We start from the raw sequence: 72,089 nt of genomic DNA on the forward strand, positions 1-72,089 counted from the left end.
AACTTGGCTGTGCAAACCCTGCAACAAGGTTTGGTCTTTCAGGGTTTAGCCATGGTTACTCATTTGGTGTCATTAAAAGGAAAGTAATTTAAGTTTTATATATGTAATTCCCATCAACTAAATGAATTTTATATTTGTGTACTTTATTTCTTAGGGTCTATAATTGTACCCTTTTTTTTGTTTTGTTTCGTATTAGTGTGGGATTATTTGCTACTTGGTAACCCATTCAATCTTTTGTTACATTATAAAAAAAATAATACAAATGTGTGTTTAAAAATAAAATAAAATAAATAAAGTAATATATAGAAATATATGCAATTGATGGAGGCTATAACGTGTCAATAATAAAACAAAAATGTATAAGAATATTAAAATGAAATTTTGATTGAGTAGTAAATTTAAGGGTTTTCTAACTCAATTGACATGAGTTCAAATATTATCATATACATATTTTTATTACTTTAAAAAAAAGAATAAAATACTCTCGAATATTATAATTTATTTTAAATGCGAATAGACATTAAAGTAATTTTCCTAATTGAGTTAAAATTCGGTCAATAAGTCACACCAATTCAATAAAAACTTTATAAATAGTATGCATAACATATTTTATTATTTTATAATTTGAGGAAAAAAATTATATAAAATAATTTTTTATAATTTCAGATTTTTATAATAAAAATATTTAATTGTATATTTATATTAAATTTTTACCTTTTTCATTTAACTTGCAAAAAAAAAACCTTCAAAACATAATAAAATAATTTTTACATTTTTTACAAATAATAATATCGTTAAAAAAAACAATTGGGACTTACTGGCATATACTGTTACAACAATGTGAATTAAAACACAAAAAAAAGAAAATCTTTCAATTATTTTTCATTTTCTTACGAATAAAACAATGATTTTTTCCCCAAAAAAATTTTCATCTTAACAAATTTCTAATCCATGCTTTAGCCTAACCAATCCCAATTAACATTTACATACTAGTAAACAGAAAAGGAATGAAGAGTTTACATCTGATGCAAGGATAATGTATATATCTACAAAATGCCAATGAACCAGATGATGCCACTTCATTAAAAGTTTTGGAAGTAAATCCACCTAACTTCATTAATAAAATGGCATAATTTGGTTCGTAGACATTGTATATATTCATATATTATCGGTGTACCACTCAATCTTTTGTTTGGTTCGGTGTATTGGCCTAATATGAGTCTAATACATTACGGACGTAACCCCCAAAATTCACCGATTTCTATTCCCTTCCTTTTGGTCAGTTTAGGTCCTGCTTTAGTTTTATGCCCTGTTTTACCCTCCCGATTCACGCTTCTGTTTTACTCAAAATCCACCGTCTTCTGTTTCTTCCTTCTAGCTTTCTTCTCCACTCTCCTCGCCGTATTCTCCTTCTCTTTTTTACCTCTCTTTGGTGTCACAACTGGACTTAGAACACCGATCAGAAAGCACCCTCCATATCACGTTTTCCGTTCCTCTCCATCGGTGAAACTGTGTTGTGTCCATTGGAACTGGTAAAGAAGATACAACTTAATTATTATTGAACATACATATCTCAAGATTCTTTTGTGTTTAAGCTGTCTTGCAATACAAATTTTGCAGTGACATATATGTTTGATGATTCGATGTCTGAATTTCCATGCAAAAAGAAAACATTTTTGTTTGCTAAGAAATCGACAAAAAAATGGGGTTTCTACAGATTTGCTCTCTCTCTCTCTCTAATATTTTTTCAACAAGTTAACTAAATATAGAAATTGAGTTTTGTCCACGCAAAAAACCTGCTAATATTGTGGATTGGGTTCTGCAAGTTATTAACTTTGACTTATAATTTGTTTTTGTTTGAATTTATGGAATTTTAATGGAGCAATAACTTTGGATTGTTTTCTAACCTTGCAATGACCACATTTTGTTTTAGAAGGGGTTTCTGTTTGAAATTAAAATGAGAAACTGGATTTGGGTATTTCAATTTTTATCACATCATGTTAAATTTGAAGTTTTCTTTTTCTATTTTCTTTTTGATTTCTGTAATATTCTTTTGTGTCGATTTGATTGTTTGGCTGTAATGTGGTTTAGCAGAAGATTAAAAGGTTGAATTTCATCTTCTGATTAATAGACACAGGGTTGACAATTAAAGTGAGGCATCATGTTGTTTGTTATGGTCTCTTTAAAGTTATCCAAGCTTTTACCTAAAACAATGCAAGAAGATGAATTTCATACTAGTGATAATTGGAATAGATTCTGTTTTGCATCAATTAGGTATATTTTGTACAGTTAAATTACGAATCCTCGATTAGTATGTGGAATTTAAGGATAAGGGCAGAAAATGAAGTCGATATAGTATACATGTTCCATAGGATAAGGGTGGATCGTTTCCGTTTTCCTTTGTATACATGAATAAGTTACTCCATAAGTTTCGATTGCATGATACATTCTGTTTCTACCATTGTCGAAGCACAAATCTCTAACCTTTGAAACTAAAGTATGTAGTTTGTTTCTCAGTCCAACTTAGTGCTAATGCATTTTCAAAGATACCATGGTTTGAATTAAACTTTTTAGTTCCATTATTTGCTCACCTATTCCTTGTCTCGTTGAAGCAGTCCCCTAATACTAAAGTTAATTATTGAAAATTAGCATATGTGATCTCATATTCTTTACCAGGAAATATAGGTTTGATTGAAAATTACAAAGCTTTATCATGGAGCTTATATTCCACGTACTGAGTTTTCACTCCTAGCTTGTTGCTTGAGGAATTTTAGTTCAGGTATTAGTCACAGATATTATGAAATGTTACACATCACATATATGATCTTGTTTGTGGTTGAAACTTTAATAGCAATAGAAATTACTGATAAGATAAGATATTATAATTGCACCAGCTGAGCTGCTGCTTTTATGTTATTATGAAGGCACTAGGCCATGTTGCTTGACCATGTCCAAATCATTTTGGCAACCTGAACAATCGAATGGATCTTCGATAGCTGCTTCAACTGGTATTATACTTTGGGTGGAATTGCAATAAAAATTTTATTGCTGCTGTAGTAGTTTGTATTGATGATCTTTTTCCAGTTTCATGTTGTCCCTGAACTCTTCTCAAGTCATAGTAGCGGTAGGAAGGATCAATCACCTAACCTTGTCACCAACAAGGTGGCAAACATAAGATTCTGATAGATAGGACGACCAAAAATGTTAAAATGAATTGAATGCAGCAACGGAGAATCCAAGGCATAGACAGTCATTGATGATATTCTAATGAAATGTCATCTATGACTTGGTAGTCTAATGCCTTCTTGTTTTTGTCTGGTTTCAGCGTTGTGGGCATAACAATTGTGGCTTCAGGCCTTGCAAAATTTGAGATTCAGGCCTATCTAAATCATGTGCGATTGATTTTAATACTAGTTGAATGCTTAGAAGTGTAAATTATTTTGTATATTAGCACCCTTGTTAAATTTCTTGCGCCTGGTGTATCTAAGCACTGTTGTTCCAGTAAATTGATGTTCTATGTGGAATTTTGTAGGTATTGGACTGTTAGCTACCGATTTGCTCTAGACATAAATCGTTGGCAAGCTGAAGCTCTAGTTGCAATTCAAAAGGTTTGGTAACTTATCCAATCTTCTAAACTAAAGAAAAATTGTAAGACTTCAAAATCAAATACAAAGAAACACAGTAAAACACATACATGCTGGTTTTTTGCATAGAGTTTTAATTTTTTTTGGAAATTATAAGTAGAGAGTTTAATTTTTTTAAAAATTTTAATTAGATTCTCAAATTAAATGTCATGTCGAGTTATTGAAGTCTGGTGTAAATTAAAAGTTAATTATTGGTTTTGACATAAAATAAATTTAGGTAATATTTGAGAATATTACAGATCAACTGACGATTTTCTTTTTTTGGTCTTTTAGCTATTTATTTTCTATTTGGTAAAGTAAATAAGAATTTGTGCTTACAACTATTTTTTTTAATTTTAGCTACTTGAATCATTATAATTTGGGTAAGTGTTAAAACAATCATCAACTGTTCGAGGGAGAGAATTCACACTAGAAGTACAATTGTGAGATTACAACACTCGAGAGTTTGAATGGACATAAATGTTCCATTGTATTATGAGTTTAGTAGTAGATTCTAGAAAGATTTGATATTGAATTGCATAAGCAATTGCTGTTATTGTTCTTGGATTTGTTCATACATTTTTGTCTCACAATTTATGCCAACAAGTATATACAACAAGTCTATTTAACAAGTCCTTCCAAACACATTTTTAATTGGTATTAAAGCCTAATAACAAAAGCTTTTGGTGTGATTTTCTATTTGGTGAGTTAAAATGAATTTTATGAAGGAAGGTAGCTCAACTTCAAAACTACTTCTTTTGGACAGAATAAACTATGCCTATTGGAAGATTGAGATGTGAACATTCATCAAGTCTATTGATAAAAGAGCTTGAAAATCATCTATTTAACTAGATGAGAGCCTCCTAAAACAACAAGCTTATATGGGTCACATATTGTAAAATCAAAAGCACAATGTATCACTAAAGAGGATAAGATTGTAAACTTGACATTCATACGAAATTATAGGATTTCTTGCACTAGTGATTACTTAGATGGGGCGTTAGATATAATACAATGAATAAATTGTAAGGTGATTAAAATTGAAGGAATAAATTAGAAACATTTTATTAAAAATAAAACTAATTAAATGTGTATATTCATATACAACGCATTACTTAAAAATATTTTTAATTAATTCAAATTAAAAATATTATTTTAATAATATTACATATATATCGACTTTTGAACCATTATAAATTAAACCCAATCCAATCATGAGTAAATAAAATAAAAATTGGATCATTAGATATAATCAAGTAAACAACTTGATTAAAAAACAAATATTCAATATATTAAAATTGGATCATTAGATTTAATCAAGTAAACAACTTGATTAAAAAACAAATATTCATTGTTATTATGATTGAAAGTGCTTTTAAAATTTGTTTAAAGAAAAATGTGGTTTGTTAATGTTAAATTTGTAACATTGTTGTCAAAAAATATGGTTAAATGTTAAAATGTTCTTCTTAGAGATGATAATGGAAAGTAAAAGATAGTTAGGTTACATGAGATTTAAATAATTTAATACAATGATACACAAGATATAAATTGCAAAGATAATTTTAATTTCTATTTTTTGCTTCGTTAATATTCTAAATTTGTATTGTTCATTTTTCTTTGATAGTGTGATATTGCTTCCTATTGAAGCGGCTTGTTTGATTGCTTCCTCCACCCACAGTTGACCGTCTTCTTTTCACACAATCACTGTAAGTTCTTTGGCAATTAAATTATTTAATTTAATTTTACTGTTATTGAAATTATGATTGGAGAAATGTGACCCTTTTACTACGATTTGACAATATGGAACACATAAAATCTTGTAGTAATGGCTCGTCTGCCTTTAATTGCACAAAGTGTGAGGCGTAAAAGAATTGGTATTGCATTAACAATATGGTTGGAAATCTGTAGAATTTCGATTTGGTTCTTATTTACAATGGGTGCCAGCCTTAGCCTACATACTTATAGACCAAGGATTAGGTCCTATACCTTAGATTTTTATGCAAAAAGGGATTATGTGAAAAGGCTTGTATATGCTAGTGACGAGACCTGTATTGAACAAGTTAGGATGAATAGAACTACCTTTTTTAAACTATGTGAGATGTTAGAATCGTTAGGGGGATTGAAGTCGTCAAGAAACATGCTTGTTGATGAGCAAGTGGCAATGTTTTTACATATCATCTCCCATCACTTGAAAAATCGAGTTATCAAGCATCACTTTAGTAGGTCCGGGGGAAACTGTTAGCAGATCATTTCATAGTGTTTTAAATGTTGTCATACGCCTACAAGATATGTTATTTAAAAAGCCAGAGCCAATTACAGCTAATTCTTCAGACACAAGGTGGAAATGGTTTAAGGTATTGGACTGAGTTTTATATATAGCTTGTACATAATTTAGTTGATTTAGATTTAAATTTAGTATCCTAACTCAAGGTTTTATAACATGTGATATAGAATTGCTTAGGTGCTCTTGATGGGAACTCACATCAAGATTAGGGTTCCACCAGTTGATAAACTTAGATATCGAACGCGAAAAGGTGACATAGCAACAAATATGCTAGGTGTTTGTACACCTGATATGCAATTTGTTTATGTTCTTCCTGGTTGAGAAGGTTCTGTTACTGATGGACGGGTTCTTCGAGATGCCATTAGTAGGAGACATGGACTAAAAGTTCCTCATGGTAAAGTGGATTGTTGTAGGACTTTGAATTATTCATTAAGATCAAACTTTTTGTGTTGAATTAATCATTTAAAATTTTTTTTATATGTTGTTATTATCTAGTTGATGCTGGATACACAAATTGTGAGGGATTTCTTGACCTTTTAGAGGACAACGATATCATTTGAACGAGTGACGTCAGAGTTATCAGTCAAGTTCTTCGCAAGATTTTTTTAATATGAAACATACCTCAGCACGTAATGTTATTGAAAGATGCTTTGGGTTATTAAAACTTAGATGGGGAATACTTAGGAGTCCATCATTCTATCCTGTAAGAGTGCACAATAGAATCATTATTGCATGTTGTTTGCTACATAATCTTATTCGAACACATATGAGTATTGATCCTATTGAAGCGGATGTGGGAGAAGGATTACCTAGTAATGTGGTAGATGACGATGAACCGAATATCGTAAATATTCATCCATCGAATGCTTGAGCTACTTGGAGGATGGAACTAGCCAACCAAATGTTCAATGAATGGCAAGCATCTAGAAATTAGTTAGGTTTAGGGACAAAATGAGTTTGAGTTAATTTGTTTATGTAAATTACTGTATCTAGTTTGTGAAACTTTGGTGGTGTTTGAATTGATTTTTCTATTGTACTAAACTTGTTGAATTATAATTTAATTTCTTTTCATTCAACATGTGTTATAATTTTATACAGTGTTGAGCTTTTGATTCATGATATTGAACTTAATTATAATTTTATAAAGTGTTCACATTTTGATTCATGATATTAATAGTAATTAATATAATTTATTTTTTTTCTTAAGATAATTATGTCAGGTGTTTCAGCTTCAAATGTTTCTTCTCAAGCTTCTCGAGGAACCAAAAAGAAATGGGTTCCAGAAGAAGATGCAGCATTAGTTTCCTGCATGGTGGACTTGCACAATGTTGGGACATTTAATGCTGATATCGGGTTCAAAGTCGGTTATTTAAATGAGTTGGAAAAAATGCTAGAAAAGGCTTTACCCAATGCAATGTTGAAGGCTAGACCTAATATTGAATCGAGGATTAGGTTACTAAAAAGGGAGTGGTCAATTGTGTATGACATGCTTAATAGCCAAAACAATAGCAGTTTTGGTTGGGACGAGCATAGGCAGCTCGTTGTTGCTGAAGATGCGGTTTGAGACTCTTATTTAAAGGTAAGAATTATTTCAAGTCTTTATTATCTTATTTTTACCAAACTTATAACTAATATGATTTCCTTATTTTTTTAGAGTCATAAAGAAGTTGCTCAATTCAGACATCGTACTTTCCCTTACTATGACCACCTTACTGCCATATACGCAAGAGATCGAGTGACTGGGAAAGATGCTCAAACAGCCACTGATGTTCTTAAAGAAATAAATGCTCAGGGTGAACCTACTACAGATATGAATGATGAAAAAAACAAATTCTATGACTGCGAAGCTGACGTCTCTTTGGATGACATGGATGTTTCTGCTACGGAGTCGCGACGAGATACAACCCAATGGGGTTCCTCATCTTCAAAGAAGAGAAAGAAGAATTCTAATACAGGTGATAATATTTCTTCTTCATTTAATGAGGCTGCCACTTTATTGGCAGAAAACATGCGGGCCATTGACGAACAAATCAATAGGAGTATTGTCTCCGATGTGGTAGTTCAACAAAAGTCAGAAGAATTCCAGATCATCCAATAAAAAGCTACAAATTTATATTCAATCTTATGTGAAATAGAAGGTTTAACAGTGAATGAGCGGTATCGAGCATTGAGTAAAATTCCAAATCATCCAACTCAAATGCTTGTTTTCTTTACCTTCTGATGTGCGGTTGGAATAGATCAGAAAATTTTTTGCTGACCATTAAACTTCTTATTTCTGTTGGTGATATTTTCGTAACTTTTTCTGTTTGTAATATTTGGGATGGTATGTCATTACAATCTTCTAACTTTTTTATGTTCTAAAACTGTATAACATATGGATTATGACATAGAATTTCATGAATTTCATTTAACATTTTGTTAATATATGAAAATTATGTTTATGCAAAATATAATTCTCAAATTATTTATTACTGCTAATATTTTTTATTGTAGAATAATTAAATTATTTGTTCCACTAATGATATTTTAACAAATTAAAATATGTATTGCAGTTTAAAAATAATAAAGTAGATTATAAATTATATTTAATAATAATTATTTTAAATTATATTTTATAGTATTATATATTATGATTTTAGTAAATTCATATATTTTATTAAATTATATATTTGTATTAAACTATATTTAATAATAATTATATTAAAATATGATTAAATTATTTATTATTTATATTAATAAGCTTATTAAAATTTAATAACAATAACAATAATCATCTACCTAAAAAAAATTCTGCTAAGGATATTCTAGTCATTTTAGTTTTTTTCCTTATGCTATTACATCTCTATTCTATTCAACCAAACACAAGAATACCATTACGCCTCTATTCCATTCCATTCAACCAAACAAAAGAATTACCTATTACGTCTCTATTCCATTACACATCTATTCATTCCATTACAGCGAGCCAAACGTGCTCTAAATATACAAAAATGTCCAAAAAACTAACTCTTCATGGGGCGCTTCCCAAGGGGGTCAGATTTTGAGGAGCTTGCAAGAGTTGATGCTGAAGCAAATGCAGATGCAGATGCAGTATTAGTATTAATATTAAAGGTTGATTTAGAAGTATGAGAATCTGAAAAACCAGAAGCTCCAGCAGTCGATGAGGATCCAGGACGAGGGCCTGATCTCCTGTATCGGTTACCCGCAATTCCAGGTCTCATTGGCTCATCTAGATGTCCAGGTTTCTTTGACAGCATAATAACAACCCGGTGCATGTCAGGTCGTGACTTGGGATCGCTTTGCACACATAGTAACCCTATTTGGATGCAGCAACTTACTTGCTCCGGGGGTGCTGATGGCACTATGGCAGCATCCATAATCTCCAAGCCCTTCCCTTTTTTGTAAAGCTTGTATGCCTGCAAAATTGACAACCAAACAAGTGCCGGTTACAAAACCTTTCTTCCAAATCCTTGAATGTTTGAATAATTTTCACCATTAAATGTGAAGATGATTAACATGATTCCTATGAACCTTCCCATGCATGCCAGGACCCATAATGTATTGACTCAGTGCTTTTGACCGAGTCCATCTCATGCAAGTGGTATGGTCCTAACTGAGACCAAATCAATAGGATATAAAAGTAAAGTAAGGTATCATGGAATTTCCAGTCAGATATCACAAAATGTTCAGTCCCCAGATAATGATTTTCGCCTTTGTGGAGAGTCCACAGGACAGCAGATATGTAATAAGGCAGAGCAAGAACTATGCTAAGGTATAAATGCCAGATGACATTAGACAGAAAGACTAATAATAGCACAGGACATGTGATCTCGTACAAGCTGCAAACATTCAAAAACATGAATGTCATGAATTACCAAAAGTTATCTTAGTTAAATGAATGATTCCATCTATTGGCTGAACATAAGTGCATTCGTTTTTCAAGTTTATCTATATATTTGGAGAGTTGGATAAAAGAAAATGAAGACTTGAAGCAACAAAAGATTAGATCATAATCTAGTTCTTACCCAATCAAGTAGATTTTGAGCATCCACATTTAAATTGAAGGATGAGTTTTTCTGGCCACTGATCAGCTCCAGAACCAAAACTCCGAAACTGAACACATCTGCCTTCACTGATAGTTGTCCATGCATGACATACTCCGGTGCCATATATCCACTGTTTCCAAACAATAAAATACAAATAACTTTGTTATATCGACACCTTATGACATTACCACAAAATCAGAAGCATGTAGATCTCATCATATTATCAATTAAGAGGATGCATGTGAGACAACGTACTTAGTACCAGCTACACGGGTGTTGACATTTGATTCACCCTCGGGAAAGAGACGAGCCATACCAAAATCAGCAATTTTAGGGACCCATTTATCATCAAGTAAAATATTGCTTGCCTTGATATCCCGATGAATGATGCGATTGTGTGAGTCTTCGTGGAGGTAAAGCAAACCTCGTGCGATGCCTGTAATTATTTCATACCTTCGCTTCCAGTCAAGCTCCACGTTTCTATTCGATTCTACGGAGGGAAAAAATCTTATTCATCATTATTATTACTAAAACCTGGAATTTTTCATTAAAAAGATCTTTTGGCTAGATGATAAATAATCTCATATTCGATGATCAGTTTCAAGCACAATCTTGAACTTAAATTTCGAAGAACGAGTCTAGCAGAACATCCCTTGAATCACAATATCTAAAGATCATTTACAGCAATACTCATGCATGTCGCCAAAGATGGTTACACCATCTGTGTAAAACTCATATGATTCACGATGAGCTCAGTTGAATCAACTATTACAATTAAATACATACTAGATATCAGCAAGGGAACGAACCAATGGTAAGAAACTTTTACTCTGGCTTGTAGATAGCAAGTTGAGTCCTGGAATGGCAGTGATGCAGTTAACGACAGATCAGTTATTAGTCAAAGCTTTCACTCAGCCTACTGCTAATTTCTCATAATCCAAGACCCTTTCAAACTGTAATTTTAACATTTTTCAAAATATAAACGCATCAAGGTTAGCACAACATAAGTTGTAATTTTCCACTCTTATTCAGAATTCTCCTCCTCATAAAAATAAGGGTTAGTTCTCTTTAGAGAACAAAGGTTCTGCCTTGTCTCTATTGCTCAATCCATTATCCTTTCAAAGCTGATCGAAATGAGTATTTGTAGTTTCTACATATATTAGTCTGTTTTGAGTTCTAAAAACCGACATCAATAACAACAGCACCACAGACACACAAAGGTGGAGATGAAACAAAAGAAACAACAAATACATAACAAAAAATGAAACCAAAGGAAAACAAACAATATAGCTTCTAGCACCGAAAGCTAAATTGTGCCAAAACTATCAGAGTTAATCCATTATAATTTATTCTGATAGCCCAAACCTGCATAAAAACAAATTATGGTAACTTACTGAAGAGAAACTTGTCAAGACTCTGATTAGCGACATACTCATACACCAAAAGCTTTTCGTTGCCATGTATGCAGTAGCCCAACAGATTCACAACATTGCGGTGCTGTACACGTGCTAGCAACTTAGCCTCGTTCTCAAATTCCTTTTTCCCCTGATTCGAGTATTGAGATAGCTTCTTCACTGCAATTTCCCTTCCATCATCTAACTTACCCTACAAATTAAAGAACAGCCATCAAGTACAGATAAGTTCCTCACACTTAAGCTCAATTAACTAAAAACATCAGCATTTTGAAACCTGAAAACTACTTGACAGCAACATGATTTTAAGCTTGGTTTAAGATGGAATTACTGGAAAAGTAAGGCAGGCTTAATGAATTAACTACAGTTCTAGCTTCTTGTGCGGCTTCAATTAAAATTTTCTATGCTTTGCCTCCTCATTAATAGCTAAGACAAACAGCTTAATGGTTTGATTAGCTTCTTGAGTTATTAGGACAAACAGTTCACTCTAAATCAAAGCTAATAGTGAAAAATGGAAATCTCAAGCTATGTTACTTAGACTCTTCATTTTTCCTTAAGTAAATGAAAAATTATCAAAAACGAAGCCTGTCCCATTGTATCAAATATACTTCAATGCAAACAGTATGTATGACAATCCATTGTATCACATTCTATAAATTCAAACAAGAATTATTTTCTAGCCAATGGGGAAAAAATTAAATAAATAAGGTTCAACAAAAGTTTCCTTTATTTTCTAGCCAGCCAAACAATAATTAGGATCTTACCCTATAAACAGGTCCAAAACCCCCTTCACCGAGCTTGTGGTGAGGGTGGAAATCTTTTGTAGCAGCAACTAAAGTCTCGAAAAGGAAGTTCTTTTGTTCTTTTTGAGCTATTTTCTCCAAATCCTCTTCATTTTCCCCACCTGAAACACACACCAAATAACACACAAATCATCAATCGTGTAGAGAAAAGATCAAACTTTTCACATAAAAACTGGGCTCCCCCCCCCCCATTTTACCATTGCTTGAGTTGGACCTGAAAGGTTTGATTAGATTTTGAAAGAAATTCTTGGTTTTGAACATGGGGTCTTGAAAAGTAGACCATGAAATGAAAATGGAATGAGAAGAAGTAATGAATTGTTGGGAGGTTGAAGAAAAAGAGGAAGGATTCAGAGATATTAATGAGAAATTTGATGTTTTTCCTGGATATGATGTGGGCGGAAAACAAAGATACGGCAGTGATTGAGCGTGTTGACAATTTGGTTGACATTTCACACTTCCATTTCTCTAGATATTGGATTTGGTCTTATTTTCTATAAAATTAAGGGTGGGTTTGGATGGTCGATTGGGTGTGGTGCGGTAAGTTTAGCTTATTTTTTGTCTTATGCTATAGTATTGTTATAGTATTTAATCTCACCACCATTGCTGTTTTTACACTAATTGCAAATAAATACACCATCCATCCAAACTCACCCTAAATTTTTAGTTTATTGTTAAGTTTGTGGAATAAAGAAATGACTCAAATTTTAGATTTGTATCTTGTAATTTCATTAAATTTTGTTTTGAGTTCATTTGAAATTATTAGTTATTATATATAAGCAATTCAAAATTTTGGGATATTTATTATCCAGAATTTTAAAGGTGAAATAAATCAAATAAAATAAATCTAAATACCATCTTAAAAATGCAAAAATTTAATTAAGTCCATGTATTAAATTGGGACCCAATTAAGCCTTTGTTGTTAATTAAAACAATCAGATAGTGACACACGATAATTTTTGGCTTAATCTAATAATTTTCTCATAAAAATATTTAAAAATATATAAAAAATTATTAAAATTATAAAAACTTATAAATATTATATATAAATAATTTTCTAAAACTTATATCAAATTTTATACTTTTTAGTATTAATATTTTTATAATTTTTTTAATCATTTTCATGAGAAAAATATTAGATTAAACTAGAAGCTGCAACGTGTTGCTATTTGATTGGATTGTTTTGTTAGTTTATTTTAACGATGAATAAAAGAAATTGGAATTAATTGATTATTTAAATTAAGTGGGAATTTAATAGTTTAATTATTTTTTTGAGGTATAATTGTTAAAATTAAATAAGGTTGTCCTGGGAAGCAAAGGAAAAGAGAGAGTTTTGGTGGTTAAGCAATTGACATCTGTTGGGTTGAAACTTGAAAATTAAAATGGAAGTTGACGTTTGAGTCATGGTGTGTGTTGATAACAAAAAGATATACTACCATTTATAAACCCTTATTTTAACATCCAATTTTATGTTACTTATTAATATTAAATTTTACGCTCTAAATATTTTTTTTGGGTTTTTTATTTTACCATCCCAAAATTAATTATAAAAATAACACATATAGTAAATTATTTACTAGGATGATACGTTTTTAATAGCCAAAATGTCATGCATCATTAGTCTCAAAAGTCATCTCATCATTTTCCAATTATTTCATGTGAAAAAATAATTATTTGTAAAGTGGTGTTGTCATTTTGTCAAGCAAAACAAAAAATTGTTTGTGTTTTCTTTAAATATTGTACAATATGGAAAAAAATACAAAAATCTAATGCATCGACAGCACTGTTCAATTTTTTTTTTAAAAAGCTGGAGTAAAATAAAAGATTTGGCATGTGAGAAAAAAGATTTAAAGAAATGGCTGGGTAGCGGTTTTAAAATACAATTTTTGGTGCCGCTATCATATCAGGCAACGTGATTTGGCTCACTAGCGCACAACCCCAACATGTCACTTTTTTTAATAAAAAAAATTAAACCGATTCTGCCAATGGGTGAAGCGATACCACTTAAATTTTTTTTTGTATTTCTTCAATATTGTACTGTATTTAAAGAAAATACGAATGATTTTTGGTTTTACCTGTCAAATTGGTAGCACTACTTTAAAAATATTTTTTTAAGAAATGATGAGTGACTTTTGAGGCTAGTGCTGCTTAACACGTTAGCCACTGTTGAAAACATACCATTTTGATAAATAATTTACAAGATGTCCCATTTTCGTAATTAATTTTTTGTTTTTGGGTATTACTCAGGTAAAAACCCAATATTTTTGAAATCCGTTTTGAAATAATTTCTCCTTGAGTTTGTTCTGTTGGTGGTGGTAAGTAGAGGTGTCCATGGGCCAGGCTCAAGAAAAAATTTTGGCCTGCCTCCTAGTCCGGGCCCGGCCCGAAATATGGTCCTAAGATTTTGTCCAGGCCCGAGCCGGAGAAAAAATATGAGGCCTGAGCCCGGCCCGTTTTTAATTAAAATTAAAATTAAAATTATTTTTTTAATAAAATTAAAATTAATTGTTAGTAAAATTATCAAATTATTAATTGTTAATTGTATTAATTGTTGTAACAAAATCTAACATTTGATTAGTAAAATTATCAAATTATTAATTGTATTAATTGTATTAATTGTTAATTGAATTAATTGTATTAATTGTTGTAACAAAATCTAACATTTGATTAGTAAAATAAACTTGATGTTTTATTATTATTTTGTATTAATTGTTGTAACAAAATCTAACATTTGATTAGTAAAACAAACTTGATGTTTTATTATTATTATTTTGTAACAAACTTGATTGTATTAATTGTTAGTAAGTTGAGTGGGTCTCTTTCTTTTAACTGGAGTTATCTATTATTAAACTCATACAATACATGGATTTATTTATTCCATTTCTATTTCTATTTTGATATTTCCTGGCCAATAAGCAAATCTGTTCTATTTCTTATTTATACATAAATTAGTTGGAAAATAAAAAAAAAACTTAAAATAAAAAACTATTATAATTTAAAAATAAGGAAATGAAAGTAAATGAAACTTAAAATAAAAAACTATTAGTTGGATAAATTAGTTGGCCAATAAGGAAATGAAAGTAAATGAAACTTAAATAAAAAACTATTATATTTAAAATATATATTTAATATATTTTTGGGCCAGGTCGGGCCGGGCCCGGGCTAAAAAAATTTGCCCGAGGTCTGGCCCGTTTTCTAAACGGACCTCAATTTTTGCCCAAGCCCATATTTTGGGCCTATATTTTTACCCGAACCCTTACATATTTCGGGCGGGCCGTCGGCCGTAGACAGGTCTAGTAGTAAGTGAATAGGCTGATGGAGACATATTTTTGGGGTGAATAAGAAAGAGGGTCTTGCAGTATATCGTGTTGTCTAGGCAGTTAGTCGGGCAGGTCAAACTGAACTCAGTCCTGGAGTAGCTACGGGTTTTGCTTTTGGGTAAATAATTGTATCCATTAGTTTCAAAAACAAAACAACTATATAATTTTAAATATTGAATATTGATGTCAGTTTTTCCTTCAAATTATAATATTTCGAAACTAAAATTTTAATTTTATATACATTAAATTTTGCTATTGTGGATTTAATTTATCAACTTTAATTTGAGTTCTTGTAATTCTTTACTTGATAAATTTAGTCCCTATAGTTAATTTGAAAATTTCAATCTTGACTAAAGTCGTAGCAACTAAATGTATCTGGTTAAGTTATACTATTAATCATGTATCATGCATAAAGTCGTAGATTTAGTCTAGTTTCTCCAATTTGATCATTCATTGTCCCTTTACTTTAAAAAATTTAAAATTTTGAACTTGACACAAATGGCCGTCGTTAAATCTATTAATTGGATTTTTAAATAAGTAATATGTGAAAAATAAGTTCACATGAAATTAAATATGTGGTAATATATTTACGCATAAGATTTTGAAAATAATAAACTTAATGAATTTTAAAATTATCGTTTGATGAAGTCTGAAATGTTAAAAATTCAAAAAAAGGAAACAAACTAAAATGGCCAAATTAAAATCTGTAACTTATGCATAATACAAAAACTAAAACCAAAAGTTCAACCTGTCATGAAACATATTTTTAAGAAGCATAAAGATACTTCTCCCCATCTCATTTTGAAGGGTTATTATCTAGTTTATCCCTTGAACTTATTCAAAAGTACCTAGTCGGTACCTAAATTTATATCTAGTTGATATCTGAACTTGTATTTCGTTACACACATTATCTCAATTTGTTAACAACATTAGTTTTGTAAGAGTTAACATGTTGTTTGCCCATTGACTTGTCCAAAAAATTAGTAGATTTTAAAATTTTAAAATTTATGTTCACCATATATCATAATGAGACACTACATGTTATTATAGGATTGGTCATTAATACTACGTCAATGCAAACTAATGGTGTTAGGCACAAACCTAAATAACGGAATACAAATTCAAATACCAAGTACAAAAAAGTTCAAATACTAAATAGATACTTTTGGATAAGTTTGGAGACAAACTACATATTAACCTTATTTTATTTTAAAAAGAAAAAGACACTTAAAGAGGGTGTCCTTTCAAAAATAAAAAAGAGGGTATTTAGGCGTAAATTAATGATAAAAAAATAGAAGTCGAAAATTGACGAAAAATAGTACTTAGGAGTTAATCAATTAAGTCCGTTGGTTTGGCAGCCAAGTCATGATGTACTCAAGATTGAATGCAAGTGGCAGAAAGCTGGGGAAATTTTCAACATAATATTTATGAATTGGTAGCAACAAATTATTATTACATCTTTAAATATCCACAGGCTGGCTTTTACAGCCCATACAAGTGCAAAACACAGGTGCTAAAAGCCATTCATCCTTTCCACACACTCTTCTCATCTCCCAACCAAAATACACACCCATCAACTCCTCGTATTTAACACTACAATAGGCCTGTGCTTCCACCAAATGGATTATTCGCATGTGGTTGAGCAAATGGGACCATTTGGTTACCTGGAAATGCCCCCAACCCTTCATCACCAAAAGGATTTGATGGGCTCATCACCAAATGCTGCTGCGGATAGGTGGGTTGGTAGGAACCAAAAGGATTGTTCTGCTGCTGACCCATTGCTGCCATTTGAACTACTGTAGGGGTTGCAATGTTATTTGATACAGCAAATGGATCTTGTACCTCAAACGGGTTTGGTGCTGCAGTCCCGTATACAGGCTGCTGAGAAGCTCTATACGCTGCTTCATCGTATAAACTGTTGAGGGTGAGTGAGTCCAATCCACCAGCCTGACAATTATTGATAACAATATCGCTTAGATAATTTAGATTGTTTGCAACGGCTCAGAAGGAAGATCGTCAATGTATCCTCACTCAGGTACTTAAGTTATCTTTCAGTTGCATGTCTATCTTTAAAACGGGGCAAGCAATGAAAATCTAAACTGAAAATGCTGGAAGAAAGATACTTGATAAACTACCCAGAAATTTAAACCAGAAGTAAGAAGCCCTAGTTCCCCAAAAAAAAAAAGTCCAGAATTAGCAGATCTCTCTTTCCTAAAGGTACACATTTATATTTGGTAAGATTTCGTCCATATCCCCACCTTCAATCATCCAAGTCCAATGTACAGACCTTTGAAGGTCATATCCTTAGAGTCATGTATGAATATGCATCAGACTCGGATACTTTAGTTGAAACAACATAGTCTCAGGCAAAAGAAATACATGAGAAATGATCAGAAAGAGCATACCAATTGTCTTTCAGTTGGTGCAGAAATATCAGTGCTTGGTGTAGTGACAAGGGCAAGTTCCCATCCAGTAGGATCAAAATCTTTTGGTTGGCCGGCACTAGAATTAAATGCTGAGGCAGTACCTGCAAAATAATGAAAAAAGTGTAACTTCTTAGCCTCACACTGCCAAATATCAGAATAGTATCCATCAATAATGGAGGGGAAGGGGGGGGGGCAAAATAAGAAATATAGTTTACCAGATTCAGTTGGAACAATGGCTAGTGCTAAAGCGTTACTTTCCTCAATTGCCGAGGCATTAGGAGCAGCATCATTCAATCCCTGAACCCAACAAAATGCAATCACTGAAAGAACGAAATAGAAAAATAGGATACATTATCAAGCTAAAAAAGAAACATACCAGTAAGTCGTCAGTGTCCAACTTGGTCTGAGGCACAAGAGGGGGAGGAGGAGCAGTCTCGACACTGGAAACTGCAACATCATCAGCAGGAGCAGATGGTTCAGGTTCATCATTGAATGATTTAGTATCTTCAGAAGGACCTTCCTCAGGTCTGTATGTTAATTGAAGCTGTAATAAAATGACACCATTAGTTTTATAGCATTTATTTATTCAAAATAATGCTAAATTCCAATGCAAATTGAGAATTATTAATTAAATACAAGCAAATGAAGAGGGGAAAAAGTTTACAAGGTCCTCCATTTTAAGATCTAAAATCCCGAGCCAAGTTATATGAATCAACTTTTGCCATTACATTAGCAATTGCAACTAATCATGTTTGCTCACCATCTCAGCTTAGTTTCTCAAGGCTTGATACCACTTCTTACAGCATTATTCTCCTCATTTGTTTCATATTTGGAAACCATCTCTACAAACTTTACTCATATTTCCCAGACTTCATTTTTCTTCATGCACAGTTAATTGTTAGAATTAACAGTTTACCCATACACATCATGCAAATAAAGTTTCAAATCAACCCACTATCCCTATCATATTTATAGAGTAATACAATCTTTATCATATATATTTAATGGTTGAATAAATACCATTCATAATCTGCATGAATAAAACATTAAATACTGCCATTGGATTAAACAATATATACATAAATCATATAAAATTTATGAAAGAGTATAAAAGCAAATTAGTTTTACATTAATGTTAATGAATTCCTTATCTTTGTAGCATGTATGTATGTATGCGTGCATGTATATTTGCGCTTTATCTGGAATAGAGTCGAAAGACTACTAACCACAGGTTCTGTTGGAACAGAAACCACACGTGGCGCTTCTCTAATGTACTCTTCCATGGTAGCAAGAAAAGATTGCGGTGGCTGAAACAATAATAGTGTTTAATTAACATCAAAGGATTGAACACAAAAGTCACAGAAGAGAAAACACGAACAACAAATCATCTCAATAGAACCCATACCTCCCGAAGAACAGGAAACTGGAAGTTCCTAGCAAGTTCCAATCCTTTGCAAACTTCATAGAAATCAGAAAGGCTATTAGCCTGCATCATAGACATTAAATATATTTTTACTAAGCAAACATTATATTTAACTGTTGACACCAAGACATCAAACCAGCCACAATTACTAACCAAATGAGAATGTAATCCAATAATCAGAGAAGTAACTAAATAGCAAAAAAATTGACACAAATGTAAATTTTAAGAGATTATATCTTCACCTGCTGACCAGCTCGCTTGTATACATCAAGTGCTTTGACAGCTTCATGTCTTGGCATCTCAAAAAACTGCAATAAAATAAAAAACCACAACTTGAGCAAATGTGAAAAAAGAGGGGAAAACAGAAAAGCATCAGCATGAAACTAGGAAACTCTTTCTAAACAATGAAAAACCATGTCACCTTGTCAACAAGATTGATAATTCCATCATTAATAGCACAATATATTTTGAAGCTCTCCTTTAATACCTGAAATTTGCAATATTGCGAGGTTAACATAGTTTCACAAGTAAAATATTTCCATTGTCAGATACTCATCATTTTACTTATTCCTAAGAGGGTAAAGAGGTTCTTAGGAAGATGTACAAGAATAGGTTTCTGACAATCTTTCTAACAAACACAGAAAACTGTCATGCAATCTTTAAAAGTAAAAAGGAGGTACACATACAAAATGGGGTTTTAAAATCTTATTCTTAAATCTGAAATTCCGAACATACATATATGTCACATAATCAATCAAATAGTTTTTTATATTATACCATCCTGCAATCACATCTTTTATTAACATCAGTGCTCGGTTTGCATTTCATACGCAGGAAGCATAACTTCTAAACTTTAACAGCAATCCAGCTTCTGTAAATCAAACATCTCCAGCCCCCCCCCCCAAATCCTTTCTTTGGAGTAGGTAGGTTAACATGATTCTATAGGTAGCAAAATTAGCAATCATGTTCCAGCTCAATGTCATTTTTAAGGACTCAATGTGATTTATTTGTCCACTAATTAAATTATAAAGATTTCATTGATTTTCGCTATGATTTTTTCATGAATTCAGCCAAATTAAACAGTGGAATTTTAAAGAGGTTCAGTTAGACTTGAAACAAAAGGAAGCCAGTGTTCTCAAAATCAAGGGAGTCAAAGTTATAAGAGGAAATTTATGAAATTGTGCTGTTTATCTCTAAAATAGTTTGAGACACTAGGTTGAAATGTGAGAAGATGCTTGTTCAGTGGATTCTTCTCCCTTTTGGTTAGTAGTTATTTATAAGCGAAATAATTCCATGAGCTTTGTACACCTTCCATATGGAAAATGAGAAACTCTTTAATGAGATGTTTAACCATTGGATTTAGCAACTCCAGATTCCACTAGTAGAAAACTCAAAACAAGAACTGGGGACTACATAAGAATCATACATATGGTGCTCTTTAATAACAAAATCACTACACCAGTTCGATAACTGTGTAAAGAACTGCTTGACAATTAAGTTTCAACTCCTCAAACAAAGACTTTTTAAGTAGATTAGTTGAGTGACCAGAGACCAGTAATAAGATAGAAGACAGATAGTGAATTACAAGTGCGCTGGGCCATACCAACTAGTATTCCTTTTCTTGTGTCTGACCAGAAGAGAATTCTTTTGAGACCACTCATTACAAGACATGAGATAGAAAAAATGAATAGATCAAGTAGAATGAAAATCATACTCTAAACTAGATGGGATCTGAAAGCAAAACTAAGCATCTAAGAAGACAAAGAAGACAAAGAATACTGCATGAAAGCCAGGTCCAGACACCACTAGTGATGATTTAAAATAAGATTGGCTAAATAAAATGACACACACATAATGAGGGAGGGAGAGGGGGAGGGGGGGGGGGAGAGATATTGAACATACCAGAGCCAAAGCATACTGTATAACGTAGTTTCCTATAGCAGCACCTTCTGGCTGCAAAGAAAGCAGAGAAGCCTATTAACTTCCCAGATATAAGAACAAATAACAGAATCTAAACACATTGAGGAAATAGAACTAAAATTCTACAAGCTTAAAAAGTATTAATACCCGGCAGCCAATGAGACGATGAAGCAATTGCTGCAGAGCAGGCAACTGCTCCAACAATTCTTCGCTGCCCAAATCCCTCGTTCTGCTGTAACCCTGCCCATTTAAGAGAACAAAATTTGCAGCAGACCACGAACCCACAACGGTAAAATCAAACACCAGTGTAATTCTACAGAACAAATATTCCAACCTTATCCTGCCCCTGGGAAGGTCTTGGGAGGCGCTCAGCTTCAATGTCATACTTCAGAATCCTAAAGCATTCAAGTCTCTCTTCCAAAAACAAAGCATATGTACGTACCCAGGCAGAGCAATCCCATGCTGAAGAGCATATACAAAAAGGGGTAGGAGTGAATAAGCAAATCAATAGGAAGTTATTACTGATGAAGAGGAGACAAATAGAGAAGCACATGCAAACATATGCATAACCAATAGGCATAAAAGTAGAGAGATTTAAAGCTCACCGATAGGGCTAGAATCATCCTTGAAATTAGAAAGTTGGAGTATACGTGCTCGTTGCGAAAAGTTCAAAATTTCTTCCCTGAAAGTCGGGTCACCCTCTCTCAGCGCCCTATGGATAACTATGAGTGTTTTCAATGCAACCTATTAAATAAAGGAAAAAGAAAAATTACAATATAAGTTTGTCTATCTATATTAAAACAAGAGCTAGATGCTGATATATTGTAAAAAATCAATACAACTTACTTTATCAAATCATAAATGATAACTATGATGCACACAATGACTTGAGCAACTAAAGAACCATAAAAAAAAATCCAAACAACCATCCAACAATGCATGCAGAACTAGAATAATGAAGCTCAACTGCAAGAAACAGATTTGAGTGGAAAGATGTTGCAATGAACTCTTCCATAAATATTACGGGAAAACATACTACATGATGCACAGCAATACCTCGGATAATTGCATATTCACGTTAATAATCTCAACAGTCAAAAGTCAAATACATAAGCAAGCCGGTAAACAAATCAATAAGAAACAATTAACTTAAACTCCAGAAACAATTAATCGTAGCAATTGTAAACCCCAACTCATTCTAAAGCAAAAGCATCATCGTCCAATTGAACATTGATCCGATATCAAATTAAAAGACCAGAAGTCCTAAGATTTCATAGTCATGATAAGGAAATAATACCATCCAATTATGAGTCTTGGCCAAACGGCGGGAAAGCGCATGAATGCAATAAGCAACATCTGCTCGAGGCCGAATCGCTGATGTGGCTAACAAGATTTCTGCAACAAAAACCAAATCCCAAAAAAATCAACCCAAATCCCAGAAATTGAAAACCGCGGAAAATCAAATTGGATCTGTAAATTTACACATCCAAAAACCCAAAAAGAACTCACTTCTAAGATGCCTTTCTTTCGGAGGACACTCGACATGGTTGGTAGCTTTAACTATAGCGACATCCAAATCCTAATTAGAAACATTTCACAAAAATAGCAAATCAAAATCCAATAAAATTTCGAATACTAAATATAGAAAAGAAAAAGGAGATCTCCCAAAGAATTACCGCGTAATCGCTATTGACATGAGCGAGACCGACTTTGGTGGAATCTTTAAGGGCGCCATACGCTTTTCTCCAAGTTTGAAGAGTCCCCATTTGTAGCGTCTAACCGCTTAAAAGAAAAATAATCCTCCGCACTTGGATTTTCACTTTCCTTTCTCAGTTTGATTACTAATAATTAAGCGTTGCTTGGGATTTTCTTTTCCTTTCTTTTCTTTTCTTTATCGCAGAGGAAATAGAATGAAAGAAGAGGGAAAGAAAGAGAGAGAATCCAAAGATGGGCTGTCAGTTGCTGTACTGATGGACGCTTCCATCTAAACTCTAGTTTATAAATATAACTTTCTATTCATAATTTCTCCTCTTTTCTAACTATTTTCTAGAGTATTCATTAATCCCATTAATTTTATTTCACTCTGCTTGTTGTTTAAATATTACATTTTAATTATTTATATTATTGTATTATAATATTTTAGTTACTAAATTGTTAATTATTATTAACTGTGTAACGGTAAGCTCTAATATAAGACCTGATCTCAGAAAAACTAAAAGAAAATCGTCTATTGGTCTAGGTAAATTTATTCTGTATAAAATAAGAGATAAATAAATCGAAATGCTTCTCATGATTTTATTGACCCGACCAGGAATTTTTTTTTTTATGATACAGGCGTGAATTGCTCTAAGCACAATTGTTGCACAGTTTTGTTTTTGATTCTTTTTTGTTTGTTCAAAAGGTTATTTTGTTTTTTTGATGATGTGGCACGTTAAATTATTACTTCAAATAAAAATTTTAGATTAATTTATATATTTGATCTTCATATTTTTTTTGTTTTAAGCAATTTAATTTTTTTTCTTTTATATTCTTTTAATTTTCCTTTTTTTTTCTATTCTTTTAAGCTTCTCCCCATGTTTCACTCCATTCTTCATTTCTTTTAATATAGTTTTTCTATATTTTCCATTTGTTACAGCTAGTCCTATACTTTTATTTTTTTGAATAATTTAAATTTTTCGAGTGAGACGAGCTTGTGGATTAGTTTTAACAAATAAAAAACATAGAAAAACTATGTTAAAAGAAATAAAGAAGGAAAGAAAACAAAGGGAGAAGCATAAAAGAATAGGAAAAAAAAAAGAAAAGTTAAAAGAATATAAAAGAAAAAAAATTAAATTTCTCACAATGAAAAAAATATAGGGACCAATTGTAGAATTTAACCTAAAATTTTAGTTTGAGATGATGATTTAATGTGCCACGTCAGCTTATCGTTACACCATTGACTGCAATTAACGGCTCAATGACTAAAATGTTACAACGCAATAACGTAAGTAACTAAAATGTAACATTTCAAACATAAGTGACTAAAACGTAACCTTAAGTAAATAAAAGTGACTATTTTGGTAGTTTACCCTTTTTGATTTTGATATAACATAGAAGTATTCTTTATTAAAATTAATTTTCTATATCATGCTATGTAAATAAATATAATTTATGCTTTAATTGAAACATAAAATTGTTATAACATGCTTAATGATTCAATTTTTTTTAAATTGCACCAAAAAATTTAAAATAATTAGAAATAAATTTAAATAATATTAAATTTTATGATAATTAAATCATATATATTTTATAATAATACTATTTATCTTTACAATAAATATTAAGATAATATTATTTAACTTTATTTTAATTAAATATTATTTATCTTCCTGATAAATATTAAATTACGTTTTACTTTTAAAATTTGAACTGTAAACTATTTTTTTAAAGATAAATAAAAAATATATTATTTAAATTAAATTTTTAATATTTATAATAAATTAATTCTAATTCTAATTTAAATATTTTTTATTTATCTTTAAAAAATATATTATTACGTTTTACTTTTAAAATTTGAACTGTAAACTTTGTTTTTTAAAGATAAATAAAAAAATATTATTTAAATTAAATTTTCTATGAAAGTTTTAAATTTAAACTAAATATTAAAATTAATAAATTGGTTAATGAAAAAGTAGAATATTTAAAATTAATATTTAAATTAGAGTTAGAATTAATTTATTACAAATATGATATTTTTAATAATATTTAGAATTTAAATTTTAACTATTATATCTTGAATAGTTAAATTACATTGATATTTTTTTAAAAATCTAATTATAAGAAATTTAAATATATAAAAAATTTTAAAAGATAGTCATTTGTGAAGTTTATAAGTATTTTTTTAAAATATTGACTTCAAATTGTGTTTATGTAACCAAAAACTATGATCAGAATAAAATATTATTTTACTAATTTATATTTTAAAACACTGTAAAGATAATTTAGATATACAGTTACATAAGTAAATAAAACTAAATATATCACCACAGTATATTTAGGTACCTATATATATTTCCATTTTCTTTTCATTTTTATCAGGAAAAAATAACAATAATAATACAACATGAGAATAAACAATATAATATAATAACAAAAGATCCTTGAAATCGAACCCAACCATACCTTTCAAGACCCAAAACTTTAGTAATAATTTGGTTATCAAAGTCGTCTAGACAGAACTATCGCTTGAAGCCATCGCTTCATACTCCGCCCTTTTATCCTTTAGTTTATCCTAATAAATCAATCAAGGAGTTAGAAATGAAATATATAACCAAACAAATGCAACATAATTTGGCATTATTTGCATTACAAACGACGAACTAAACTATTATAATTAAACATGATAAATATTTAAAATAATTCAAATTTTATTAAGTAAATATATCATAATTTCTGCAGCTTCAGTAGTCATAGAGATCCATCTTTCTTTCTATGTGTAATGTCAAAAAGTTGAAGTCGTCCAACTTCTTGACTAGACGACAATTCTTACAATATAGTAGGAAAATATTATTTAGTAGAAAGTAATTAATATTTTACACAATTAATAAATTCAAAATACCTCTTCATCAGCTACACAAGCAAAACTTTTCGACCTAACTGTGTGCGTGAATTTTTGTTTTTGCCTACTTGTAGTTCCAACTCGCTCACGATCTTACATTATGAAATTATTATTACATATATAGTAAATACTATAAACAAAAATAATTATAAGACTTTGGAAGTACATAATACCTCTTATTTCTTTGAATTCCAAAATCTAATTGTATCTTCCCATTGGTACCTTAGCATTCTTGGTGGGACAATTCACAATTTCTCTTCGAGGCTTATATTTTTCTCAAAATATTCCTTCTTTAAAGTACTTTTATGGTCTCTCCATTTCTTTGCTAATACTTTCTTCACATAATTATCCGAGACCACTAAAGCAAATCTCTCCTACAAATAACACAAGTTAGAAAGTAAATATAAATGAAAATTAAGCCAAAGTATTATAAATTACATTCACGTTATTACCTTAATATTATCGAGAGCTTGATTTTTGTTACTATCAGACATATGATGCCATGACTCATAGTTGATTGACAACAGATTGACATTTCGTGCTATAATGCCCAAGTATCCTGCTAAAAGCCGAGCTTCTAATCCAATAGGCTGACCATGACTGTTTCTAGATACTTTGACAAGCTCCACAGAATTTAGATCGTATAAATCCTTTAATAGCATACGTCATCGAGTTTTGTGTCGCCCACCATTTTCAGCTAAAAAATGGTATATGATAATATAAGAATTTGAAACAAAAATCAATAATAAAAGTCAACATGCATATAAATTAAAGTTAACATTACTTTGAATTTCTACAGGTTCGTCAACTGTACTCGGAACATTCGAAGATCCAATAGCAGTCTGTTGATCACTATTTGTTTCTTCCGAATTTGGAGAATTTTGAATAATACTTAGATCTCGCAATCTTCTTCTAGGTATATTATCTGCAATACAAATAAAATAGTTGAAATATTAGTAACTAATTACAACAATAATAGTACATATAAAATAGTTGAAATATTTAACAAGATCAAGATTTAAATAATAATATTACATATAATTAAAAAAATGTAAAATCTTACTACATCATGATTCGTAAATATCTTTATCCACATACTGGGGAACCCATTGAAATTGTATACTAGTACTAGGGATAGTTTCATTTAAGTTTTGTTCTGGAAAAGGCAAAGTTTCTGATCTTTCGTCGATGTCATCTCTACTTCCATTGCCCATGTCAAACAAGTCTCTAGGGGTGTTACAGAGTACAACGTACAAACCCTCATCAGTTGGATCTTTCGAGTAAAAAACTTGTTTGACTTGAGAAGAAAATACATACGGCTCGTCTATCAATTGTTGTCTAGTGTGAATTAATCGAGAGAAGTTCAACATTGTAAAACCAAATTGATCTTTTTTTAATTCCGCGAGCAGTATTAACATCAGCCTAATCACATCGAAATAAGACAACCTTCCATTTGCCATAGTAATCCAACTCAATAATGCCCATAAGAAGTTCGTAATACTCCACATTTCCCTCAACAGGATTACTGTCCCTAGCACTAGCATAACTTGTAATTGAAGAATTAACAACTATTCCACAATTTTGAGTCCTCCTCAATCTTTAGCAAGATTTTGTATGAAGCTTGAATCCATTAATAAGGAAGACATTATATCTTTTTTCTACTCTATTCGGACCATGGGAAAGCCATTTAACTTATTCATTGACGCCCTTTCCACTCCAAACCTATTGAATTGAAAGTAAATTAATTAATTATAATGTTATACGAAAACATTATTATTTTTCATTGAAAGCTTCAGTTGCATACCGTCTACCTTAACCATTCATGAAAAGATTCTGTGAATAACTTATGAATCTCTCGATATTGTAATCTTCAGGAGCGTGAATGAGATCTCAAGACTTGTTTAAACTCACTATGTTAAAAAGTGGATTACTTGGTTAGAAAATAAACAAATGAAAAAGATGAATATTTATCAAATTCTAAAACTTACTTGCGTAATGGTTCAATTGAATCGTGGTGAAAAAGAATATATTGATGTGCTTGTACCCAAGATCTATCATCTAAGTGTGCAATTTCAACTTTACCGATTGGTTGTCCATAACTTCGAAATAGATAAGTTTCAGCTAAGTTATGATTAGTGGGCCCAACATTTCTTCTTGGTCTATTCAGTTTTGTTTCAACACCTTCTAAATATCTAGAGCAGAAAGTCATACACTCCTCTACTAAGTAACCTTCAGCAATTGATCCTTTGGATAACACTTATTACGATAATAAGACTTCAATTTGCATAGGAACCTAAACACGATATACAACATTATCAAAAGTTGTAATTAAAGATACATTCATGAATGAATGAAAAATTTTCAAATAAATTAGCACCTCTCTATAGGATACACCCACCGATAGAAAACCGGTCCACCAAGTTTTGCTTCATGAGGGAGATGGATTAGCAAGTGCACCATAATAGTGAAGAACGAAGGTGGAAAGATTTTCTCCAAGTTGCATAAAGTCAATGCGGCTCGATCTTGTACTTTCTCAAGTTCTTCAACAATCAGAACTTTGCCACATTAAACTTTCATTATATTGGATAGTTCAATTATACAATATATCACCTTTTTTGACATACAACAGCGTAAAGCAACTGGCAGTAAATATTGCATCAAGATGTGATAATCATGTGATTTTAGGGAATATAGTCTTCGATCTTTAAGACTCACACATTAAGATATATTTGATGCATACGCATCTAGGACCTTTATATCCTTCAACACTGTGTAGAACACTTCTTTTTCTTTCTTCGACATTGCAAAAATTTCGATCCCTCATAAAGTTATCCATTCATTTCATTAAGTAACTTGGAGAACTTTGTCGCTTCTCCATTTGGCTCTTCATCAGGTGCACTTCTTCCCGTTTCGGTAAAAGTATTTCCACCAATATCACAATCATTGGATGTAATAATTTCAGGTGGAAATGATTGCAAACCATGACTGTGCATATTAAAATGCATCCCTCAACACGCCTTCCATGTCATCTTCTCTACGATGACAAGCTGGATTAATCGTTGAAGAGGTTCTACGAAGTGTACACTCTCCATGGAAAATCTATTTTTTATACCCCAGAATAAAGCCATCAACAATTAGATGTTCGTAGACAACTTCACGAATATGCCAATTGATGTTGCCTCACTTCTTACATCGACAAAGAATTATATTCTCTTGGCTTGTATTTTGAAATGCAAAATTTAGAAAAAATTTTACTCCATTTCGATAATCGTTGCTTACCCTTGACAAATCCATCCAACTCTTATCCATTTCGTAGTTCTTGATGTCTAAAGTTGACAATAAATTACAGTTACTTAAGTGTTCTAAATAGATTTAATTCATGTTTATAATATGATTACTTAAGTGTTCTAGATTTAAGTCAAATTTCAATTCTAATTTGTATATTATGTTCAAATTTATATCTCAATGTTTATAATATGATTAATTAATCTAAATTTTTTATTTCGTAAATTTAAGGCTATAAATAAATAGTTTATAAGTTGGATCTTTGTTTATTTATATTCGTTTGTTAAGTTGAATAAATCAACATTAATAAAAATTTAAAATTTGTTTATTAAATTAACATAATATAAATGAAACATATCCAAACTAATTATCTTCCTGCTAGTTTAAAACTAGTTTAGTAAATCATTTAAAAATCAACTATTGTTAGTTATATAATTAATACTATTATTGTTATGTGTTTCTTTTATTTATTTATAATTTGTTTATTACTATTTATGTTTGTTTATTTATTTCTTAAAAAAAATAAGAAACGTGTTACTTATATAACTAAATGAACACATTTAACCTAAATTAGTAATATGGCAAGGAGATATGTAAGATATCACACCTTAATTCAAATCACTAACATGAATTTATCTAAAAAAAATGTTGTATTAAATTAAAACATGTAAGTAATACGAGGTACTTACAAATGCAATTAAAGAGAGCTTAAAATGGAGTTGTTTGATTAGGCAATTCAAATGAGTTTATCGAATACTTCTTTTGTAAGGACTCAATTCACTGTTTCAATAAAAAACATAATAAATAAATGATAAGATAAATTGACATTAATATATATTAATTCATGTTATTTAAATTTATTGAATCCCAAGCAGTTAGATGCATATGTAAAATTGTAAATTAGTGAATGCATAGTGGAATTAAGTCTTTTATTTTACACCTACAATTTAGATTAAATTATATTTTTTTTAAAATTAATAAAATCAGTAATTGATCTAACACATTTTTATATATAACTAAAAGATTATTTTGATTTTCAACTAATTAATTTAATGAGTCTGATTATCAAAATTTTAAAATAAGACTCAAATTATAAAGATTTAATTTAATTTAAAAATAAAATAAAAAATTGCTCTCTTTTAAAGAAAAGGTCCCACCAATATAATCAAAATTAATTAACACAATTATTTAATTTTGTACTATTTTATCAATAAAAGTTATTTTAGTATAGGTCAGTTAATTCATCTCACAATTTTATTTTATTTTTTAAATTTGAGTAGTCATTTTTCAAATATTTGGACAAACATGTTTTTATCATAAATCTATAATTTACTTGCATTTTTGTTATAAAATTTAATATATGTTAAAAATTTCTCAATTATTGTGCTAACTTAAATATGGGCATCTAAAATAGATTCAAGAGATAGTAAAAATTTAAAAATAGGTAAAAATGTGTAAGAGAAATTCACCATTTAAAATGCATTGGAAATATCCAATATTCAGTAAATAAGTTTTTTTTTATTTTAATTTTATAACTATGATATAAAGTTAGATGCTATATTTGAAGAGAAACACCTAACAATCTACTCAATATTGTTTTAATTGTTGACAAATGTGAAATTAAACCATAGCTAATTGAAACTTGCATATCTATGAATCTCATTAAATAGATTCACATAATATGGGAAAGCAACGATTAATTATATATAATTTAAAAACATATATTGTTAAAACTTGTCATTTATTTCAGTCAAAAATCTAATTAAAAATGTATTACTTGCATTTTCTATTCCTATTTCATTATTTGATGCATTCTCAATAAATAAAATATATAATTTGTATTATTTTTCAGAACATACTTAAAAAAAAATAAAATGGAAAATATGGATGAAGGCAGATTTTGCTGTCTGGCTGTCCATGAGTTGGGCCTTCTTAAATTTCTTACCCAATTTGTTTTCTTTTTCTTTTTTCCAAAAAAAAAAACTGTGTAAAAAAGAGAGCAAGCAGGAAAGCAAGAGGAAGATGGTAGCTAGGATAAAAGGATAGTAGGTAAATTACATGTCAAATCCAGGAAACTTTTACCCAAATATTTTGAACAAAAAGAAATAGTGTAGAAGAAGAAATTACCTATCTCTATGTACCGAGCAGACAATTGATATTTTCCTACAAGCATTAGGAAGAAAAAAAAAATCAAAATTCAATGGAAATAGTTACAACATTAGAAGTAAGCAATGAAGATTGGGCAACATTCAAATAGCTCCAGCAACAATCAGTCAGCACTTGTGCCAACTTTACGAAGCTCCAAACGTATAAAAAAAACTGAACAAAGAAACATGGAAAGAAAAAGCTTCAATTTTCATTCTTCGAAAGGAACTGAGGTGCATGGAACACCAGCTGAAAAACAGAAGGGCACCAAAGAGTAAGAAAGAGAGATGTATAAAGAATGAAATATTGTCTACACCTGCTCAACTTCAACCATTTTTTTTCTTTTCACACTAATTCATGCTATATATGTAATTTTACAGTAACAAGAACACAAAGAAATCAAGAAAAAAAATTATGTATAGGAAATTTGTTTGTTATCGTGTCATGACATGCTTCTATTGAACTTCAGATTTCAGTAAGTTAGATTACCCCAAGGTGATTTCTATTACTGGTTTATACTTCGACAGACACTCTACTTACCATTGCATGCTGTAGCAATGCAGATTACTTTTTTTTTTCCAAATATTATGAATACAATTAATCAGTAGAGTTTATTTCCTCACCTTAATGTCTGACAATCTTAATGGTCCATCTACTCCAACTTTATTTCTTTGGTCCATTGATCAACTATTTGTAGCCTTATTTTGCTGATCTTTAGCTGTAAATAGAAAGCATGGCCAATCATATATTGTGTTCTTCTAAAAAAAGAAAAATAGAAACCATGCATAAATAGGCATAGCAAGAAAGCAAATAAGGACATTGCAACCAAATTCGAAGAAACCATGAATAAATAGGCATAGCAAGAAAGTAAATAACAAAAACCATGCATAAATATGCATCAATACCATTAAACATAGCAAGTTGAAACTTGTTACAATATGGGAAATGCGGAAAAGTTGGGTCGAGAAATTAAAAAGGATAGCGCACCTTGGCAAAGAAGATTATGTTTGGTGGGTGGAGAGGGGAACACCTGTGACTTGCTTTGGGACAATGTTATCTGCCAACTAATGCTAATAACAACGTATCTCTAAACCCAAACTTTAATGTTTCCCCAAACCAAAACCCTGCAAGAAAACAAATTAACATTCATAAACCTAGTACAATAGAAACACACACCAAGTGCTAGCAAATATTTACCTAAACCAGCTTGTAAATAGAAAAAAAAATCGTGAAGCTTCCTCAAATGCTAAAAAAATTCCTAAACATCGAAATTACTAAAGCTCCATTAGTACCACATCTTAAAAATGGTGTGATAAAAACTCAAATTATAAGATAAATTTTATATTTGGAAACAATATTGAGTAGAAGATATCAGCAACAACAACACACATCGCTAGATTGGGCTATTATGTGTTATATCATATAATTAGAAGATTATTACTTACACATATCTATATCGAAACTCTCATGTTTAAATAAAAGTTTCTTATTTTGTTTCCAAAAAAACGAATTTTTATAAGTGAATATCTCATTAACTAGTATATCAATCACAAAAATTGGAATGGTTATATGTTAGAATAATTTTGGTCCGTCCCTCACCAAAATTCAAGTTGCAGGGCATGCCAATTAGTCTTTAGACTTCAACTCATATAGAAAATCGTTTACCTTTCACATAAATTCTTCCAAAACAAAATATATATATTTAAGGTAGATTAATATTTTCTATATTCGTATTTTTTTAATATTATATATAGGAAATCGTTTACCTTTCACACAAATTCTTCCAAAAAAAATGCTTATGTTCTTAAAAAGAAACAGTGCTACTAAATAATTTAGTTAATCAAGCACTTATGTTCCTATTACCCCAATTTTCTAAGCACCCAACTAGCATAATAACACAATGTACTTAACTGAACCATCAATGAAAACCCAGAATTCAGAAGAAAAGAGAAAATAAATTACAATAGATCTAGAGATTAAAGGAAAACACAAAAATAAAAAGCTAATAAGAAAATTAAAAATTTTCTAAAATTTTAACACGATTGAAAATTAAAGGAAGCAGAACCAACCAAAGACAATGTGGATTGAAACTAAAAAAATTTCTAAAATTTAACACGAAATACATGATAAAAGTAAAATTTAAGAAACCCAAACCAAAATGTAACAGTCCGATTTTCAGTGATGTCGGAAAAAATGGTTCGAGGCCACCAAATCCGATGAGTAAGCTCGTAAATTTTATTATTTAATATTTATGAGTCAAATATGGTTTAAAAAAATTTTGAATTAGTAATTTATGTATTATAATGAATTATTAGATTCAAGTGATAAAACCCTAGTTCAAGTGGTTTTAGAAAATAAGGTATCGGGACTTCGTTTCTATAAACTGAGCTGTTAATATTTTTATAAATATTTAAGAAGTGTCATTAAGGTAGTATTAAATTTTCGTTGAAAACTTCTAACGTTTCGATAGTTAATTAATTAGAAAGGACTAAACTAAAAAAGGTGTAAAACTTACTAATTATAATAATAAAGTGATTAAATGGCTTGATTAATAAATAAAGAAGGACCTAAATAGAAATTATGCCTAAATGAAAAGATGAGGTGGCATAACATGGAAAAAAATAATAAAATAAAGCCATTAATGGCAAAATTGTAATTAAATTGAAATTAAAAAAATAAAAGTGAAATTAGAAAGTTTCTAGGCAATTCTTTATTCTTCTCCCAATTTTCGGTTCAAAAACAGACATGGGAGAGATCCTTGAGCTGGTTATTCAATTTTTCTTCATGTGAGTTCAATTCTTACTCGTTTCTTATAATTTTTATGTTTTTGATATTGTTACAATTAGGTCCAACTAAATCTTACTCTAGTTTTTTATTTTGTTAAAGATTTTGAATGTTTCCATTGATGAATATATATGATTTTAGTTATTAAATGATGAATTTGAGATGTTGATTGATATTTAAAAGTATTTTATTAAGTAATTTTGATAAATTTTTTGATTAAGGACTAATTTGTTAAAATAGTGAAAATACAAGGGTTTTTTGTGAATTTATTTCAAAATTGGGCTGTATTGAATACCATGAATATTCTTATAGCATGTGCTTTCTTTAAAAATGGTTAATTTGCATGATTTGGGCTCAGGGACTAAATTGAATAAAAGCAAAATTTTAGGGGAAATTTTGTAAAAAATTCAAAAATGACCAAATTGCATGAAATGGATTTTTTTTATTATTTAAATTAATAAATTGAATGAAATATGAATTTAGATCAAGATCGGGTGGAAAATTGAAGGAAATAAAAATTACCAAAATGCCCCTATATCTTGGTATTTCTGCAATTTAGCCTAGTAAGTTCGTATGAACTATATTATGTATAATTTTGATTAAAGTGAATGTTATTTGGTGATGGATATTATATATATGTGTTCTATTGTTGGAATTGAATTATTATTGGAAATAAATTATCGAATTTAATACTCAGTTTGCATTGAATGCGAGATTGAGTACAATCGTTCTATGGCAAAGGATGAATTGATGGATAAGACCATAACTGGGTTATGGCAATATGAACGTAAGACCATGGTTGGACCATGGCAGTGTTTATATATAAGACCATGGCTGGGCTATGAAATTCTAATGATAAGACCATAACTAGGTTATGGCACTATAGACGTAAGACCATGTTTGGACCATGGCAGTGTTTATATGTAAGACCATAGCTGGGCTATGGCATTCTGATAATAAGACCATAACTGAGTTATGGCACTACGAATGTAAAGGATGAATTAACGGTAAATTACCCAAGTAAACTGAGGTTCAGCATTTATTGTGAACTTTCGTGTTTACTTTCTATTTAGCTCTCATGAGCTTCTGTTAAGCCTTTGGGCTTCTTAAAATGATGTACTCATATCCGTAAGTCATTCTTCGAATGGTAAAATAACATGAGTTGTTTTTGGATGATATATGTATATGAAGAAACAATAAGAGAATGATATGTGTCATGATATGTATATATATCAATATCTTGATATGTTGATACATGGAAATCATGTAAGTTGTGATGAGTAATAAACTCAAGTGTGATATGTTGATAAAATAAGTTGTTTTTGGATGATATATGTATAAGAAGAAACAATAAGAGAATGATATGTGTCATGATATGCATATATATCAATATCTTGATATGTTGATACATGGAAATTATGTAAGTTGTGATGAGTAATAAACTCAAGTGTGATATGTTGATAAAATAAATTGTTTTTGGATGATATATGTATATGAAGAAACAGTAAGAGAATGATATGTGTCATGATATGTATGTATATCAATATCTTGATATGTTGATACATGGAAATTATGTAAGTTGTGATGAGTAATAAACTCAAGTGTGATATGTTAATAAAATAAGTTTATCAATGTTGAATTTATATGAAATATGTTCAAGTATGCTAACAAGTGTTGTTGTTGACGCTTAGACAAGTGCCAAGTTACTGGTTAAATAGTAATATGTTTATTATATGATGCGTTGAAAGGGTAAGTGCTCAAATGAAAATATACTTGTGCTCATGAAAGAGTGGTAAGTTTTTAGTTATGCAATTTCTTATAAAATGAGTTATCGTGTGATTATTTCGAAAAAGGTCTATGTTTAAATGCACTAGCTTGTATCTATGGTTGAATGATATGCTTATGACTAGTGTGTTATGCATATGGAATGAGTATGGAAAGTAAAGAAACGCAAATGAAAATAAAGAAATTTGGAAGAGTTAAAGTTGTTTAAAATCCTACTATGCTAGAAATATTATGTATAAGTGATACTATAGATTTATTCACTTAGTGAATTGTTAAATATAACTTCATGAGTATTGTGGTAGCAACATTAGATTATTCTTGATAAGTATAAATTTCATATTTGAAAAGGAAGTATTATGATTAAATTTTATATGAGCTTACTAAGCATTCATTGCTTATGTATTTGTTTTCTTCTACTTTTTAGATTATCGGAAGCTCGATTGGGTTGGAAGCTTGTCGGAGATATATCACACTATCCATTGGTTCTATCGGTATTTTCGAATGTTTTGATTTTGGTTATAATGACATGTATAGGGATTTTGTTTACTGATGGCTTATATGTAGTGTGTTGAGTTTAGCCACTTATTTTAGCTTGTTTTGAATGTCTAATTATGGCTTGTTATATGTAATGTTGATTGTAGATAAACACAAAATTGGGTGAGAAATATAGCTTGTAAAATGGCCTATTTTCGTTCATACGGGTAGAGACACAGGCATGTGTCCCCTACTTCTAAGAAAATTTTTGAAATTTTGGGAAAAATTCCGTGAGTACTCGTTTTAGTCCCGATTCACTTCTAAGGTGAAAATTAGGCCTCGAAGGTCCATCTAAGGGGCAATATGAGTGTTATATAATTGATTCTTAATATGTGTAATAAAAGTTAGGAAATGTTCGTATTTAATTCGTAAAGTTCAGTAATGCTCCGTAACCCTATTTCGATAACAAATGAGGGTTAGGGGTGTTACACAAAAAACATGAAAAACCTCACATGCCTGCTAAGACTCAAGGAGGCTGGCGAGTAAGTTGGCTTTTGGGTAAAGTGGCTAGGTGTTAGTTTGCTCGGTTATAGCCTCTGAGGAAAGGGGGCACAGTGGGTGTTTAGGATTTTGGGAAATCAAATAATGTGGATGGGGAAGGTAATATATCTGTAGAGCAGGACTGAGAGGATTTTAGGGTATAAAATAGAAGAACAAGTTTGTATATTTTAGTCAAGCAAAGAATAGATGTAGAAAGAAAAGGGAATCGGGGGAGATGATATTGGCCATTGTTGGGAAAAACGTCGCCGTTTGAGAAAGAAAAAGGTTTGTATCGAATAATAAAAACGGTGCCGTTTCAATAAAAATTAAAATAATTCGCGGCGTTTTGTTTATGGGAAAAACACCACTATTGCTTTACTTTTTGCAACGTTTATAAGAAAAACGCCACTAATAGTATATATTTGCGGTGTTTTCGGTTCAAACGCTACTAAAAACGCCCCTAAAAGCTTAAGTTGTTGTAGTATTTGATTAATGATCAAACAATAGTAAATATACATGTAATAACTCAATAATATCCACATTTGATTAGCAAAATCGCAAATTTTTAACTGTCAAAATTAGATAATTATAGAAACATAAATTAAGTAGAAAAATATAATTTAAGTAGAATTTAAATTGGAGAATACCAATATTTATTTGGGTGGGTAAGAATTTTAACTCGGAAAACTTGGTGCAAGGCTTTGATTTGCTTCCTACACCCTGTTGATAAAGATTCAATTCTGTTGCACAACATTAATTATTTACTTTTCCTCAATTTCAATTTTTTAATGTTGTTGATGTTAATTAATCAGTTCTATATTAACACTTAAACAAACTTGTAAATATTATTAGGAGCAAATACCATCATATTTCAAATTTAGAAAAAATAATAATTTTTTTTATTTTTTGCACATTTAAAATTGGTTATATATTTTTAGAATTTTTAAAATAATTTTGAAGATTTTTTAATTTTCCACTCATTCAAAATGAATCTTGACAACTATTTATCAAGATTCATTTTTATTTATTCGGATTCATTTTGTATGCAAATTTTAATTATTTAAAAAAAGATTTTATTTTTGAAAAATATTTTTTTTTAAAAATCTTTTGAATCTTTTAAATAACAAATTAACCCACAAATATATGCATATTAAATCAACTTATTAAATTTTATGTTGTACAATTAGGCAAAAAATGTCAGAGACATTCACTAAATTAGGCCATGATTGCATACAAATATATATGAAGAAAGACGCATTCTCTGTCTAACTTTTATCACCTGAAACCTCTAATTTTTACCTGCCATTTTATTTTCAATTACAACTTTAATACATACCTTAGGCGTAAAAATCATATTAAAAAAAGTTTACATGATGAAGGTAAAATCGCAAAAATAAGATAACAAAATAATTTTGCAGTTTTTTCGAACAAAATGAAATTATGAGGAGTAGTTTTTTCTACATTTTACAACTTCCTAATATGATAGGAATATCTGTTCTTTTTTATATAATGTTTAGAATTATTTATAATTCTATCTCAATCTTTAAACAGGAGTATAATACGTTTCAACACACTCAAACCTACTTGCACTGGCAATAGTACTATCAATAGAAATCGAGTTAAGACTCAATTCATTTTAAAATAACAACGCACTTGTATTTGAATGAACAAGGTAGTGGCTGCATGTGGGTTTTGAGGTAAGTAAAGCACAAGAATCTCAAGACGCAGCATATCTTTACAATTTATCACAAATAAATAATTTCCAGCACCCTACGATTCCAGCAAAATTTTAAAAAAGATTTAAATTATCTTTTTCCAACACACCCATATGATATACCATAACCCTAACTTGTTTTGCAAGATAAATACCTAAAAGGCGTTTCATATAAAGAATCGCCCCATAATAGGTTTGTAGTTTGCCTCCTCTCCTGATTACTAAATAATATATATAATCGCCCCATAATAGGTTTGCTTTGCACCAATGGCTTCTTGCGTTGATCAATGGAGAAACTTCTCTCAGCATCCACAATCCCCGTCTCTTCCGCCTCCACCACCATCATCAACACCGACAAGGCAAAGTCTTGAAATCCCGGTCGACGTGTTGTTTAACATTCTGTCAATTTTATCAGCAGTCGACGCTGCTCGTTTCGGCAAAACCTGTTCTTCATGGCACCCAATATCCCACGACTGCCATTGCCAACCATCCTCGAAGCGCGCTCTCTCCCTCACTCGCCGCCATGACTCGCATCATACCAACGCCGGAACGATGATTAAGACTTGCACTATCAACAAAGGAAGATGAACACTAATGTTTTTTTGATGGCTTCTTGAGCTTTGAGTCTCTTGGGGTCTAATATTTTCTTAAATTTCTTCAGTTTTGAGTTTTAAATTTCAGGGTTTACGATTTCTTGCGGTTTCTTTGAAATATTTGAGTTGTTAGAAAATGATTTTAGATTGTAAATGTCATATTTTACGCAAAGGAGATGCTAAATAAGATTTGATTTAGTATGATTGTTATATTTAAAATTCTAATTTTTATTTTATTATAAATAACGAAAGTTATTTTTAAATTAATTTTTAATAAATAATTATTTAATTAATTTTTGAAGTTCTAAAAATATTACACAAATACATGTATGAACATTATGCGAATACATTAACCTAAAAGATCTATATAAAAATTATTAATGTGTAAGAGTTTGCATTGAAAACAGACTTCTGAGTATGCAAATATAATTTAAATATAAAATAAAACTAACGTCTTAGTTTATAGTAAATATGTGATACTTCAAAAATAATATATATATATGATTTTTATGTTTAATCTTTATTTATTTCTCTTTTCTTTCTTGTTCAAATTATAGTGTTGGTCCCTATGTTATGCTAAAATTTAAGATTAAATCCCTATACTTTAATTTTGACACAATTCAATCCTTCGACTTTTATAATGTTATTAGTTATTCCAAATAGCTAACACTTTTAACTATTCCGGTTAGTGTATCTTTTATTGGAAACACCCCTTCTAATCACATCAAACCCTAATCACCTTCTAACTAATCATACTAACATGAAAGAAATTGTTGGAGTCGGTATTTTTAAGGAAAAGTCCACTTAAGCATTTTCATTGAAATTGTAAATCATGTTAATTATTTACACTAACTAGTTGTATTAGAAGAGTAAATAAATAAATTATGTCAAATTAAAATATAAAGACCAAACCTCAAATCTCACTACAATAAATGGACCAAAACTGAAATTTAACATTATTGCTTTGGCCTTATTAGACCTGATCATGGGCCAGGTCATTCGCCCGGGCCTGAAGGTTCTCCCGAAAAGTGAAAGTGTTTGAGTAAAAATATAGACCCGAAAAATGGGCTTAGACAAAAAATAAAGCCTGTTTTCCTGGATAAGTTTTTTTTGGCTCAGGTCCGACCCAAATTTGCTTAATTTTTTTCATTGTTGCTTTCTTGTTGTTTGCTACCATTTTGATGTTGTTTTGCTATTATATTGCTACTGTTTTGTTGTTAAATTTTGAATATTGTATAACTGTTGTTTTATTATTAATTTTGTTATTATTTTAGAGGAATTGGCTTGCTAAATTGCAACTATCATAGTGTTATTTAAATATAAAGATTTTTTAATATATTTTCAATTTATTGGGAAACATTTATTTTAATATTTTTAGTGTATTTGATGTATTATACTTTTTAAATTTGTTTTTATATATAAAAAATTTAACAGGGACTGGTAGGACTTGATCGTTTAACATTTTTATCTAGGTCGGGTTTGAACAAAACTTAAACTCATTTTTTAGGTCGACCTCGGGCCTAGAAAGCGGGCTTAAAATTTTGCATTGGTCCAATCTATCCCATAATAAAATCTAGGCCCCACTAATTAAATAATAATAATAAAAGCTAGGTGTCAAATGTTGGGCATCACAGCCTAGCTAGAGTAAAGCATGTATTTAATTTTGATATATGTTATAGATTTAGATATATAGTATTGTATTCAAATTATATAGAAAAACATTGATTTAAAAGTGTTTTTAGACCCAAATCAAGAAGGTGGTGTAATCCAACTTTTGGCTTTTGATTTAAAAAGCAATTTATATTAATTATTTAAAAAGTTTTTAATTTTTTTAAATATCATTTAAATTAACCAACACATTAGCAAAATATGATTTTTATATTTATTTAGAGTTTTAAAAATAATTTATATTAATTATTTAAAAATATTTAATTTTTTTTATGTTATGTGTACTATTATTTTTTCAAATATCATTTAAATTAATATATTACTTACTTTTCATCATCATATATGAAATAGTCTTTTTTTTTTTTTACTTTTCACTATGACTTTTAACGATAATGAAGAATTAACAAATTATATTTTTTCATAGTACTTTTCCACCATGCCCTTGAAAAATACTTGTATTTTTAAAAGTATTTTTCAACTGCAACAGCAATAGAGAACTAAGCCTATAACATGTGAACACAAAATGCGTAATTAATCAGTTTGGTTAAAAAAGTCAAAAATCAATTTAATTTCTAACCTCAATCGACAGTAATAGATAACCAACTGATGATGATTGTAACACTTCTTACTCGATCCGATAACAGATCTAGATAATGAATGTCACATTAAAATTTTTAAAAAAATTTCATAACATTCATACACATAATTTACTATTATTGGACTCAATTTCAACATTTGAAATTAAATTTTGTGTTTGATATAAAAATTTATACATGTATCCACCATTCGATCTTATATCATAGCCTTAAATTTTAATTTTAATTATTCTCATTAATCCGTCATAAATTTGTATACACAACTTAAACAAGTATTCCAAACACATACAAATCATAACCATTCTAACTTACAAATTTCAAATTTATGTTATTTAATTTCATACAATATTATTAATAAAATATTTCATCGAATCAAGTATATAATTATTATGCCAAAATTTATAATTAAATGTTTCAGGAATGACAAAACAGTCCCTATTCCTCAAATTTTACAGTTTGTACAAATCAGTCCCTGAAATTCCAATTTTGTAGTTTTTATGATTTATTCCCTAAAATCTAAATTTTCACTGTTCTAAATTTAATACTTAAAAATAAAATTTATTACTTCTAAAAACAGCCCGAAATTTCCAGATTTTAAAAATTAGTCCCTTTTAACATAATTTTTAGATTTTAAAATATTTACAATTTGGTCCCTATAGCCTTAAATCTTATCAATCAATGTTCTCTTTTCAAATTATCATATCCCATAATCATACAAATTAATTTATGCATCTAGATGCTAGATTTTCACATTTCAATTCTCATAATTTGATCTTTTCAATTTTTTTTACAATTTGTTCTTTATTTCATTTTCCATCAAATTAACCGCTTAACATTTTTTTTTCATCTAAACAATGTACAAAATAAACATTTACCACTTCCAACACAATGACTACACAATTCCATCATTCAAAATAACTATTTTCAATTTCAAATATTCATAATAAAATCACTCACACTTTCTTACTTTCAGTTATTCACATAAAATCATCCATCAACTTTTTCATAATATCATTCACCATTCACATCATACATAAACATAATACTTCATTGCTTTAAACATAGAAAATAATTATGCATACTTAAATCTTACAATTTCACATCAAATTATACAATTAAATAAATCTAACATAATAGTTTAAGCAACTTACCCATGTGTTTTCTCATTTCCATCTCCCTCTTCTTGCTTCCATGATTGGTTTTGTATGAAAGAACACTATTGAGTTAGACTTTGGTGTGAAATCTCACTTTAATTTCATGAAAATTTTAAAGACTTTAGGTTAAAAAAAGAGAGAAAAGGCCCAAATAGAATAAAATGGAAAACATTTTTTTTGAAGATAATTTTGAAGAAAGCCATGGAAAAACCTCACCCAAAATTCAGCTAAGGGACCTTTTTATAATGATGAGAGAATTATCTCTTTTTTACTATATTTTTCCTTTCTTTTTCTTTTATTATTACTATTTTTAGCTACTTGCTATTGCTATCGTTTGCCCTATGTAATATGTAGAAAATCTACATATTTCCTTTTTCTTTCAATTTAATCCTTTAATTACCAACCAATCAAATTCGACACGTTTCTTTCTTAATTTCCACTAATTTAATCTCTCTTTTACATCTCAACACTTAGATATTCTAATCTCATGATTATGTCTCTAAATATCTATTAAAAGTGGAAAAATGCATTTAGGTATGTAACACCCCTCACCCGACTTTGACCGTCAGATCCGAGCTACAGGATGCCACATTCGTTGCCAAAGAAACTATAGTTAAAACTTACAGTAAAATAATCATTCACATGTGCAATCATACATCAAGCATCATCAAATTACATCAATAAATCATTTGTGATTCTTATTCGAGCTTACAAAAGCTATTTTGTCAATTCGAACTTGAAATATGTCCAAATTGCAAAGTTTTTAAAATGTATGAATCGACGTCGCGACTTCCTCTAGTTCTCGTCACGATGTGGCCATCTTAGTAAGTCACGTAGCGACGACAAGCCTTAGCTCGTCATGACGTCACTCATTGTAATAGCAACGTTGCGACGTCCAAAATTTGAGGCACAACGTGGCCCCTATTTTTGGTAAAAATGAACCCTTTTGGTACCTATTTCAAGTTCAACCAAAACTTACAACATTTGCACCAAATACCAATTTTCTTTGAATAAAAATACTACCAAAAACATGTTGAATAGTTCAAGCATCTATGTTAAAGTTCTTAACAAGTCTATTTCTACTTATACACAATTTAAATCTAATCAATTCAATGTCATTACAACTAGCAATCAAATCATGAAATTATCATATCTTACCTTGATCATTTAAGCATAAACAATTATTCTATTAGCTACCAAATTAACTTTCCTTGGCACTTGAATACATATCTTTACATGCAACATCATGACAAATCGAATACGTTAGCTACGTTCTTGAATCATAATACCGTCAACATTTGAAACATAATCACATAACAACCTATATGTCAAGTATCATCAATACCATTTCATTTCCAATTCATGATTTAAATTCCATTTTCAATCAATTAAACATCACCCGATGAAACTATAGTAAAACAGACTCGGATATACGGGAATGTAATGCTCACACAAGCTGACAATATTTCAGAGTTGCTCCACAAGCTGACATTTTTACGGAATTGCTCACACAAGCTAACGTCTTATCGAGGTTACCCGTCCAGTTTAAACCAATGATACATATAATCTGAGAGTCTGCAATAAATTCTAGATCTCGTAACATCATTCAAATCCTTGATCAGTGTATAACCCTAATGGCATGCCATACGTATCCTAACCTTTTACTAAATTCACTCGATCATTATTTCCGTATAAATGACATTCTCTTTTCCTTTACACAATTTCATTTCTCATACGAGACATATATTCAGTCAACATTGTCCTATATAACTTGTTCTATTTCCATATAACCAATATTCTCATGAATTTATAATTTAGTCTGTTTCGAGCCAATAGTGCCAAATTCACCAATCCACTTCAATCTAATACATAAATGAAACAGAACATAAATCAACATAGCGTATAATTAATTAGTAAGTTCCATATGAACTTACCTAGTCAAAACAACAAATAAGTTGAATCTTTAGGGACTAATCGACAATTTTTGCTTTTCCCTGATTATCTCCGGTTTGTTCCAATTCTCGATCTACTGTGTGACTGAATGTAAAAGCTTTGAAACCTTTTCTTCTCTTGTTTTTATTAAGTTGGACGGTGGAAACTTATGCAAGATGATAAACTTCCACTCAAATTTTATATATATACATGTATTAAACTTTAATTATCATTATTAACCTTACTTATTTAATCATACAAAAGGAATCTTAACATTGTCGTCCACTAACATGTTTTAAAATTGGTCTTTCTGCTATTTTAGTCATTTGGTTAGTTGCTATTTAAGTCTCTAAGTCTTTGGCCAGTTAAAAATCTATTGCGATAAGACTTTTACAATTTAGTCCCTGTATCCTCCTAATTAAACAATTAATAGACAAAATTAAAGGACCAAACTTTAATATTCTATCTTACTAACTCCATTAATATTTATTTTTAATATTTACGGACTTAGTTTATGAAAATGAGATTTTGAAACCGCTTTTTTTAGCACCACTTAGAATCGGACTGTTATAAGGTCCTTTCTCCACAAACTGAAAAACTTGCAGTTTAATCATTGTACTTTTAACCAATTTTCAATCTAGTCCATATCTCAATTTTCTGACTCTACCTATCAATTCATATCCACACCACATTCATAAAAAAAATATTTCAAAAATTTTTTCCCTATTTTTCTAAAATGTTAAATTTGCACTCTTAGTCCATCTTTCACAAATTTTTAATTTAATCTTTACTAAAATTTCACTATTCATATTTTATTTTCCAATGTCAAAATTTGACTTTATTATCATTATACAATTGACGAACTCATACTTTTTAGGAAAGGTTTCTCTTTATCTTTTGAAATATTTTTATTGGTGACATTGAGATTTTTGGGGTGTTACAATGATATACAATTGGAATAACCAAATCAACTTAGGCCTTCTTTGATAAAGTTTCGATAAAATCAATCAACTAAAAATTAATATTTTCAGTAATTTAATTTGTTAAACATGTTTGATAACCTCTAATGAAAACTACTAGATAGAATTATTTATAAAAAAAGTGTAAAAAAGATAAGTAGATAGGAAATTATTTATCACTTATTAAATAATAAATACAATTATTATTTTATGATTATATTATCCTTTATGAAACAATCTAATTTTATTCAGTATTTAATTTTAAGTAATATACTAAACATATTTTTAACTTAAATTTATCACTTAATTTTTGAGTACTTTTTTTATCACTTATTATTTTCAGCACTTAATTTTTTAGTTTTTCAAATATAACCTTAATTTGGTTGGTTAATTTGTTAATAAACTTAGCGAGAAGGATTACTGAGTTTGGTTTAAGTGTATAATAATTAAGCCTTTTAAAAACAGTTTTAAGGAGGTTGCCATACCTGAGTTGGTTGACCAAGTCCTTGCACACTTTGGCCACAACATTAATGCACACTATCACCCTGAGATGATTGGACTGAATGTCCCTGATTAGTGAATTGATGACAATTCACAAACATTTGAACTCCTTGGTCTATATTAGATATGCCAGAAAAGTCTCATCAAACTTATAACAACATTTTTGCTCAACATGGCCAATTCTTCCACACAATTGACACTGAGGCCAATTATTAGAAAATCAAGCTCCACGACCCCTACCATGATGGGAGCTTTTGCCATGTTGAAAACCACCTCAACATACTACTTATACCCTTGATTATAGCTCCTGCTATATTCACCCGAACCAGAATGCTTGAACTGGTTTTCATCATTACCTTTTTGTTGACTAACCATATTAGCCTGCATTGGCACATCAAACACAAAATCCAACTGCCTTGCTTCACAATTAAGAAGCTTGTTAGTAAAAAGATCAAGAGAAACACTAGTTGCTGATGTTACAACTTGAATTGGCTCATATTCTACTGAAAGCCCTGCTAGAACAATGCTCACCGACTCTTGTTCTGAGATCATCCTGCCAGCTATAGTTAGGATGTCATACATACTTTTAACTTAGAGAGGTACTCTTAATAGTCAGCTGACATTTCTTTTGAGGATACAAGGCAATTTTCAGACTTGAGATCTTGACACTGGACTTAGTAGCAAATCTCTTCTCAATAGTTTCCCAAAACTCAGAACTAGTATGAGAACTAGTCAGATAGAACAATACTTCATCATAAGCAGTTGATAATAACCAGGAGGCCAACAATTTATCTTTCTGTCTATGCATTAAAAAATCAAGATTGTCAACTAACTTCCCACCTTTATCAACCAAGAACTAAGGAGTATTAACAATTCCCAAAATGTGACACCCTAAATTCGACCGGGATAGACCGACCTGAATTTGAAGCGTTACATTAGCTACTAAAGTGACTCTCCATCTAATGACCACCCGATGCACACCCCAATCTTATAACACCTCATTTATAACTAATTAAATATCATTTATTAATTCGAAAGCAATTTGTGAACCATTTTTAAACTTTTTCTAAGTATTTAAACCTAAGGGTATTTTGATCATTTTACCACCTAAGGTTAAACTACCCTGATTTTATTTCTAAATATTTATTGACCTTCTTTTAGTCAAATTATGCAAGCCCTAAAAATTTTAGCTTAATTCGAGTTCATTTACTATGTCTAATTCAAGTTTTATTATTAGGGACTAAATCGTAACTTTTACAAACTTTTAGTAAATTTTGCAATTTAAAAATTAAGAGTGTTTATACCAAATATTAATAGCTACAAGTCTAATCCTAAAATATTATCAATTTTCCCTATCATTAAAGGCTTCAATTAATCTAATCAAGTTTTAGGACTAAATTATAAATAAAAAAAATTAGAATACTAGATTACAAAAACAAAAAATCAAACCCCAAAAACCCACATGGCTGTATCCGCAGCCCATGTGTCGTTTAAAAACCCGATTTTACATATTTTACTTACTCATTATACTTGAAATAGCTACAATTAATTACCATAAACATCCACACACCTCCAATTTAATTTATTTACAACAAATATGCAACAATTAATCAAAAGTTAACACCCAATTACACGTTTAGCAAACACCAATTAATTCACACAAGCTACATACCTTAGTCGCAAGCAATCCACTCCATGGTAAGCTTCAATTAAACATTGTTAGTGTAAAATACATGCTTCATACACCGTGTTATCAACCACAGTAAGAACACTCATCAACATATCATAAATCAAACATAAATTAGACATAAAATCATGTATTAAAGCAATTATAAAATCACCAAAATTAAAGTCCAAAATTTAATTCCCAATGTCCATTACAAGTAAAATAACACTAGTCCCAAAAGCATCACAATGACCCTATATAGTCTCTAAAGTAAATTTCTTAAGCCACTACCGAACCTTATTCTTGGATCACCCTTGCACTCGCTTTTCGACTTCTTACTCCCAGAAATTCTCTGCACGAAATGTGAGGGTGTGAGATTAAAAAGTTCAGTGAATGAGAGTAAAAACATCAAGTTATTTGCACCTAATCATGTATAAATCAAAGCAATTAAACATTAAATTTTCAGTCACAACATGTTAACATTTCACCATAACATCACATGCTATTTCAAGAATTAAGAATAAAATTTTCCATGGCATGTAAAATCATCTTTTAACACATAAACATTCAATTATATTGGCACAATCAATCAATTATATTGGCATAATACATCCATGGCAATAAGTAAAAATGTGATCATACATTGGATAAACGGATTTCTGAACTCCCACAAATCAAATACAGTCCTCCGAATTGAGTAGGTCGAAGCTACATGCTCCCTTATAGCACCTCAAAAAACCTGATGAGTGGAGACTCAAGCTCAACACTCCTTATCTACTCCAAACAAATCAGTCCACCAATAATCATATGCTTACAATATCACAAATAATGGTGAGTACTCACAAATCCTAAGGCATGCCAACTATCCAATAGATCCACCATGCAATGTTGCCAATGTAATCATACATAAAAGACATAAAATCTATTGTTTAATCACTTAATTTAGGATGTTAAAATGCAAGTAAAAGCATGTTGCTAAACAATTTTAACATTAATAAAATTAAGCATAGCAAATATCCTTTTCCCAATATTTATATACCAATTAGAACTCCTTTATCAAGTGTTCAAAAAATCAGTAATTCATGCTCAAAATATCAATTTATTCCATACAATTTAATCATGCTAAACGCATAATACAAAACTTACCCAACCAATTGCCATTTTGCTATTTTATAAAATAAAACCTATTTTTTCAAATCCAACCATCCAATATGCAATTAAGTCATTAATAACACCAATTAAACCTTTAATTTAACACATAATCCTACCAATTTACCGAATTGTCCTTAATATCACTCACCTCCACACTTTGCTCTTTAAGCAAAAATGTGTTCAAACAAGCAAGTTTGAGCTTCAATTCTGATTTCCATGTTCGTCCTCTTGATATAGAGCTTTAACAGAGACAAAGTATGCATTACAAACTAACAATAGCAATAAGAAATATGAAATTTGATAAAGTATAAAACTCTAAATTATTGCTCTAAACTACCTTACCGATGTTACACAACTAAGCTGAAATATGAAATTCCTCAACTAAACTCCCTTTTCAGCACCTCAAACCACTTCTAATATTCATTCCAAGTCCAATAACATGTTTTCTAAGTCTAAATTTCATCATTTAACCCATTTCATAAATTTTCAGAAAAATCATCCATATTCTTGATCAAATTCGAATTTCTCAAAGTTGATCCATAAAACATGTTTGATCTTTTGGTTTAAGATTAAAAACATCTTATTAGACCTATTTTGAGATTAGACATCCATTAATATTTGGATTCCAATTCAAAATTAAAGATCCACCATTGTTGATCCTCAAGGTCAAGAAAAAAGAAATTAAAGTTGAAAATCCATTATAATCATGTTACTAAAAACTATTTTCAACTAAAAAATATTTGCAATGTTACTAAAAACAATTTTTGTAATTTGTTTCGGTTCAATAATCATGTTGATGGCAACCATTTTTTGAACTATATCCAAGAGTGTGTCACTAAAGATTCCAATGATTGGCTTGAAGAAGAATACACAGAGAGTGAGGTCGTCCAAGCCATTAAGCAAATGGACCCTACGAAGGCCCCTGGAGTTGATGGTCTCTCGGGGAGTTTTTTTAAACACAATTAGGAGATTGTTGGCAGGGATACTACTCAATTTTGCCTTGATATCCTTAATGGGAATAAAGATGTTTCCCATTCAAATGAAACTATGATAATTTTAATTCCTAAAATTCGTGATCCTAATGACATTATTAATTTCCGTCCGATTAGCATATGCAGGTTCATATACCAGGTCATCTCCAAAGTTCTTACCAATCAACTCAAAGTTGTCCTCCCTAGTTGTATAAGTCCAAATCAAAGCACGTTTATCCCTAGGAGAATGATACATGACAATATTCTGATCGCTCACGAATTACTTCACTTGGAGACGGTAATGCTAAAGATGGGCTTCAGTAATAAATGGGTAAATAAAGCCATGAATTGTGTTCATACTGTTCGGTATGTAGTGAAGTGCAAAAATAATTTGTAGGATGCTATTATACCCGAGAGAAGACTTCGTTAAGGAGATCCCTTCTCCTCTTATTTGTTCTTATTTTGTATGGAAGCACTTACAAAAATACTTCTCCATGCGCAAGGCAAATATGTCTTACGTGGTATTCGAGCTAGCATCAATGGCCCTAGGATTAACCACATCTTTTTTGCGGACGATGCCCTTATTTTTGTTAAAAATAAAAGTAGTGATGTTGTTGCTTTATTAATATTCTGAAGGGCTTTCCAAATGTTTCAGGACAAGAGATAAATTTAGCAAGTCCATCGTTATTTTTAGCCATAATACTCCTATTGTGCAAAGGAATAGCTTTGGTGACTTACTAAGGATAAAAGTGGTGGAGAAATTGGATAACTACCTTGGTCTCCTCTTGCCTATTAGTAAGAAAAATCTTTGGCTTTTCAAGAGGTTAACAATATATTGTCCTGCAGAATTAATAGTTGGACCAAGAGGCTTTTATTGTTTGGAGGCAAAGAGATTTTCATCAAGGTGATTCTTTAATCTATACCAACATACGCAATGTTGATTTTCCTAGCTCCCAAAGGTGTCGTCAAAGATATGCAAACAAAAATCAGCAGAGTTTGGTGGACTGGCAAATAACGGGGTAGATTTTGGACGATGCTTCCATGGAAGAAGTTCTGTCACCCTAAGGGTATGGGAGGGCTCGACTTTAGGGATATCCGTCTTTTTAATTTGGCACTTCTCGGTCGTCAAGTGTGGAAGCTCATTAACAATAAAGAAACTCTTTGCTATAAAGTCCTTAGCTCCAAATACTTTCTCGATGGGAATATCTTTAACTCTAAAAGAATTGAAAAAGCCTCGTTTACTTGGAATAGCATTACTACAGCGGCTGACACCCTCAAGGATGGCTTCGGGTGGCAAGTTCATTGAGGTGACCGTATTAACATTCATACGGATAATTGGGGGCTAGAAGGTTTAAACGGTAAAGCTATTAAGTCAAACTTGTTGAACCATAGTGAATATAGTGTGAGAGAGTTGTGGCATGTTGAGTGTTGAGTATGGCTCCAATTTTAGTCAAATTTAAGAAATAATCTTTTAGTTAAACTCTATTTATTTGTTTCAATCAAACTCTGATTAGTCTAGATTATTTTATTATTATTTGACCAATAAATTTAGCCTATAAATAGGTTCTTTTACAACATTAGAAAACACACCCATTAGAGATTAGAACTCATAACACATTTAGAGAATTTTGTGTTTACATTTTGAGGGTTCTTTGTTTTTGGGTTTTCAGGGTTTAGTTTTTATCTCCATCTTTTGTACTCTTCATTCTTTTGCCATTATAGTAAAATTATCTTTGGCCGTGGTTTTTTATCCTCTTTGGAGGGTTTTTTCACGTTAAATTTGTGTGTTCAATTTCTCAATTTATTTCGATATTTTTTTTACTTGTTGCTTAATTAGGTTGATCCTAACAAGTGGTATCAGAGCTATTTCAATTTTCATAGATCAACCCATTCAGATATGGTAGCACCAAGGTTTGAAATTGAGAAGTTCGATGGTGAGAAAAATTTCAATCTGTGGCAAGTTCGGATGATGGTAATTCTAGTTCAAACCGGCTTGAAAAAGGTTGTTACCGGGAAAAATCCTAAGAATCTAAATCAAATAGAATGGGAAGAACTTGATGAAAAGGCCTTGTTTGCAATCCAATTGTGCCTTGCGAATACAATATTGCAGGAGGTATTGATGGAGAATGCCTCATCCGCCTTGTGGAAAAGGTTAGAAACTCTTTATGTGACTAAGTCTCTGGCTAACCGTTTAGTGTTGAACAACGTTTATTTACGTTTCGCATGAACGAATGTAAGATTCTTAGAGATCATATCAATAAATTCATTACTCTTTTAAATGAGTTAAGAACGTTGAGATTCACATTGACGATGAAGATTAGACTATGCTATTATTGTGCTCTTTACCCCTTTCATGCAAGTCTTTCAGGGAGACTCTGATTTATGGTAGAGACAAACTCTCGTTCGAAGATGTAAAGGGTCATTTTTTGAGTAGAGACAAACTCGACAATGAGTTTGGTTTGGATAACAAGGTAGATAGACAAGCTTCTATTTTGGTAGCATGAAAGAAACGAGACAAAAGGTGTCACTGACGTAAAAAGTTAGGTCACGTCAAAGCAGATTGTTATAAATTGCGAAATAAAAGAGCTACTATGAGTAACAAGGAAGATATAGCTAGTACTAATTTGGCTGATGAAAGTGGTGATGATTTCTTGTTAGTGTCAACGAGCGATAACTTTAAGCTCACGTCCGAGTGGATCCTAGATTCAGGATGTTGTTTCCACATGTGTCTCAATAGAGAATGGTTCTCCACATACAGTTCGCTTGAAGGTGGAGTTATGTGCATGGGAAACGATTCATCTAGTAAAGTAATTGGTATTGGTACTATTAAAATTAGGATACACGATGGGACGATTAGGACACTCTCAGATGTCAGATATATACCTAATTTATGAAAGAATCTCATCTCTTTGAGTATTTTAGACTTGAAAGGATGCAGAATCAACATCGAGTCGAGCGACGTTAAAGTATCTCATGGAGCTCTCATTTTGTTAAAAGGTAAAAAAATCGGCAGTCTTTATATTCTGGAAGGTTCTATAGTGACCGGTGAAATCGGACGTCCCTCATTCATTACGGAGTGTAAGTCAACTCGTTTGGAGCGGAGGAAACTTTGTCATTGGAGGGAAAAATGTATGACCGTATCGTTAAAGAGGGGTTCTCTTTTGGATGCAGGTTTTGAAAAGTTAGGGCACTGTGTTCGTGCAAATCAAACTCGGGTTAGTTTTAATTTGGCAGTGTAGAAGTCGAAGGCTAAAAGTCTTCTAGTTTCTAAGCACAAATTCGACTCAATTAATTCCCTACATAGTTCAAGATAGGCCTGTGGCGAGCTTTGGCAAAGATGGCATATTGGAAATATGAGTCAAGGTGGAGATTTGTTGAGTATGACTCCTATTCAGTCAAATTTGAGAAATAATCTTTCAGTTAAACTCTGTTTATTTGTTTCAATCAAACTCTGATTAGTCTAGATTATTTTATTATTATTTTACCTATGAATTTAGGCTATAAATTATCTCTTTTACAACCTTAGAAAACACACCCATTAGAGATTAGAACTTATAACACATTTAGAGAATTTTGTGTTTATGTTTTGAGGGTTCTTTGTTTTCGAGTTTTTAGGGTTTAGTTTTTATCTCCATCTTTTGTACTCTTCATTCTTTTGCCATTATAGTAAAATTATCTTTGCTTGTGGTTTGTTATCCTCTTTGGAGGTGTTTTTCCACGTTAAATTTGTGTGTTCAATTTCTCAATTTATTCCACTATTTTTTTACTTGTTGCTTAATCGGGTCGATCCCAACATTGAGAGTAGAACTTGGAATTCTTGTAGGGTTCGAGAGCTTTATGGTCAAAACTTAGGAGAGAAAATTTGTAACTTACCGATTGGGGATGAGAATCACAATGATAGAATGGCGTGGTTTCACAAGTCTCTAGGATATTACATTTCGAAGTCTGCTTACTCTTGGCTTTTGTTGAAGCAAATGGGTTTTTGCCCCCCATAGGTTCTTTTGGAAAGCGATTTGGAAACTCGACACCCTTTCCAAGATTTGTGTGTTCACCTGGCATGTAGGTAATGAGATCCTTCCTACTAATGTTAAGATAGCTTCTGTTCGTCGTGGTTTTGATCAACCATGTCCCAGGTGCGGTGCCGAATTTGAGACCCACTTACATGCTCTCAAAGATTGCTTGACTTCAAGGGCCACTCTTATGATTGGCAGTCTGGAAGGAAACCTTATTTCAAATGAGTACGATAGAGGTATCAACTGGTTGGAAGATATGTTGAGAATTCTGGATAAAAAAGCAATGGCGGCTTTATGACAATTTTGTGGAATTGTTGGAACAATAGAAACAACTACTTATTTAGGGGTAAAGAAGAAGAAGCGAACGTTATATGGGAGAGGGCTAGAATGCTTAGTAAAGAATTCCGCATCCATAACCTGTTAAAGGTGTCGATGATGTCTGCCCAGCTAAATGGTAAAAAATGGGATAAACCTCTGAAGACGTGTATTAAAATTAATTTTGATGCGTCTACTGTAATAACAGAACAAGATACGGGGTTATTGTAAGGAATGATGATGGTTTTGTTTTGGGTAGAGGTGGGTGCTTTAAGGACGTGCAGTTGTTGGTTGAGGAGGCTGAGTGTTATGCATTTGACGAAAGCATTAAACTAGCATGTCGTCTCAACATTAAAGGAGACATGATCTTTGAGTCTGACAGTGCTGGGTTGGTCAACAAAATAAATGGCCAGCAAAGGGACCTGACAATCATTGGTGCGCGGATCAAGGGCAACGTTAAGGCCTTAGATAATTGCAAATTAGCCACTTGAGTTTGGACTAGTCGGAATTGTAATTCTATGGCTGATTTTATTTGTAAGAAAATGTGTGCGGATGCTTGTAATTGGTTTTTCGATATGGATTATCCTACGGATATCCACAATGTTGTTATTTGTGACGCTATTGAATAAAATTTGTTCTGACCCTTGTGGCCATCTTTTACTCAAAAAAAAAATGATTGAAATCAACTTAAAAACAAGTTTAGAGATGATGATTACCTTCAATTGAACTCAAATCATTAATTTGGAAGTTTGAATCAAAATGCTTGAAGACATTCGAATGACTTTTTGCCCGACTTCGAAAATTATTTTGAGAGATTTTAGAGAGAATTTTAGGAGAGAAGATGTTTAGATCTATTATGTGATATTTTGTTTATGAAAACAAGCAAAAAAATTGAGAGAAAAAACTCTCAATTCGGGTGAAAAATGAGTGAAAAGTGAGGTAGTTGGAAAGTTTTTAAACTGAAAACCCTCACCTGATTTTCAAAAAATTGGGGAATTTGCCATTTGGCCACTCCCCCTTTTCGTTGTTTTACAATTTGCTCTTTCCCTCCAAAATTTTGAAAATATGGTTTATTTGCTATAAAACCTCTTACACATTTCCCTTTTTTTTTCAAATTAGTCCCATTTAATTAATATTTTAAATCACCAATTAAACCCTCATTTTAAATCATTTTTAAATTCTAATTTAACCCAAAATATTTATTTTACCTAAAAATTATTTAAAACCATAAAATTAATTTTTCTAAAAATATTTTTATTTTTCGAAATATTATTTACCAATTTTTAAATGAAATTAAGATAACTAATTAAGAATATAAATCGCTAATTAACCCGATTAATTCCCAATTTTCACTCGGATCCCGATAAACTTACCTAAAACTACTAGACCTATTTTCGGGGCCTTACACAAAACATATCCTTGCAGAACATACCTTTTAGGAATCAACATATTCTGATGTTTCCATAAAAAGAAAGTTGTTCTCACCAAGTTTAATAGTATCATGCTTTGGAAAATGTTGAATTCTCTTGCCAATTGTAGAAGAAACTGATCCTCGCTCAGGTTGATGAGAATTCACTTGCTCACCAGCATTTGAAGAATGATGTTGGCTTCTTTCGTTGTAGCAGCCCGATTTTTAGTGATATCGAAAAATGTGATTTTTCAACCTCATTTCTACAAACCGAGTTCGTAAATATTAAATATGAATATTTACAGGGATAATATAAATATATGTTAAAGATCGGTCGAGTAATTTTATTGAATTAATAGTAAATTATAGCTTAAGGACTAATTGTAAAGTCTAATCGTTATAGATTTTTAATTAACCAATGGCTAAATGGATATAAATAACAGTTAGCCAAAAGTATAAAATGATAATTAAACCATTTTTAACTAAGTGTTAGTGGATAATGATGGCTTATACATTAAAACATGATTAGTAGTTAATTAAGTCAATAAAATAAGATTAATTAAGTAAATTAAACATTAAACATAGTATAAAAGCAATTTTGGTGGAAAGAAAGAAAGATTTTCTCTTCATCTTCAACCTAAGGTTTCCTAGCATAGTAAACAAAGAAAGAAAGAAAGAAAGCTTCAAGGGTTTCAAAACATTAGACCAATATTAGGTAGGTGATTTCAAGTCATTTTATTGTAATTTTTATAGATTTGAGGTCATGAGCGCTTGATTTAGCTAGCCCATCTATCAATTTGTAAAAATGTTAAAGCTGTAGAAAGTTTTCATTGTTGATTTCCTGAAGAATTGGCTTGAAATTGATATATTTTACGCTTATAAGATAAAAAGGACTAGATTGTAAAGTTAATTTAGCTTGTTATTAACTTTGTTACATTAGGGACCAAATTAAATAATTGTAAAACTTGTTATGTAATTTTGTTAGAAATAAAAAGTATAAGGTCCCTAATTGTAACGCCCCAAACCTGACTTAGATTTTATGGCTAGATCTGGAGAAGTTATGGCACTTTATTTGAAAATCTAGAATCCATTTGACTTGTAAAATAACGCTAGCTCTTGCTAAGTAAAAATTTAGCTTAATAAGGAAAATACCTTTCTTTCTATTTTGAAGAAATCGTTAACTACTTGTACTTTCAAAACAGTTAAGTTTGCAGTGAAATTCTTGATCTAATTTGATTTTTGAAAAAATACAATTTGTTGTTGGAAAACCATGGTTTTCCAAATAAAGTGATTGCCATAAGAAATACGTCAAAACAGTTAAGAAAGGAAAATAAAAAAATAAAATCCAATATTTTAAAACAGTCTAAAACAATCCAAAAAAATTCGGATTAAATATGAATATGTTAAAGTTACACAACAGAAATAAGCAACTGACCTCCCGTTGCACCGACCTGCCTAAGTGTGAGGATTACTTGAGAATAAAAAAATCTGAGAATGAGCTTACAAGCTCAGTGTGTAACTTATAATAAAATCAACAGATACGAATTCAAACATACTTTCATATTTCAACAGACATATTTCATATACGGAAATAGAATCAGAACATAAAAGATGCAACTATATAATCCTACCCCCATCCGCTACATACCATATAGGGTATTAAATACCCATCTAGCGCTACACACCGCTTTGTGTCGGTATGACACTTTTCAAAATATCTACAGCCCAACTGCCAGATCAATAGGTGATTTACCACCAAATATAGATATAATGTGGCTGAGCCACCAAATACAACAGATAAATTAAACTGCCCACAATTCCTCCAAAAACACAAATCCCAACCCAAATGTACATGCAAAACTAATAGATGTTAGAAATATATATGTCATACATGCTTTATAACAGGTAAAAATCATGCTTATCGAATAACAAATCATACTTATCACATTACAGATCATGCTTATCATATTTCAGAACATAGTGAGCATATAACATATTAATCATGCATACTTTAACCGTATTTAAGACAACAAAACAATAGATGTCATGATTTATAACCTAATTTTTATCATATGAACCCTACGAAAGGCTTACGTTTGACTTGTACGACGAATACAACCCATGGAAAAATTGTAGATTTTGAGCCCACACGATCGTGTGGACCACACAGCCTACTTGGCCAGCCTGTGTGGCCCACACAACCCAATTGGCCCAGACCGTGTGGCTCACACGATGTAGCACACAGTCGTGTAACGTCGACAATTTTAAATTTTGGCTTTCGTCATTTGCTATTTTCTCGGGTTTTCATTACACACATAGGTATTTTCTGATGTGAATTCAACCAAGATATTCCCAGAACCTAAAATAACCATTTATATGACTAATTTTAGTAATGATTCGCGAAACTTAATTAAGAATTTGACCACAAATGAACTCAATCTATCCCCAAGAACACATTCGTACACTTATCGCTAATCGAACAACAACTACAAGATGCTTCGGTCGTTACAGGAACACCAAACGCATCTCAATCTTCTCTTAAAACGTAATACAACATATAAATCAATAACAAAATTCACCTCCATCATAAAGAATTACATAACCTCAATAAGCGCCTCAACTGACAACAAAATAAAATAGTCTTAACCACTCCAAAAAGGCACAAGATCAAAACAACAGAGAAAGAATTGAAAAACAACAGAGATTATGAGCAGAACAGTACCGATAATTAGTAAAAAGAAGAACAAAATTGAAATAAGAATTTGCTTGGGAAAAAAGTAAGGAATGCCAAAAGAAAATAGAAAAAAATGGAAAAAAATGAAAGAAGAAACGTGAAAATAATATGAGAGATTTTAGGAGTTTTTTTAGGGATAAAAGTTAAAACAAATCCCACTCCCAACCAACTATCACATTCCAGAATTTAAACTCAACCCCACTTCTAACATGTGAAGGGCACACGCAGGAAATAAAAATATTTTCACTTAGTTATGCAAAGATTTGAACATAAGACTTAAGGGTAAGCTAACACTTTACCACTAAACCAACATGCTCGTTCTGACATAGATTAAACAAAAAATAGGATTTAAGTCACATGAAACAGAATAGGATAGGAACAAAAATATCTAAATGTTCCCAAAAGTGAGGTTTGAATCCATGATCTGAAACACACAATCAAGGCTCTTAACCAAATAAGCAGATACTTATTAATGATGAAATTTAACAAATCAAATATTCAAATTTTTTGGGCTTTAAACTAATGAAAATACGTGGAATAAGATTTTAAATTGAAGCTAAAAATTTAAAGTTATGCTTATTCCGAGTTCGGGGACTAAATTAAGTAAAATGCAACATTTTAAGGAAATAAAAAAATCAAGTTCATATAGGTTCATACATATCACAACATAGAATAAGAATATTTGGTATTGATTGATGATGTAAAGTGATTGTTTAGACCAAGAACAGGATCAAAGTGGAGTTGATCGGGAAGAAAGCTAAAATTACGTATTAGCCCCTAAAGTATCCACTTTACGCATTTTGATCAGGTAAGTTCATATGGAACTTATCACTCTATTTTATTTTTTGTATGAATTATATTTGAAGTTATCTATATATTAGAATTGAGTAGAATTAGTGAATTTGGCACATATGTCTTAAAGTGGACTGAATTGTAAATTTGTGTAAATATTGACTTTGTTGAAACAATACAGGGTGTAAATACGAATATTGATTGATTATACGACTCGTAAATGAAAAATTAAATTATGTACAAGGATTGGTAATAACATTTATACTAAAATGATGCTCGAGTGAACTTAGAAAAAAGGTTAGGAAATGTACGACATGCCATTAGGGTTGTACACACATTTGATCAGGGATTATACATGTTATTACAAGTTCTAGTATTTTTTTTATAGATTTTGGGGTTATATGTATTAAAGGTTTATCTCAGACGAGTAACCTCGATATAATGTCAACTTATGTGAACAATTCTGTTATAATGTCAACTTGTGTGAGGAACCCTAATATACTATCAGCTTGTGTGAGCAACTTATTCCCGTGTATCTGAGTCCATTTTACTATATTTCTGTTGGGCATATTTAGTTGATTGAAAATGAAAATTAAACTATGGAATGGAAATGAAATGATATTTGGTGATTCTTGATATATGGATTGTTACATGACTTTGTTCAAGTTTTGATATTACTTATTATTCTAGAATGTAACTAATGGATTTAATTGATAATGTTATATGTATATATATGTCATAATGTTCCAAAGGATAGTTAAGTTGGTTGCCAAATAGATTAGTTAACTATGCCTTAATGATTGAGATATGTTTTAGTATCCATTTGAACTTACTAAGCATTCTTAATGCTTACCTTCGTTTTTTACTTTCCTTGTAATTTTGCACTTTGCAGAACTGTTGAGTCGAATCAGCGAGGGAGCATACACTATCCAAAAATGGCAGTTATGTGTTCATTTTGAGTGTACACTATGTGGCATGTGCATAAGGGTTGTTAGTGTAACATCCTAAATTTTTGCTTAAAAGAATGTAGAATTATTTCAAAGATGAGTTAGTGACCTAGTGGTTAAAAGAAAAATGAGGAGACAATGCAAATCACTCAAGGTATTGAGTTTGAATCCCTTGCCTTACAAAATAGATTAATTTTGTAAAATTTCTCCTTCCCCCTATTTTTATGCTGCCTATTCCTTATAACCTAGGTACATATATCACTTTTTCATTAAATTTTTAGCCTTTAGTCATTATTTTTCCAACCTTAGCTGCCCCTTCCTCTTCCTCTCTTCTTTTTCACTTCAATTTTTCATCTCATCTCCCTCACTCTGCCGCTGCCCAAAACCTCTTCTTTGCCGCCCATCTTTTCTTTATTAGTAGTGGGTTATTGCACCATTTTCCTTCTCTTCATTGCTTCTGTTTTCCCTTAATTTTCTAGCCTTAAATATGATATTTTTAACACTTGAAAGAAGACCTCTATAGTTGCCACAAGGTTCATTATTGTCGCCCCTTAGATATCTCTAAAGTGTCTTCTTCCTCTATTTTTCTTTCTAAATTTTCAATAGAAAATTCCCAATCCAGATATGGAATTTTGGTGTTGGATACTGATTTAAATGGTCATTTTTAGCCTTTAAAACACACCTTTTGAGTTGCCCAAAGCTGTCCCCAAAATTACCGCCATTGGTGGTGGTTGTCGCCTAAAAATCTTCCCTTTTTGTGATTATCGATTTGTGTTTTATTTAGTAAAATATGTTGCCGATTTTTACTATTTTTACCACTTATTTCAAGAAAATTTTTAATCCAATAAACTACTTCCTAATAATCTTTTAATCATGTATGATTTAGAAAAAATAGATCTTAATTGTTTGACAACTAAGATATGACGAATTGGGAAGCATAAGTGCGGTTGTTTACGGGTTATTGGGTAGTATCGATTCTGTTGTTAAGGGATTTTTTGGTTGGATGAATTGAGGTTAATTTTTGGTGTTTTAGCTACTGATTTTTTGTATTTTATTATGTTAGGCGTTGATTTAAACACCTCTGATCAATAGTGAAGTTGTTAGTCAATCGCACGCATGTTTCGCATCGAATTAGTGTAATTAGGCTAGTCAATTTGGATCTAAAAGTTAGTTGTTGTAACACTAATTTTATCAAACCCTTAGAGGGAATTTTAAGGCTGATTTAACAAAATTTTAACTCGATAAATGTTGTGTTTTAACTTAGGTTCAATTTAAGACTAAAGGAGGAATAGCGGGTTTTGTATGAAGTGCTACGATTGTGCGAAATAAAGGTGTGGGTTCTAACCGATAATCTTGAATGTCTAAATAGTATTTTTAGGGATTAAATCGCTGTTTAAGCTTGCTGGTCGGGCTTAGTTAAATGGTTAAGTAAGTGATTTTAAGGTGGTTGAATTAGATACGACTTGAGGCCCAACTAAATGACATGTTTGCAAAGTTGCTTAGTTGACTGATTGTTTGTATGACTGGTATTGGAATGAAATAACATGAATGGTTGGATATATAATGCATGTTGGATGTATGTATAACACGTATGAAAATGAAAATAAAGATTGAATGCATGAAATGTAAGCTTGAGTGAAATGCTATGAAACATACTCATGGAAAGCTTGTTGTACATTATCTGGAAATTGTCTATGAAATGAAATGCTTGATAAATGACACCACGTTGTGGGATGAATGATAACGAATGCATGTAATTCATGCCAAAAAAATATGATTATGATGAAAACATGATCTTGCTGGTATTTTGTATGACATAATGCATGTGCATGGGGTGAGATATTGTGGATGACAGAGGAGATTCGTAGAGTAGTTGTGGCATATTAAGACCATATTTATGTTATTAGTGCACTATATGGGAGTAATAAGGTTAATGACGATGATATCACATTTTAAATGGTAGTATAACTGCATTACGTATAATGGTGGTTTAACCATATCGACCATAAATGTTTGGGGTTTGGCAAATGGGTTTTAGGGAACTCGTAGTGTGTAGCGAATAGTTGGGTAGGATTCTTTATGCATTGCGTTATGTCCATGACACTCTCGAAAGATAATTTTTTATGTTATGTGATATGTTTCATTAATTTATTGATTGATGTTTGCATGGATAATTGAATGTTTTTACTGTTTAGACTCACACTGAGCTAGTAGCTCACCCCATATTTTCAAAGATCTTAGGTAATTCTCGAGACTAGGATTGGACCCGACATGCAAACATACGACAGGCTTCAGACTAATAATTTATTTTGCTTAAATTTTACTTAAATTTATTTGGTTTTTGGACAGTAAAGTTATTTGGACTATGGTTTGGGTTTTATTCTGCCTTGGGGTTTCCATGCATACATACTTGAGACATTAATTTCATTTTAGAAGCATATTTTGATATTGGGCAGTGCATGATACTTAGCTTAACGATAAATATGTTATAAACTGAATTTTTTGATGCAATAAAAGATAACAAGGTTTTGTTAAGTGAAATGATAAGCAATGTGTTTTCTAAACCACAGAAATGCTTATAACATGACCTTAGGATGGCTGATTTAATTAAAAAGGCAAACCACAGTTCTTCTTAAAAGAGAGGGAGGAACTAAGGTTTTCAAAGAACGATAGGATATTTAGTCACACATGTGGCTAATGTGAACTTTTTACAATTTGACCATAATGTTTAGGCCAATTTAGGGAGGTTACATTTAGTGGTATCAGAGGTAAGACTCAAAAATAAACCACAATATTTTGAAAAATATTTTTTTATGAAATGAAAAAGTCTGAAGGTCCAATGTAGTGGTCATAGAAACAATATTGAAACCCTAGAAAAACACTAGAAATTATTGCTTAAAAGTTAAGCAAAAGAAATTAGTTAAAGTATGATAAAAGATTGAACATAATACTAAAGATATTCTTACTTCTAAATTGTACATTCCATAAGACATCAAAATAAATACTCGTAGAATGATAACTCATGGTACAAAGGGTCATAAAGGGCGGCCTCCGATGGCTTCGGTTGAGTTGTTTGCGTCTCAAGAGCCCATACAGAATAATGAACCTAATGAGGTCATTAGTGAACCCACTACTGAGGGTGGGAATATGGAAAATCAAAACTATGATAATGACTATGATCGGGATGATCCGGTAACAAAAGCTTTGTTAAGAGCCTTACAAAGGGTCACTAGGGACCAAATTGGTAGTGGTAGTCGCAAGAAAATTGCTGAGAGGCTTCGCTCAAGTGTGGAAAAGTTGTTTAGGGGTACTATTGGAACTACCCCTATAGTGGCTGAATATTGGATGGAGACCACTAAACGCATATTGGATGACCTGGACTGCACCCCCAAGTAGAAAATTAAGGGTGATGTATCCTTGTAGAGGGACGAGGCATACAAATGGTGGCAATCAGTGGTTAGTGGTATGCTACCAGAGTGCATTGATTGGGCCTATTTCCAAGATGCCTTTTAGAGTAAGTTTGTGGGTCCTCGCTATGTTGAGGCTCGACTATTGGAGTTTATAGAGCTAAAATAGGGCAATATGCCAGTTTTTAAATATGAGGTAGAATTTTTGAGGTTGAGCTGCTATGCACTTGGTATGGTGGTGTCAAAACAGGATAAGAGCTACCGTTTTTAAAAGGGTCTAAGGTATGATCTTAAGGTTTAGGTGGCTCTGTTAGGACCACCGGTTCGCCCCGTGACATAACGCAAAAATTATTCTGGCGACCACCAACCACAGATCTATGTATGAGGAACGAATCAGGTTGAAATATGGTTAAAAATATACCTTCTTTATTGAAAACTTTGAAAGGATGATGATGATTCGATGTCAATTTGAAGCAACAATGAAAACGCCTCGGCCTTTACGTAGTCCACCTCGTCAAAAATGAACAACCACTTTCTCTTGAACTTTTTGGGAGAATTAAAAACGGTTGCTAGACCTTTTAAATTATTGAATTGGTAACCTTAGGGGATCATTATCCTTTTATCTTATTTGGTATCACATATTAAAAAGAAAACCATGATTATTCCTTTATTAATAGAGAAGGCAAATGGAAAGTTAGAAAAAAGAATTTAATTCTTTCTGTGAATTTGTGATTCGACATAACATTTCTATGATAATCTTTTCATATATAATTTCCTTTTATCATTAATATCTAGATCAGATACAAGTCATAAAATAGTCACACTTGTATAGTCTAATCTCATATTTCTTAATTTTCTGAGTAGGCTATAATAAACAAATATGTGTGTTATCTCATATAAACTTATTCGAGCATGCAAATGCATTTCTATTCTCACCCCATCAAGAGGCCTAAGATATTGCTTTCATATGTAGGAGGGATAAATCCTATCTTGATCAACCATATCCCATTATATGGATTGTGGTATATCCAACATCAGCCTTTATAGTACAACCTATTACGGTAGGCATTTTGACTATATCAAAATATATGACTCACGATGTTTGGACAATTATGATCTCTAGTCTAAAGATCATATACATAGTTATCACTATGAGTAATATTGTGACTATTACATAATAATTCAATAAACATACTCATAGCGGGTCAGTCTAATATATTATTCTCTAACACATACTCATGTATTGATTTTGACATCCCTATGTCAATTACAACTTTTTGTCATAAATCAACTACACATTAGTCTCAATGCATTATTATTGTCCAAGCACACAATAACACTTGACTAAGGACCTTTTAAGAATAATCATATTTTCTTAGGACTTTATTACAATTCAGTTTATTTATATACACAGAAAAAGAAACTGAAATAATAATGGCAATGCCTTATATTAATAAATAAGGTAAAACGAGTATGTGATTACAATCATCTTATGATTGGTCTTTGAGCATACTCTAACAAGCTCACATCAGGAGTGTGTATTTGAGGCTCTGGTCAAGAAGACTAAGATCGTTGAGAAGATTAAGCGCGTGGAGCGTGAGAAAAAGGGTAAACAAAAATATTAGCCTAGGAGAGAGGTTGGTTCTACTGGCCCAAACCGACGTCTTGTTAGACAGTCTAGAGAGGCTAGACCACCGCAAAATGTAGTAGCAGTGGACCCCAAAGATAGACAGATTCAGTTATGCTAATATTGTGAGAGGTTTCATCCGGGTGAGTGTTGGAGAAGGATGGGTGCCTGTTTGATTTGTGGCTGGATGGAACATAGAATTAAAGAATGTCCTCACTAGAATGATCAGATGCAAGCTCCGATTCAGAATCAGGGCCCAGTTAAGGGTCAAAATCAGAGGGGTAATCAAGTTGTTCAGAGGGGCCGTAATCAGAGTCGAAATGAGAATGGTAATCAAGGACAGAAAGCACTGGTTCAGGGTGTGAATTGGGCCCAAGGTAGACAACCTTACTTTGGTATATGTGGCTAGACACCGGGAGAACAGAGATGCAACTGACATCATTGCAGGTACCTTTACTATATATTTAGTACCTTATTTTGCATCAATTTATATAGGATCTACTCACTCTTATATTATATGTGATGAGGCTGTAAAACTAGGGATTGGGGTAGAGAAAATAGATAGTACTATTACTATAGTCAACCTTTAGGATCATTTTTACTTGTAAATAAAATATATAGTAGATGCCCTTTAGAGGTTTAAGGGGAAGTCTTTCTTGTCGACTTGATGGGATTGACCTTTAATGAGACTTGATTTTGGGAATAGACTGGCTGGTTGGACACCAAGTCCGTCTGGATTGTGCATTGAAGATGGTAACTTTGATGACTGGGTCTGGAAAGGAAGTTGTGATGGTTGGGGAACGCCGAAACTATCTATCCAATGTGATCTCTGCTATGTTAGTAGAGAAAAATGTTCAGAAAGGGTGTGAAGCGTTTCTGGCTTATGTTTTATATGTGAGTGCTGTCGATCCTTATGTGGATAGTATTCGTATAGTAAGGGAATTTCCTGATATCTTTCTCGAGAAACTTCTAAGGTTACCTCTGGATCGGGAAGTGGAATTTGGTATTGAGTTGTTGCCAGGAACGGAACTGGTGTCCATTGCTCTCTACCTTATGGCATCTAAAGAGCTTAAGGAGTTGAAAGTACAGTTGCAAGAATTGTTAGATGGAGGTTTCATTAGACTCAATGTTTCTCCGTGGGGTGCACCGATATTTTTCGTAAAGAAAAAGGATGGTACACTTCGATTATGCTTCGATTACAAACAACTGAATAAGCTAACCATAAATAATAAGTATCCACTGGTAAGGATTGATGACCTATTTGATCAATTAAGAGGTGTAAATGTCTTCTCTAAAATCGATATAAGATACAAGTACTATCAACTTAAGTTGAAATTATCTAAAGTACTCGAGACTGTTTTTAAGACTCGTTATAGACATTATGAGTTTCTGGTTATGCCTTTCGAAATGACTAATGCACCAACTGCATTTATGGATCTTATGAACTGTGTCATTCTACCTTTCCTTGATCAATTCGTTATTGTGTTCATCAATGAAATCCTAGTATACTCAAAGATAGATTCTGAGCACGATGAGCATCTGAGGGTAGTCCTACAGATTCTTCATGAAAAATAGCTTTTTGCTAAACTCAGTAAGTAAAAGTTTTGGTTGAAGGAGGTTATGTTTTTGGGTCACGTAGTATCAACGGAGGGTATCCGTTTTGATCCTAAAAAGGTTGAAGCTATCTTGGATTGGAAGCAACTGAAAAATGTCTCGAAGATTTAGAGTTTTTTAGGTCTTGCTAGGTACTATCAAAGGTTTGTTGAAGGTTCTTCCTTGATAGCAGCCTCATTGACTAAGCTGTTAATGAAGAATACTCCATTTAAACTAGAAAAAGACCAGCAGACCAGCTTTGAAAAACTAAAATCTGTGTTGACTGAAGCTTCTGTTCTAATTCAGCCAAAATCTGGTAAAGATTCTGTTGTGTTCAGCAATGCTTCGCATGTTGGGCTTAGATATGTTTTAATACAGGGTGGTAAGGTAGTAGCTTATGCCTCGAGACAACTTAGGCCACATGAATGTAATTATCCTACTCATGATTTAGAGTTGGTAGCTGTCATTTTCGCTCTTAAAATCTGAAGACACTATTTATATGGTGAGAAGTGTATTATTGACACGAATCACAAAGTATCAAATATCTCCTAACCTAGAAGGATCTTAACTTGATACAGCGTAGGTGGATTGAATTGTTAGAAAGAACTATGATAGCACGATAGAGTATCACCCTGGGAAATCTAATGTAGTGGCAGACGCTTTGAGTAGAAGGGCAATATCTGGCTTGAGGTCTATATTTGCTCGTTTAAGTTTATTTGATGATAGGGGCATTTTGGATGAGTTATAAGTAAATCATGTTTGAGGTTAGAAAATTAGAGATAACCAGAGTCTTGATGAATCTTTAGCACCTCGGTTTAAGCAGGTTGAGGATTGGTCGACTGAGGACTTCTGGATTAATTCTGATAGTATTTTGTGTTTCAGATATAGATATTCTGTACCTAACAATTAGAGTTTGAGGCAATCTATACTACCGGAAGCACATAGCAGCCCTTATGCTATGCATCCCGGTAGTAATAAGATGTATCGAGACTTAAGAGAAATGTTTGACTTGTGCAATGCCCCAAACTCGGCCTAGACGTTATAGTCGAATTTGGCGTGCCACATCAAAGTGCCTTTTGAAAATAGGACTTGTTGGTAAAAATTCGCTTCTAGGTTTAAAAACCCCTTTATTATTATTTAACAAATTATCTAGTCAAAATGTTTGCCTTGTTATCTGCTATTGTTATAAAAGGTTTATCTAAAATCGCGAAATTTTTTAAAAAACTCTAATGTTTAGATTTCGTGTTTTTGAAAACAGTAATTATTTTGAGAATTCGTCTTCTCCTAAACTAGCAGTTTTAAAATAAGTAAGCAAAAGCCCAGTTAAAAATTTAAACAAACATAAATGACCTTATTAGATAAACAAAACCCAACACAAACTTTAAATTTAAAATAAAAGCAAGTGTAAAACAACTACAATTGAATGGCCACGTCCGAGTCCCTCGCAGCACCAAATATCCTATGGCTGAGGATTACCTGTACAGTTAGACAAAGGGGTGAGTTTATGAAAACTCAATGTGTAATCCCCTAACAAGTAGACAGTCAATTAAACAGTAGATATATGCAGTTTGGGCTTGAGCCCGTTACAGTAACAGTCCAGTTCAGTGTGGGCCTAAGCCCTTTCTCGAAATAGTAAACGATTAGGCTTGAGCCCATCATAATGCCAGTAATCAGTAGGCCCCTTGCCCAATTTCAGTATTAGTATCAATGGGGCCTTGGCCCATAACTGTAACAAATATCAGTCATGCAGTGAACAATAAGTAATATCATTAATCGATGCAGTAACAGTACAAAATCATTAGTCAGTGTAGATATGCAGTTAGAAATCCTACCCAATCCAGCCTCTACACATCACTCTGTCCCGCCAAACACACCATGTGGGGATAAAATCGACCCACCTAGCCAGACACACCAAGATTAGCACCGGTTGCGGCACAAAACAGTATTGCAGCAAAGCTGCCAGTAAAATAAATAACATATAGCCATCAGTAGGTCCAAAGTCGTCTTAGGTGACCCGTGCAACCTTATCAGTACGGTATAGTTCCTCCAAATATAACAACCCATCCCCATGCAATATATCGTGACATAATATCATACGTGTATGCAAAATGTCATGCTCAATCATAGTCATACATATCATAGAGCAAATCAGTCATACATAACATAAGGCCATAACAATCATTTCATCTCTTAGGGGTATAAAAGTCATTTTACCCTATGGTGGTATTTCGATCATTTTACCCAATGGGGGTATTTTGGTCATTTTACTCTATGGGGGTATTTTAATCATTTTACTCTATGGGGGTATTTTGGTCATTTTACATTATAAGGGTATTTCGATTATTTTACCCTATGAGATTTCGATCATTTTACCCTCTAGGGGTATTTTGGTCATTTTACCCTATGAGCGTATTTTAGTCATTTTACCCTATGGGGTATTTCGATCATTTTACCTTATCTATAGTAGTCTCTCAGTTTACTCTAACTAATGAGTTTCAGTACAGTCTTACTATCTATAGTAGTCTTTCAGTTCAAGCAGTCTACAATATAAAGAAAACTTACGGATTCAGCACTGGAGACTCGGTGTGCCACACTTGTAAACCTTCCAAAACACTTCAAGAACAGTTTTCTAGAAATTCTAAATATTTTCAAAACCTATTCCACAGCCGAGTTTTACAACTTGGCTCTGATACCACTAAATGTAACACCCAAAATCCAGCCTAGTCGTTATGGTCGAATCTGGCGTACCACATCAAAGTGTTTTTCGAAAATAGGACTTGTTGGTAAAAATTCGCTTCTAGGTTTAAAAACCCTTTTATTATTATTTAACAAATCATCTAGTCAAAACGTTTGCCTTGTTATCTACTGTTGTTATGAAAGGTTGATCTAAAATCGTAGAAGTTTTTAAAAACTCTAATGTTTAGATTTCGTGTTTTCGAAAACAGTAAGTATTTTGAGAATTCGTCTTCTCCTAAACTAGCAGTTTTAAAATAAGTAAGCAAAAGCCAGTTAAAAATTTAAACAAACATAAATGGTCTTATTATATAAACAAAACCCAACACAAAACTTTAGGGTCCGTTTGATTGCCAGTAAAATGTTTTTCGTAAAATGATTTCTCGAAAATGTTTTACTTTTCTGTAAAATGATTTAGTGGAAAATATTTTCTGGTGTTTGATTGAATCTGTGTAAAATATTTTCTGCTGTTTGGCAGATTTCCTGAAAATATTTTCCGAAAAAGTTGTTTTTACATATATTAATATATATTAATAATTTTTTTATTTTAAATTGTTTTTACATATATTGCAATGATTTATTTATAATAATACTCAATTATTAAGCTACAATATTAATCGTTATAAATTAAAAAAAACTAATATCAAATAAATTATTTGTAATTTGTTAAAAAAACAAGTATTGAATAATTATAAATTGCTTCGAAACCACAATGAGTACTAGAAATTAATAATATTATCCAAATACATAATTAGTAGTACACCACATAGTAACAACATTGTCCAAGTGCATAATATTACACCACATCTTCAGCAAATAAACACATCTTCAACTTCTTAGAAACACATCTTCAGGAAATAAATCACTTACATGTATTTGATGTTACAAAAATATTCATATAATTAAATAATATTTTTTAAAATTAAGCCTTAAAGTTTGATAACTTTTGTTACATAAGATTCTTTGTGAAGCATTAGGATTGCTCCAGTTCAGCGTGTTTAATCACATCAACTGCACTGCACTGATCGTCTACATTTTCACTGGAGCTTCAAGCTCCAGTCCTATATCCAACATCAAAGTTTCCAGCAAGGAAAAACACTATTCTTTATTCAACTTCATTTTTTATTATATTTTATTCGAAAAAAACAAAATAAATTTAATTAATAGAATTTGGTAATTTTATTATTATATAATAAATCATTAAACATATATCTTATTATTATGATTAATATAATCAATTAATTTATAATTTAATATAATAAATCCAACTCCAATAGATGAGAAGGAAGTTTAAAGCTCCACCATTTTCACAAGAGCTGTTGAATTAGGCATCCCTCAAGATGATTCTCCTTAAGATGAATCCTAATGGACTACTTTGGTAGCCTTCTATGCAAGCTAATCTTATGTTACTCCTACTTGATTTCGAGTATAATCTTATTTTTAATTTAATTTTTGGGTAAGTATTGGATATTTGTATCCAACTCAAATACTTCGACCCTTTTGAATGTTCATTTCAATTTTAAGGTTGATCAGGTAAATCAAATTAATTTTTCAATAATTTATTTCAATGTAAAGTTATCAGCAAACTGCAGCTGATGAAGCAATTACAAAGGATGAAGCAGCAGTTACTAATCCTAATCTGTATAAAAGAACCTGCCAATAAAAATATATATATTTCAGCTCAAAGGGTTTATCAAAATTGTGTTTTTCCCAAGGATTTCAGAACTTGATGGCTAGTTGAATCAGTCATGCCACCAGTTCACTAGTCCCTAGTCCGATTGTTCTGTCTAGTTTTTCCCAAGAAAATTTTCACAAATTACTCAAGTAAATACAGCAAGAGCAAAAGGGAATCAAAATTATTTTCCCTCCTGCAAATTCCTAGAAAAAATTCACAGAGAACTAAGGAAATACAACAAAAGCAAAAGTACATCAAATTTGGTCTCCTCTAGATTCATGTTCTAGCCTATTTTCCACTAGCAAATTGGTTTCAGATACATCTACCTAACGCATCTCAAACATCAATAAACACTTCCAAGATCTACTTCTTCAAAACTCAACTTCTTCAGCAGCTTTTATTAAGCATCAAGGTAGGTTAGTGATATCATGAGGGTCCTAGGAAGATGTTTCTAATATGAGCCACAATATTTACCAGAATTCAAATAAAATACTTATGGGTCTATGTATGTATGTAATTGTAAAATTATGAGCCTTGAACATAAATACTAACTGGCAGAAACTTGTTGAGATTTGTTGTCGATTTGCAGAATAATCGATTTGCAAAATAAGCACTTTAGTTCACTTCAGTTCAACCAGAAACAAAATGGATATCCCAGAAAATAAACTTGAGCAAGCCGACTTACCAGAATAGGGTGTCGAATTAAACTGTTTAAAACTGCAGATTTCCCAGCCCCCTAAGCAATTTTTCAACAAAAAAAAAAGAGATGAAAGAAAAATAGTCAGGGCTACATTTCTATATGCAAAAAAATTGAAAGAAAAGTGATACCGCAATGTCAGAATAAGAAAACAGTAAATCAAATTCCAAATGAAGTTCAAATAAGACCAAGTATGACATTCAAGCTTCTTTAAAGAAGCAACGATGATTTTCACAAATTACTAAAGGAAATACAGCAAAAGCAAAAGGGTATCGAATTGATTTCTCCCATTCAAATTCCCAGAAAAAAATTCACAAATTACTCAAGCAAATACAACAAGAGCAAAAAGGTACCTTACCAGTGTTCCCTTACTCCTAG

At 31.3% G+C, this 72,089-nt stretch overlaps 4 protein-coding genes and 2 long non-coding RNA genes across 10 annotated transcripts in view; 2 read left to right on the forward strand and 4 right to left on the reverse strand.

The window, feature by feature from the left end:
* Window positions 1–141, forward strand: part of LOC107903950 (protein TIFY 6B) — a 2,497-nt gene extending 2,356 nt beyond the window's left edge. For all 3 annotated transcript variants that reach the window (XM_016830178.2, XM_016830177.2, XM_016830179.2), the window contains exon 7: window positions 1–141. This exon is cut by the window's left edge and continues 72 nt beyond it. Coding sequence is in view for 2 of the 3 variants with exons in the window: in XM_016830177.2 (XP_016685666.1) it covers window position 1 (1 nt within the window). In the remaining variant the exon portion in view is untranslated.
* Window positions 142–1,021: 880 nt separating this feature from the next.
* LOC107902373 (uncharacterized) lies at window positions 1,022–8,355 on the forward strand. Its single transcript, XR_005914244.1, has 5 exons — window positions 1,022–1,532; window positions 3,533–3,608; window positions 5,248–5,329; window positions 7,115–7,486; window positions 7,562–8,355. It is a non-coding gene; the product is annotated as an uncharacterized lncRNA (long non-coding RNA).
* Window positions 8,356–8,775: 420 nt separating this feature from the next.
* On the reverse strand, window positions 8,776–12,637 carry LOC107903951 (putative receptor-like protein kinase At4g00960). The gene is made up of 6 exons (XM_016830181.2): window positions 12,366–12,637; window positions 12,130–12,269; window positions 11,348–11,558; window positions 10,209–10,443; window positions 9,933–10,083; window positions 8,776–9,323 (listed from the first exon to the last, which is right to left on the reverse strand). The coding sequence occupies exons 1-6, from the start codon at window positions 12,427–12,429 to the stop codon at window positions 8,910–8,912; spliced, it is 1,215 nt and encodes a 404-aa protein (XP_016685670.1). The 5' UTR covers window positions 12,430–12,637; the 3' UTR covers window positions 8,776–8,909.
* Window positions 12,638–16,887: 4,250 nt separating this feature from the next.
* LOC107903952 (putative clathrin assembly protein At2g01600) lies at window positions 16,888–23,296 on the reverse strand. Of its 2 annotated transcripts, XM_016830182.2 has the most exons (15): window positions 22,931–23,296; window positions 22,764–22,833; window positions 22,552–22,649; window positions 21,860–21,998; window positions 21,589–21,716; window positions 21,402–21,494; window positions 21,237–21,287; window positions 19,756–19,821; window positions 19,577–19,642; window positions 19,317–19,397; window positions 19,138–19,218; window positions 18,288–18,455; window positions 18,127–18,208; window positions 17,891–18,012; window positions 16,888–17,432 (listed from the first exon to the last, which is right to left on the reverse strand). In XM_016830182.2, exons 1-15 carry the CDS (start codon window positions 23,018–23,020, stop codon window positions 17,079–17,081), a joined length of 1,689 nt encoding a protein of 562 aa, XP_016685671.1. In that variant the 5' UTR covers window positions 23,021–23,296; the 3' UTR covers window positions 16,888–17,078. The 2 variants fall into 2 exon arrangements, with proteins under 2 accessions (XP_016685671.1, XP_016685672.1); XM_016830183.2 differs by lacking the exon at window positions 21,402–21,494 and having other exon boundaries at window positions 22,931–23,290.
* Window positions 23,297–26,024: 2,728 nt separating this feature from the next.
* Window positions 26,025–26,548, reverse strand: LOC121217974 (uncharacterized). The gene is made up of 2 exons (XM_041094773.1): window positions 26,304–26,548; window positions 26,025–26,225 (listed from the first exon to the last, which is right to left on the reverse strand). Exons 1-2 carry the CDS (start codon window positions 26,511–26,513, stop codon window positions 26,097–26,099), a joined length of 339 nt encoding a protein of 112 aa, XP_040950707.1. The 5' UTR covers window positions 26,514–26,548; the 3' UTR covers window positions 26,025–26,096.
* A 4,409-nt stretch (window positions 26,549–30,957) lies between these two features.
* Window positions 30,958–32,406, reverse strand: LOC107902970 (uncharacterized). Of its 2 annotated transcripts, none has more exons than XR_001685655.2 (3): window positions 32,269–32,406; window positions 31,905–31,999; window positions 30,958–31,530 (listed from the first exon to the last, which is right to left on the reverse strand). It is a non-coding gene; the product is annotated as an uncharacterized lncRNA (long non-coding RNA). The 2 variants fall into 2 exon arrangements; XR_001685654.2 differs by having other exon boundaries at window positions 32,187–32,293.
* Window positions 32,407–72,089: the final 39,683 nt, after the last annotated feature.

This window comes from Gossypium hirsutum, chromosome D05 (assembly GCF_007990345.1).
Source record: "Gossypium hirsutum isolate 1008001.06 chromosome D05, Gossypium_hirsutum_v2.1, whole genome shotgun sequence".
NCBI lineage: Eukaryota > Viridiplantae > Streptophyta > Magnoliopsida > Malvales > Malvaceae > Gossypium > Gossypium hirsutum.

Bases quoted from the DNA above. Each gene is read 5' to 3' on its own strand.
- LOC107903951 (XM_016830181.2), bottom strand. From the start codon at position 12,429: ATGTTCAAAACCAAGAATTTCTTTCAAAATCTAATCAAACCTTTCAGG. The intron at 11,559-12,129 runs GTAAGATCCTAA...TTTAATTTGTAG, and splicing joins GTTTTGGACCTGTTTATAGG to GGTAAGTTAGATGATGGAAG. The intron at 9,324-9,932 runs GTAAGAACTAGA...TCAATTTTGCAG, and splicing joins CTCAAAATCTACTTGATTGG to GCATACAAGCTTTACAAAAA.
- LOC107903952 (XM_016830182.2), bottom strand. From the start codon at position 23,020: ATGGGGACTCTTCAAACTTGGAGAAAAGCGTATGGCGCCCTTAAAGAT. The intron at 21,999-22,551 runs GTATTATTTCCT...TTTATTTAATAG, and splicing joins CCAAGACTCATAATTGGATG to GTTGCATTGAAAACACTCAT. The intron at 21,495-21,588 runs GTTGGAATATTT...TTAAATGGGCAG, and splicing joins CTTCCCAGGGGCAGGATAAG to GGTTACAGCAGAACGAGGGA.
- LOC121217974 (XM_041094773.1), bottom strand. From the start codon at position 26,513: ATGCTATTAAAGGATTTATACGATCTAAATTCTGTGGAGCTTGTCAAA. The intron at 26,226-26,303 runs GTAATAACGTGA...TGTTATTTGTAG, and splicing joins AAGCTCTCGATAATATTAAG to GAGAGATTTGCTTTAGTGGT.